At 39.2% G+C, this 72,089-nt stretch overlaps 3 protein-coding genes across 5 annotated transcripts; all 3 read left to right on the top strand.

The window, feature by feature from the left end:
* The first annotated feature begins 38,336 nt into the window (after positions 1 to 38,336).
* Positions 38,337 to 42,417, top strand: LOC104235458 (plant UBX domain-containing protein 4-like). The gene is made up of 4 exons (XM_009789231.2): positions 38,337 to 38,655; positions 40,307 to 40,595; positions 41,207 to 41,302; positions 41,715 to 42,417. The coding sequence occupies exons 1-4, from the start codon at positions 38,495 to 38,497 to the stop codon at positions 42,084 to 42,086; spliced, it is 918 nt and encodes a 305-aa protein (XP_009787533.1). The 5' UTR covers positions 38,337 to 38,494; the 3' UTR covers positions 42,087 to 42,417.
* A 4,808-nt stretch (positions 42,418 to 47,225) lies between these two features.
* LOC138885855 (uncharacterized) lies at positions 47,226 to 47,924 on the top strand. Its single transcript, XM_070166843.1, has one exon. The coding sequence runs from the start codon at positions 47,226 to 47,228 to the stop codon at positions 47,922 to 47,924; it is 699 nt and encodes a 232-aa protein (XP_070022944.1).
* A 5,427-nt stretch (positions 47,925 to 53,351) lies between these two features.
* Positions 53,352 to 66,179, top strand: LOC104235459 (uncharacterized). 3 transcript variants are annotated; one of them, XM_009789233.2, is made up of 17 exons: positions 53,369 to 53,542; positions 53,697 to 53,779; positions 54,495 to 54,585; positions 54,678 to 54,804; positions 54,891 to 55,074; positions 55,248 to 55,392; positions 55,475 to 55,565; positions 56,219 to 56,277; positions 56,353 to 56,430; positions 58,318 to 58,401; positions 59,039 to 59,178; positions 59,616 to 59,744; positions 60,054 to 60,126; positions 65,084 to 65,169; positions 65,437 to 65,521; positions 65,619 to 65,671; positions 65,812 to 65,889. In XM_009789233.2, the coding sequence occupies exons 1-16, from the start codon at positions 53,477 to 53,479 to the stop codon at positions 65,637 to 65,639; spliced, it is 1,542 nt and encodes a 513-aa protein (XP_009787535.1). In that variant the 5' UTR covers positions 53,369 to 53,476; the 3' UTR covers positions 65,640 to 65,671; positions 65,812 to 65,889. The 3 variants fall into 3 exon arrangements, with proteins under 3 accessions (XP_009787536.1, XP_009787535.1, XP_009787534.1); XM_009789232.2 differs by having other exon boundaries at positions 65,619 to 66,179; XM_009789234.2 differs by lacking the exon at positions 53,697 to 53,779 and having other exon boundaries at positions 53,352 to 53,542; positions 65,619 to 66,179.
* Positions 66,180 to 72,089: the final 5,910 nt, after the last annotated feature.

Genomic DNA, 72,089 nt, shown 5'->3' with positions numbered 1-72,089 from the left:
CTTTATACAATTGGAGCCAACGCTCCTCAATGTAATAGGTCATAATTCTTTCCACAACTTTACACAATAAAAAGAAATCTTCACCAAGGAATGAATAATACAACGAGATCATGAAAATCGCAAGATAAGACTCACGGTCATGTTTGACACCAACGTATAGATACTCGTCACCATGCCTATACGTCGTACTCGGCAAGAAACAAATAGCAAATAGGACACAACTCCTAATCCTTCAAGCTAAGGTTAGACCAAACACTTACCTCGATGCCTCGAACATAACTCAAGCTTCAATTATAGCTTTACCCCTTGATTCCTCCGCCAATTCGCTCGTATCTAGCCACAAGTTACTTAATTACATCAATAAATGCTAAATGAATCAATTTAAATGCATGAAAAATGAGTTTTCCAAAGTTTTAACCAAAAAGTCAAAATCGCCCCCGACCCACGTGGTCAAAACCCGATTACCCATTCCCCCACAAGCTCAAGTATGTAATTTGTTTTGAAATTGGACCTCAAATCCAGATTCAAATCCCCAATTTTTAAAAAACCTAGGTTCTACCCAAAACACCCAATTTCCCCCATAAAAATCATTGATTTGAAGTTGAAATCATGTTAAAAGATGTTAATGATTGAAGAAAACTAGTTAAAAACGACTTACAATTGATTTGGAGAAGAAAGGTTGTTTGAAAAATCGCTTCTTATGTTTTTGGAGTTTTGAAAAATGAAAAATGACTGAAAATCCCGTCTATTTATACCCCTCTCAAACCCCATGTGCGGACCGCATAAAATGAACTGCGGCCGCACAGGCCTTCCTGAAGTGCTGCGGTCCAGCACCCTATGCGGACCGCACTAAATGAACCGCGGCCGCACAGGTCTCCACCGCGCTCCGCACGAAACCGACTACGGACCGTACTGCAGCGTCCTGTGCGGACCGCACAAAGCTGACCGCGGTCGCACAACCTTCACCGCGCACCACACAAGGTCGATCGCGGACCGCACTGGTGGGGTTCAGAGACCTGCAATTTTTCTAGTTTTAAGCCTAAAACATCCCGAAGCCTACCCGAAACTCACCCGAGCCCTCGGAACTCCAAACCAAGTGCACACAAAACCTCAATAACATCCTACGGACTTATTCGTGTAATCAAATCATCAAAATAACATTATGGACATCAAATTAAATCTCAAGATCAATGAAATCTTCTCAAAACTTCTTTAAACATCAAACTTTGCAATTTAAGTCCAAATCACGTCATATGACATCCGTTTTTCACCAAATTCCACATAAATATCTTAAATCATATATACGACTTGTACCGGACACCGGAACCAAAATACGGGCCCGATACCATCATGTTCTAATCAAATTTCTTTAAACAACTTCAGAAAATAATTTTCTTTGAAAATTCATTTCTCGAGATCGGGACTTCAGAATTCGATTCCGGGCATATGCCCAAGTCCCATATTTTCCTATGGACCCTCCGGGACCGTCAAATCACGGGTCCAGATCCGTTTACCTAAAATGTTGACCGAAGTTAAATTAGCTCATTCTATAATCAAAACTTATCATTTTTTTCACAGATTATCATATTTAAGCTTTCCGGTTACGCGCTCGGACTGCGCACACAAATTGAGGTGACTCTAAATGAGGTTTTCAAGGCCTCAGAACACGAAGTTTCGTTTTAAAACAAGTGATGACCTTTTGGGTCATCACAGAGAATTTGGACGAGGGCACAACTTCAGGTTGCCCATAGTAGGTAGTTGATGACTCTATAGGAGCAAAGAAATTTGGGTGAAAGCCCAAGATTAAAGAAGGCTTGATTTTAGTAACTCTAGATCCTTGAATTATTTTCGTGTTTGCTACTTCTTGACTTACTTGTAATTTGTTCTTACAAAATTGTTCTTCCATGTCCCTTATATCCTTCTTCAAAAAAAAACTAGATCTGATTATCTGAGAAGTTGACCTCTGGCTAGTTTCAATTCTGCTCCACTTTTTCTTGAATGTTCTTTACCTAGCTCTTGCTCTTGCCTTGGCCCTTGAATTTAATTTTTTTTTGAAGATTTCTTGTTTAATTCAAAGTGAGTGCGGTTAAATATTGCTTATAATACCTTCTGGAAGTTCATACTTAAATTTGATAGCATTTGGAGCTGATTTGAGGTGATTGAGATCGAAGAAAATCGAAGAAGAACATAGCTACCCAATAGCCAATAGTATACTGCTATGGTATACAATATGTTATAGGAGTATATATTATGCTGCAACAGTACACTATTATAGTTTACAATATACTGCAACGGTATATTGTAATAATCGAAGAAGAACACAATTATCTAACAGTATACCGCTATAGTATACAATATACTATAGGAGTATATAGTTATACTGCAACAATATACTATTATAGTATACAATATATTGTTATAGTATACAGTAATAATATGCAATATATTGTAACAGTATGTTGTAATAGTATACAATATACTATAATAGTATATTTATTAGCCGTAAATTCACTTGCCTTTTCCCTTTTAATTTGCTTTAAGCTTTTACCTAGCGTGAGGCAAATTAAAAATGCGAAAAAAAAAAATTATAGCATGCTATATAATGAAACGGTATACTCTTACAATTAGATCCCTTTAGAATTTTTTGAAATTTTTATTGACAACTGATTTTATTTCAATTTAATTATTGAATTAATTTTTTTTAACTCTTTACGTACAATTATATACCCTATTGGTATATCTATATACTATACTGGTATCTTGTGTTAGTTAATATTTTTTTGTTGTATTAGCTACATTTAATTGGTACATAATTTGATTTTTTTAGTAATAGTATAAAAAACATAATAAAAAATAGTGAAAACAGTAAATGAAGAGAAAAAGAATATAAAAAAAAGAAGTTAAATGAAATTAGAAACGAAAAAAAGAAGAAGAAGAAAACGAGAAAAAAGAAAAGGAGAAAAGAAAAAAAAACATAGAAATAAAAAAAATTGGAGAATAAAGAAAAAATTCCCCACAAAAACTACTATGGGTAGGAAATGTAATTAGTTTATGGATAGAAAAATAAATGGGTAGACAAGGGTAAATAGTTTTATTTTTGTGGGTAACTATGTCAAAACCCCTCTATATGATTAGATTAACTCATATTCGCTTTCATAATTAATGGACTTTCTGTTGTAAAAATATTGGATTACGGAGAATAAGATTTAACTTGAGGTGTCTCAAAGATACTGTCCTTGGGGATATTTCATTCATAGCATGATGAATAAAATTAGGCACATCCCTTAGGATTCAACAAGTTCTTCTGGTATAAATTAAGAGCAGAAACAACAAAGATTAATCAAAAGAAAATCCAGCACATGAAAATTAGAAGAAAATATTTTTTTTTCACACACTCAAAATGAACACAAACGCAATATATATATATATATATATATATATTACAAAATTAGACATCTATTTGTTAATAAAGAAACGTTGCCAAGGAAACGTTACCAAAGTTCAGAAACATTTCCACCACCAAACGTTAAAGGCAATTAAGTCAAAAATGTTATCAGACCATTTTTAGTCAGATTCAAAGTCATAAAAAATAATTGATTTTGAGGCTCACAATGTTCATAAAATATTAGATTCATTTTTATTCTAATTTACTGTTTCACACATTAAAATATATTCAAATTGATTGTATAATAAATACTGATTAATTGTAACGACCTGACCGGTCGTTTTGAGCTTTTGCATTTTGATCACCAGTTCTCGGGCATGACTTGCCGCGTATGATGTATTATGACTGATGTAAATTGTTGATTTTGGTTTTCACGGAAATCGGTATGAATTTGAAAGAATAGTCTCACTTGAAAGTTTTGAATTTGAAAGGTTTGACCAAGAGTTGACTTATTTGTATATGAACTCGGATCAGAATTTTTATGATTTGGTTAGCTTTGTTGGGTGATTTATGATTTAGGAGCATGATCGAAATTGGTTTTGGAGGCCCGATGTAGAATTAGGCTTGAATTGGCGAAGTTAGTATTTGGCGAATTCCGGTTGATAGGTGAGATTTCGATCTGAGGGTTGGAATGGAATTCCGAGAGTTACTATAGCTTCGTTATGTCATTTGTGATGTGTGTGCAAAATTTCAGGTCATTCAGACGTGGTTTGGTTGGGTTTTTGATCGAAAGCGTATTTCGGAAGTTTTTAGAAAACTTAGGCTTGAATTCGATGTGAATTGATGGATTTGGTGTTGTTTGAGGTGTTTTGATGATTGGAACTAGTTTGAATGAGGTTTTAGGATGTGTTGGTACTGTTGATTGGGGTCCCGGGGGCCTAGGGTGAGTTTCGGGTGGTCAATCGAACCATTTTCTATGTTGAGAAGTTGCAGAAATTTCAACAGCTGTTGCAGATGATTTTACCCTTCGCGACCGCGTGAGGTCCATCGTGATCGCGTAGAAGGATGTGGGTTGGCCTGAGTTCGGCCTTCGCGTTCGCGTTGGAGGTTTCGCGTTCGCGGAGGGCCTTGACCTTGTGCTTCGCGTTCGCATGCAGTGGTTCACATTCGCGTATAAGTCTTTGGGGGTCCAGTGGAATTGTTCTTCGCGTTCGCATCATCTGGTTCACATTCGCATAGGTCTGGAAAGTAAGGCATCGCGTTCGCATAGTAGGTGTCGCATTCGCATAGTGCATTTGGAAGTCTTGGAATTTTTGCTCTTCGCGATCGCGAGGCTTGGGCCGCGATCACGATGAAGGAAGTTCAGAGCAGGGCAGAAAATTTATAAAATATTACATCCGCGATTTTGAGCTATTATTCCTCCATAGCTGAGTATTTTGAGAGCTCTTTGAGGGAAATTGAAGAGGGATTCATGGAGAATTGATTTGAGGTAAGATATTTGAACCTAAAACGTGATTTTATTGTGAAATTTACCTAGAAATTCATGGAATTAGGCTAAAAATGGAAGAACTAGGGCTTAGGATTTTGAAACTTTTAAATTGGGATTTGAAGGACCATTTGAGGTCGGATTTGAGAACTTTTGATATGTATGAACTCGTGGAAGGATAAGGAACCCGTTGATGTAAAAAAAATTCTAAGTTTCGAGAAGTGGGCCCGGGGCTCGGGTTTTGGTAATTTCGGGATTTGTGCCCGTTATTGTTTGTTTTCGCTTGGGCTTTGTTCCCTTAGCATATTGTGATGTATTCGTTCTGATTTTGGATAGATTCGACGCGCGTGGAGGCCGATTTGAGGGGCAAAGGCGTCACGAGCTAGAGATTTCGCCGGTTCGAGGTGAGTAATGATTGTAAATGATATCCGGAGGGTTTGAAACCCCGGATTCGCACATCATAATGCTATATTGAGGTGAGACACGCGCTTGATGATGAGCGTTGGGTCATTTACTATTGGGGATTGTGACTTGGTCTGTCCCGATTGACGTTTTTACCGCGTATTTGATTGAAACTTATTTGTTATCATCATTATTTGGATTGATTGCTATATTTGGGCTTCGAGCCAACTATTTGAACCCTCCGGGGATTTTTATCACTATTTCCTCACTGTTTTGACCTACTACTTGAACTCAGTCGTACTGTTTTCCACTGTTTTACAACTCAGTTACTTTTACTCGGTTTTGAAACTAAAATGATATAGTAAATGATGTTTTGGGCTGAGAACTACTGTTTTTACTAATGCCTAAAGGGCTTATGTGATTTCTAGACTGAGTATGGCTGAGGGCCAGATGTGAGGATACTAAGGGATCGGGTTGCGCACTGCAGCAGTGTTATACTAATACTGATATGAGGCTGAGGGCCTAGATTTTGATGCCACGATATGGCTTGATATTGTGCTTGGGCTGTAAGGGGCCCCTCCCGGAGTCTGCACACCCCCAGTAAGCATCGTCGATAAGATATATGGATCGGGTTGCACGCCGCAGCGATATATGGATCGGGCTGCATGCCGCAGCGGTGCTGGTACTGTTCTATGTGTTTACTTTATTTCATTTGCCTGCCATTGTCTGTTGTTTGTGTTACTTCATGTAATATCTATCTGATTGCCTGGCATTATCTGTTAATTGGGTGTTGTACCCGAGGGGCGGATTTCCGTGCTTATCTGTACTATTTGTTTTGCACTCATTTGCGTAACCGTTGAAAAAGTCATTTTTAAAAGAGGTTTTAACTGAGCTAAGATGTTTTTCCAAGGATTTCACAGTTTCACTGCTTTTAGTCAAAGGGTTTTAGACTGCTCTATACAGCATGATGGTTTGTTTTACGTGATTTCTTACTGCTCAGTTATTATTTACCTTTATTACTCACTGAGATGGAGTACTCACTTTACTCCCTGCACCTCGTGTGCAGATGCAGGTATTTGTTCACCCGGTAGCGGGTTTTTGTCACGACCCGGCAAGGGAACATAACAATCTTAAAATTTTCCCGGCAAGGGAACAACAATATTGAATTAGTCATCCCGGCAAGGGAGAATCAGCTATAACCAATCTCAACTCAACTTGTACTCAGTTTAATTATTGAAAATGCTCAGTCGTCGAAGATCATTAAGTAAAGCACCCAAGTGTCATTTAAGAACACAATAACTTTCAATTTAAGACTCACGGTCATGCTTGACACCAACGTATAGATACTCATCACCATGCATATACGTTGTACTCAACAAGAAGCAAGTAGAAAGTATGACTCAACTCCTAATCCCTTAAGCTAGGGTTAGACCAAACACTTACCTTGATGCCTTGATCACCACTCAAATCTCAACTATAGCTTTACCCCTTGATTCCATCACCAATCCGCTCGAATCTAGTCATAAGTTACTTAATTACATCAATAAGTGCTAAATAAATCAACCCCAATGCATGAAAATGAGTTTTCTAAAGTTTTACCCAAAAGTCAAAAATCACCCCCCGGGCCCACGTGGTCGAAACCCAAGGTTCAAACCAAAGCCCGATTACCCATTCTCCCACGAATCCAAATATATAATTTGTTTTGAAATCGGACCTCAAATTGAGGTCCAAATCCCCAATTTTAGAAAACCTAGGTTCTACCCAAAACACCCAATTTACCTCATGAAAATCTTTGATTTGAAGTTGAAATCATGTTTAAAGATGTTAAGGAGTGACGAAAATGAGTTAGAAATCACTTACCAACGTTTTGGAGAAGAAATGTTGTTTCAAAAATCGCCTCTTATGGTTTTGGGGTTTTGAAAAGTGAAAAATAGCTGAAATTCCCGTTTATTTATACCCCTCTCAGACACCTAGTGCGGACCGCATCAAATGGACTGCGGCTGCACAGCCTCCACCGCGGACCGCATAAAGGCCACCGCGGCCGCGCTGGCCCCTCCCTGAAGACCTGCAGTTGAGCACCCTGTGCGGACCACACAAAGGCGACTTCCACCGTGGACCGCACAAAGGCGACCACGGTCGCACGCGATTTTTCGCGGACTGCACTAGAGGGTTCAGAGACTGCAACTTCCTAACATATTCCTAACTAAGCCTAAGGCATTCCGGAACCTATTCGAAACTCACCTGAGCCCTCGAAACTCCAACCCAAGTATACACACAACCTCAAAAATATCCTACGGATATATTCGTGTAATCAAATTACCAAAATAACATCACGAGCATCGAATTAAACCTCAAGATCACTGAAATTTCTCAAAACTCTTTTAAACATCAAATTTCTCAATTAAGGTCTGGATCGCATCAAACGATGTCCGTTTTTAACCAAATTTCACAGGAATGACTCAAGTCATATATAAGACCCGTACCGGGCACCGGAACCAAAATACGGGCCCAATACCATTTCTTTCTAATCAGTTTTCATTTCAAATTTCCTTAATAAATTTCTAAAAACAATTTCACTTAAAAATTTATTTCTCGGGCTTAGGACCTCGGAATTCGATTCCGGGCAAACGCCCAAGTCCCATATTTTCTTACGGACCCTTCGGGACCGTTGAATCACGGATCCGGGTCCGTTTACCCAAAATGTTGACCGAAGTCAAGATTATTCCTTTTAACATCAAAACTTAGCATTTGTTCTAACATAGTTTCATATTTAAGCTTTCTGACTACGTGCCCGGACTGCGCACGCAATTAGAGGCGACTCTAATGAGGTTTTCAAGGCCTCGGAGACACAGAAATCAACTCAAAGCAAGTGAGGACCCTTTGGGTCGTCACATTCTCCACCTCTAAAACAACCGTTCGTCCTCGAACAGATAGAAGAAGAAAGTACCTGAGTCGAGGAAAAGACGAGAACAACGGCTACGCATATCGGACTCGGACTCCCAAGTCTATGCCTTGGGAGGCTGACCTCTCCACTAAACACGAACCGAAGGAAAACTCTTCGACCTCAATTGTCGAACCTGCCGGTCTAGAATAGCCACCGGCTCCTCCTCATAAGACAAGTCCTTGTCCAAGCGGATAGTGCTGAAATCTAACACGTGGGATGGATCATCGTGATACTTCCAAAGCAGGGACATATGAAATACTGGATGTATGACTGATAAGCTAGGCGGCAATGCAAGTTTATAAGCCACCTCTCCCACTCGATCAAGAATCTCAAATGGACCAATGAACCTAGGGCTAAGCTTGCCCTTCTTCCCGAATCTCATCACGCCCTTCATAGGCGACACTCGGAGCAATACCCGCTCACCAACCATAAAAGCCACATCTCAAACCTTGCGGTTTGCATAACTCTTTTGCCTAGATTGAGCTGTATGAAACCTATCTTGAATGATCTTGACCTTGTCCAAGGCCTCTTGAACCAGATCCGTACCCAACAACCGAGCCTCTCCCGGATCAAACCACCCAACCAGAGAATGACACCACCTACCGTATAAAGCCTCATAATGAGCCATCTGGATGCTCGGCTGGTAGCTATTGTTGTAGGAAAACTCTGCTAAAGGCAAAAATTGATCCCACGAACCTCCAAAATCGATGACACAAGCTCGGAACATATCCTCCAAAATCTGAATAGTCTGCTCGGACTGCCCATCCATTTGAGGATGAAATGTTGTACTCAACTCAACCTGGGTGCCCAACTCTCGCTGAACTGCTCTCCAGAAATGCGAGGTAAACAACGTACCTCGGTCTGAAATGATAGATACAGGCACACCATGAAGACGAACAATCTCCCGGATATAGATCTCAGCTAACCTCTCGGATGAACAGGAGACTGTCATAGGAATGAAATGCGCTGACTTGGTCAGCCTATCAACAATGACCCAAACTGCATCAAACTTCTTCCGAGTCAGTGGAAGTCCAGTAACGAAGTCCATAGTAATCCGCTCCCACTTCCACTCGGGAAGATTAATCCTCTGAAACAGTCCACCAGGCCTCTGATGCTCGTACTTAACCTGCTGATAATTCAAACATCGAGCCACATATGCAACAATATCCTTCTTCATTCTACGCCACCAATAATGCTGCCACAAATCCTGATACATCTTCGCGGCGCTTGGATGAATAGAGTACCGGGAACTATGGGCCTCCTCTAAAATCAACTCTCGAAGCCCATCCACATTAGGAACAGAAACTCGTCCCTGCAATCTCAAAATTCCATCATCACCTAAGGTAACCTGCTTGGCACCTCCACGCTGCATCGTGTCTCTAAGGACACACAAATGGGGATCATCAAACTGTCGATCACGGATACGCTCCAATAATGAAGATCGAGCGACCGTGCAAGCTAATACTCGGCTAGGCTCAGAGATATCCAATCTCACAAATCTATTGGCCAAAGCCTGAACATCCAACGCAAGCGGCCTCTCACCGACCGGAATATAAGCAAGACTGCCCATGCTGGCTGAGTTTCTACTCAGAGCATCGGCCACCATGTTGGACTTTCCTAGGTGATATAAGATGGTGATATCATAATCCTTCAACAACTCCAACCATCTCCTCTTCCTCAAATTCAACTCCTTTTGCTTGAACAAATACTGAAGACTCTTGTGATCAGTGAACACCTCACATGTCACGCCATACAGATAATGCCTCCAAATCTTCAATGCGTGAACAATGGCTGCCAACTCTAAATCATGGACCAAATAGTTCTTCTCATGAATCTACAATTGCCTCGAAGCATAGGCAATGACCTTTCCATCCTGCATCAACACTGCACTAAGCCCAATACGGGAAGCATCGCAATAAACTGTGTAAGGCCCTGAACCTGTGGGCAAAACCAACACCGGTGCGGTAGTCAGAGTTGTCTTGAGCTTCTGAAAGCTCGCCTCACACTCGTTCGACCATCTGAACTGGGCACCCTTCTGGGTCAACCTGGTCATCGGGGCTGCAATAGATGAGAACCCCTCCACAAACCACAGATAGTAGCCTGCCAATCCCAAGAAACTCCGAATCTCCATAGCTGACGTTGGTCTAGGCCAGTTCTTGACTGCCTCAATCTTATTTGAATCAACCTGAATACCCTCTGTTGATACAACATGACCCAAAAATGCAACTGAACTCAGCTAGAACTCACACTTCGAGAACTTATCATATAACTGACTATCCTTCAGAGTCTGAAGAACCACTCTGAGATATTGCTCGTGCTCCTCCTAGATGCGGGAATATATCAAAATATCATCAATGAAGACTACCACGAATGAGTCCAAATAAGGCCTGAACACTCGGTTCATCAAATCCATAAAAGCCGGTGGGGCATTTGTCAACCCAAATTACATGACCAAGAACTCATAATGCCCGAACCGAGTGCGGAAAGATGTCTTAGGGACATCGAATGCCCTAACCCTCAACTAATGGTAGCTAGATCTCAAGTCGATCTTTGAAAATACCTTGGCACCCTGAAGCTGATCGAACAAATCATCGATCCTCGATAGTGGATACTTATTCTTGATGGTGACCTTGTTCAACTGCCGGTAATCAATGCACATTCTCATTGAACCATCCTTTTTCTTAACAAACAACACTGGCGCACCCCAAGGCGAAACACTGGGTCTAATGAACCCTTCTCAAGCAAGTCCTACAATTGTTCCTTCAACTCTTTCAACTCAGCCGGGGCCATGCGATACGACAGAATAGAAATGGGCTGAGTGCCCGGAGCCAAATCAATGCAAAAGTCAATATCCTTGTCGGGCGGCATACCCGGCAGGTTTGAAAGGAATACCTCAGGATACTCACGAACCACGGGCACAGAATCAATAGAGGAAACCTCTGCACTAGAATCACGAACATAAGCTAAATAGGCCAAGCACCCCTTCTCGACCATACGTCGAGCCTTCACATAAGAAATGACGCTACGGGTAGAATGACCAGTAGTCCCTCTCCACTCTAAATGAGGCATACTCGGTAAAGCTAAGGTCACAGTCTTGGCATGACAGTCCAAGATAGCGTGGTAAGGTGATAGCTAGTCCATCCCCAATATGACATCGAAATCGACCATGTCTAGAAGCAACAAACCACACGAGTCTCAAGACCCCCAATCATAACTACACAAGAGCGATAGATTCGATCTACCACAATAGAATCACCCACCGATGTAGACACATAAACAGGAATACTCAACGAATCACTAGGCATGACAAGATACGGTGCAAAATAAGATGACACATACGAGTATGCAGACCCTGGATCAAATAACACTGAAGCATCTCTATCACAAACCAGAATCGTACCTATAATAATTACATCTGAAGCCTCAGCCTCAGGCCTAGCTGGGAGAGCATAACATTGGGGGTGGGCCCCACCACCCTAAACTACCTCTCTGGGACGGCCTGCTGCTGGCTGGCCTCCACCTCTGGCAGCCAGAGCTCCACCTCTAGGACCTCTACCTCTACCTCTAGCACCTCTACCCCCACCTCTAGCTGGCTGGGCGGGCTGTGGAACATCTGGTGCCTGAACCATAGCATGGGAACCCTGATGCGGAGAACTGCTCGAAGCTCGAGGGCAATACCTAGCAATGTGCCTCGTGTCACCACAAGTAAAACAAGCCCTCGGCTGTTGGGGATGACGACCCTGAAAACTCTAAAACGGCGATGCACTAATAGGTGCCGGTGATGCACTGAAGGACTGCTAATCAAAATACTGAATCGGAGGACCACGACCACGTGAAGCACCGCGAAAATCCTGAAGAGCTGACTGAAAGGGCCTAGGAGGATGGCCTCTACCATATGAATCTCTACCTCCAAACGAGGTACCACTGAATCTCCCTGAATGACGGGGTCTCTTATCCAACCCCTGACCACCTCCTTGCAATAGAATCATCTCAACTCTGCGGGCCACATTGGCCGCCTCCTGAAAAGTGATCTCACTCCCGGCCTCCTTGGCCATCTGAAGACGAATCGGCTGAATAAGACTGTCTATAAACCTCCTCACCCTCTCTCTCTCGGTAGGAAGTATAACAAGAGCATGGCGAGCTAAGTCGATGAACCTGGTCTCATACTGGGTGATCGTCATGGAACCCTACTAGAGGCGCTCGAACTGCCTCCGATAGGCCTCTCTCTGAGTAACGGGGAGAAACTTCTCCAGAAACAATACTCTAAACTGCTCCCAAGTCAAATATGGCAACTCGGTTGGCCTAGCTAAGCAATAATCCCTCCACCAAGTCTTGGCAGATCCAGACAAGCGGAATGTAGCAAAATCGACCCATTGGTCTCAACAATACCCATGTTCCTGAGAACCTCGTGACAGCTATATAGAAAATCCTGGGGATCCTCAGAAGAAGCGCCGCTGAAAGTAGTAGTAAAGAACTTGGTGAACCTATCCAGCCTCCACAAAGCATTGGCAGACATAGCCGCTCCATCACCGGTGTGAGCTACTACACCCGGCTGAACTGCTCTAACTGGCTGAACCGTTGGAGTCTAAATCTGAGGAGCTACCTACTCCGGAGTGCGTATAACTGGAGTTTGAGCCCCTCATCCAGCCTAAGAAGTGGCTGGTGCTATAGGAAGCAAACCTACTCGGGTGACACTCTCCATAAGGCCTACCAATCGGACCAGAGCATCCTGAAAAACTAGGGTAGCAATAAACCCCTCTGGGACCTGAGCTGGGCCCACCGGAACTGTTGGAGCTGGAACCTCCTCCTCAAAATCAACCTGAGGCTCCGCCACTGGTGCTGCTGCTCGGGGCTGAACTCTGCCCCTACCTCGGCCTCTAGCACGGCCTCGGCCTCTGCCCCTAGTGGGAGCTGCTACTGGGGGCTCGGGCTGCTGAGCGGTAAATGAGGAAGCGCGTGTTGTCGCCATCTACGAAAGAACAGAGTAGAAATCCAATTAGCATTTAAGGAACAAATTCGCATGACAAGAAAGAACAAATGTGAGATTTTCCTAACTCTGTAGCCTCTAGGGGATAAATACAGATGTCTCCGTACCGATCCCTCAGACTCTATTGAGCTTGTCCGTGAGTTGTGAGACCTATGTAACCTAGAGCTCTGATACCAACTTTTCACGATCTGGAATTCCCACCCTCGGGAGTCGTGATGGCGCCTACTAATGTGAGCTAGGCAAGCCAATCCTTAACAACTTACTTCATTAACAAATCACTTCTTTTAACGATTATCACTGATAGCATGAAAATAGTAGAATTTAATGAATATACAGAAGACTTAAATTAAAGAAACTGAACAATAATACGGAAATCAACATATGCCTCTACCCAAGAACTGGTGTCACATTACTCAGGAACTATTAAGAGTACTAAATACAACCGTTTGAAAGAAAAATATAAATTGTTTGTCTCGAATACATGAGATACCAGACGGAAATAAAGATAGAGGATATGTCGGGCATGCGAACGCTTGCAAGGCTACCTCGGTGTCTCACTGGACTGAAAGTTGGCTCCCGCGTTACTACTGCTGTCCAAGACCTGGATCTGTGCAAAAGAGCACAGAGTGTAGTATTAGCACAACCAACCCTATGTGCTGGTAAATGTCTGGCCTAACCCCGGTGAGGTAGTGACGAGGCTAGGACCAAACTCCAGATAAACTTGTGCAGTTATATACTATATGGCAGAAAAGTAAACAGGTAATAAGCAATCAAAGCTGGGAAAGGGGAAACATGCTCCGGAGGTAGCAGATAAAACAAAATATCAAAGAATAGTAAGGAAACTACAATTTAACTTCTAACACGGATAAAGAGAAATAAGACAACTTTTACTTTCAGTTTCATCTTGTTGCAGGCGTGCAACCCGATCCCATTTCTCATATCTTATGGTAGGCGTACCACCCGCTCCTATTTCAGTATATCTTGTGGTAGGCGTACCACCTACTCCCATTTTAGTATATCTTGTGGTAGGCGTACCACTCGCTCCCATTTCAATATATCTTATAGTAGGCGTACCACCCGCTCCCATTTCATCATATCTCGTGGTAGGCGTACCACCCGCTCCCATTTCATTATATCTCGTGGTAGGCGTATCACCCACTCCCATTTCATTATATCTTGTGGTAGGCGTACCATCCGCTCCCATTTCATTATATCTCACAATCACAAGAAATTCCGGCAAGGGAACATAAATAATATAATAACTTCCTGGCAAGGGAACACAACAATATTATAATTTTCCCGGCAAGGGAACAACAATATTGAATTAGTCGTCCCGACAAGGGAGAATCAGCTATAACTAATCTTAACTCAACTTGTACTTAGATCAATTATTGAAAATGCTCTGTTATCGAAGATCATTAAGTAAAGCACCCAAGTGTCATTTAAGAACACAACAACTTTCAATTTAAGACTCACTGTCATGCTTGACTCCAACGTATAGATACTCGTCACCATGCCTATACGTCGTACTCAACAAGAAGCCAGTAGCAAGTATGACTGAACTCCTAATCCCTCAAGCTAGGGTTAGACCAAACACTTACCTCGATGCCTTGATCACCACTCAAATCTCAACTATAGCTGTACCCCTTGATTCCACCACCAATCTGCTCGAATCTAGTCACAAGTTACTTAATTACATCAATAAGTGCTAAGTGAATCAACCCCAATGCATGAAAATGAGTTTTCTAAAGCTTTACCCAAAAGTCAGAAATCACCCCCCGGGCCCACGTGGTCGAAACCCGAGGTTCAGACCAAAACCCGATTACCCATTCCCCCATGAATCCAAATATATAATTTGTTTTGAAATCGGACCTCAAATTGAGGTCCAAATCCCCAAATTTAGAAAACCTAGGTTCTACCCAAAACACCCAATTTCCCCCATGAAAATCTTTGATTTGAAGTTGAAATCATGTTAAAAGATGTTAAGGAGTGACGAAAATGAGTTAGAAATCACTTACCAACGTTTTGGAGAAGAAAAGTTGTTTGAAAAATTGCCTTTTATGTTTTTGGGGTTTTGAAAAGTGAAAAATAGCTGAAATTCCCATTTATTTATACCCCTCTCAGACCCCAGTGCGGACCACATCAAATGGACTACGGCCGCACAGCCTCTACCGTGGACCGCATAATGGCCACCGTAGCCGCGTTACCCCTTCCCTGAAGACCTGCAGTTGAGCACTCTGTGCGGACCGCACAAAGGAGACTGTGGCGGCACAGCTTCCACCGCGGACCGCACAAATGCGACCGGAACCTAGAGGGTTCAGAGACTGCAACTTCCTGAACCTGCAACATCTGACTTTCTAAGTCTAAGGCATTCCGGAACCTACTCGAAACTCACCCGATCCCTCGAAACTCCAACCAAAGTATACACACAACCTTAAAAACATCCTACGGACATATTCGTGTAATCAAATTACCAAAATAACATCAGCATCGAATTAAACCTCGAGATCACTGAAATTTCTCAAAACTCTTTTAAACATCAAATTTCTCAATTAAGGTCCGGATCACGTCAAACGACGTCCGTTTTTAACCAAATTTCACAGGAATGACTCAAGTCATATATAAGACCTGTATCGGGCGCCAGAACCAAAATACGGGCCCAATACCATTGTTTTCTAATTAGTTTTCATTTCAAATTTCCTTAATCAATTTCTGAAAATAATTTCACTTAAAAATTCATTTCTCGGGCTTGGGACCTCGGAATTCGATTCCGGGCATACGCCCAAGTCCCATATTTTCCTACGGACCCTCCGAGACCGTTGAATCATGGATCCGGGTCCGTTTACCCAAAATGTTGATCGAAGTCAAGATTATTCCTTTTAACATCAAAACTTAGCATTTTTTTTCCACAGAGTTTCATATTTAAGTTTTCCGGCTACGCGCCCGAACTGCGCACGCAATTTGAGGTCACTCTAATGAGGTTTTCAAGGCTTCAGAGACACAGAAATTAACTGAAAGCAAGTGATTACCCTCTGGGTCGTCACAATTTTGAGTTGGTCAGAGGCTAAGTTATTAGAGTTTAGTGAGGTGACTGCCAGCGTTCGCAGAAGCACATTTCTTCCTTTTGTTTATCAGTCCTATTTTATATGTTTTAGGCCTTGCAGTTGTATTTATACTCAAATAGATGCTCGTGACTTGTGACACCCCGGTTTGGGTTGTGTTTGGGTTGTATTCCGCACTTAATAAAGAAAACTTTTGTTTAGACTATGGTTATTTAATTATGCTAAAACTATTTATTAATATTAACTATTCTGAAAAGGCGAAATGGGTTGGTTGGATGGACTTGTCTTCACGAGAGGCGCCATCACGACCGGATCAGGGTCTGGGTCGTGACATTAATATAATATCAAAAGACTGAACTTAGACATCAATATGAATATTTCTTTTTGAGTTATCAAATTATTTTTCTAACAATCTCCCACATAACTCAAAAGGAATGTTAAGTAATAAACTGGAATAAAAAGTTTCGTTAGGTTTTCAGAAATGAGCTCAATGCGTCGAATCTGTTGTCTCTTGGACTATGAACCAGACCTGGTTTTTATGAGTGCTCTAGAATTTTTTTTGCCATTAATTTCATAGGAGCGGCTCCACTCCACACTCATATTGGTCCATCCATCAAGCGTATTCTATTGTGTAATACACCACTTATAAAAATCTATGGATTATTTAATTAATAGTTTAATAACTCAGCCTCTCATTTCTTGCAATCTAGCACTATATACACACATCATAGGAAGGGACATGATTTAATAGTGCATATTTTATCAACTAATGACTTGTTATTACCCGTATGAACTTGTTTCATGGGATCTCCAATCACATAAGTTGGGTTACCATCATTGTTGATATAACTCAAATTAGCAATAATTACATTTCCCTCGAAGTTTCAGATATTAATTTTCTTCCCAAAGGTTTAGTCAGAGGATCGACCAACTTCACTTCTGACTTCACATAATCTATGAAAATAATTAAATCTTGAAGCATATACTTTATCACATTATGTCTCAATCGAATATCTATGCTCTTCCCATTGAAGGATTTATTTTTAGCAATGGCTATTAAAGCTTGGCATTCACAATGCATCAACACAGAAGGTGTCGGTTTTATTCCTAGTGGAATACTTGCCAAAAGGTTCTTTAACCATTCGGCCTCATTGCCAGCCAATTCCAATGTCACAAACTCAGATTCCATGGTAGATTTAGCTAATTTGTTTGCTTAGCTGATTTCCATGCCACAACATCCCCACCAATGGTGAACACATAACCACTAGTTGATTTTGTCTCATCTGAATCAGAGATCGAGTTAGCATCACTATATCGTGAAAAATCTACTATTTCTGATACCGTAGTTCATGATACCTCTCAAATATTTCATTACTCTTACTATTGAATTTCAATGATCATTACTCGGGTTTTGAGTATATCTACTCAATCTACACACAACATTTGCAATATCAGGTCTAGTAAATTCATCAAATGCATTAGGCTACCAATAATTTGAACATATTTATTTTGATCTACAACATCCCCTTATTTTTTTTAATTAACTACTAGCATCATAAGGATAAGGAGTACTTAGAGGTACCACATCAAAAATATCAAATTTTTAAGAATTCTTTCGACATAATGTTCTTGAGTCAACATCAAGCTATTACCATCTCTTATAATTTTTATGCCTAAAACAACACTAGTTTCTCCCATGTCTTTCATGTCACGGCCCCGGTTCGCCCTCCATGAACCATCATGACGGAACCTAGTCTCCACGATTAGGTAAGCCTAATTTGCGGAAGTAAGCCATTTAAAACAGAATAAAGTAGTAACAGTGTTTAAATGAGCCGTTCGGCATACACCATGTTTAGCTCTTAATACCAAATATTAATCCAAGACCCAGAAACCCATGAATCACAAGCTAAGAAAGAAATACTATATAGCTCTAAATCCGGAATTTCTAATAAAGAACAGAAAAGTACAAAGGGGCTAAGTACTAAAGGCAGGAATAGAAAAGGGACTCCTTGGTCTACGAACGCGGCAGATGTACCTCGGAGTCTCTACGCAATCACCTCCCTCAATGATAGTAGGCCTGATCAGCGGTACCTGGATCTGTACATGAAAAACATGCGCAGAAGAGTCATGAGTACACCACAACGGTACTCAGTAAGCGCAAGCCTAACCTCGATTGGGTAGTGATGAGGAAGGTCGGGGCCCTACTGAGATTAAATAAAATATAAAGGTTAACAGTATAGAACGGAACAGTATAAATGAGTGCAACAGTAAGAAATAACATAGAATTGACAGAACAACAACAATTAGATCAGAGACAAATAAACCACGGAAAGAAATATAGCTCAAACATAGAGATAACAATCGGGGCACCTTCCAGGATACCGTCCTGTAGTCCCAATTACAACTATCCAGTAGATCTCCTGGGATACCGTCCCGTAGTTCATCATATATATGTCCAAAGGATCTCCCGGGATCCCATCATGTAGTCCAGCTATCAATGCGTGAGGGATCTACCAGAAATCTCGATTCGTAGTCCCCAATTATAAATACCCAGTACTGGGGGAATCTACCAGATGCATTCTCGTAGTTCCATAGAACTGTGCAGGAGGGATCTATCGGGAATCTAACCTGCAGTCCCAAGGTAAATGTGCAGGAGGATCTACCGGGAATCTAACCCGTATTCCCAAAGTAAACAGACAAGGGGTGGGAGCTACCGGAATCCCACATCCGTAGTCCCAATGTAAATACGCAGCAACAGCAAGAAGATATTCAGAAATGAAATTTAATATCAAGGAAACAAGTAATTCTAGCCTAACATGCTTCACGTTGTGCAATCAAGGCAATTTAAGTCAACTAAACATGCTTTCTAACTAACAACACGCTAAATTTTGCAAGTATAGTAAAGCGGAATAGGAAACATGCTAATAAATACTTTAAGAAAAAAATTGGATTTCCATCAATTTGCACAAGTACGCGCTCGTCACCTCACGCACAAGGCAATTCAGTTACCAAATATATCAATCCTAAGGGGAAGGTCCCCCACACAAAGTTAGACAAGCCACTTACCTCAAACCGGCTCAAAATCAACTCGAAACCACACTTTTGCCACGAGTATTTGACTCCAAATGGCCCAAATTTATTCAATTAAAGTGCATATTGTAAATAACACTTCAAGTAACTGATTCTACGATTAAATTCTAAGCTAATACGTGAAATTATGTAAAATGACCAAAATGCCCCTCACACCAACGTCTTGGAATCGGGAAAAATTTATATTTTCAGAAATCTCGTACTCTCACAAGTCTATACATAACAAGAACACTGAAATCAGAGTCCAAATGACCCCTCAAATCCTCAATTAAAGGTCTCTTAAAATCAAGCCCTAATTACCCATTTTTTCCAAATTTCTCACCATTAATTAGGTCTTTAATTATGAAAACGGGTTATAAAGTCAAGAACGTTACCTCCAAGTGATTTCCCTTTGATTTCCTCAAAAATCCCTCTTAGAAGCTTCAAACTCGGATAAAAAAGGTGGAAGAATAGCCAATTTTTCGCAAAGGCTACTATTTATATGTTCTGCCCAGTGACTTCCGCATCTGCGGGCCCGCTTCTGCGAAAACCACGTCACATCTATGACTTTCATTTAGTTACCCAGGAGCCTCATCTGCGATTTTCTTTTTGTAGATACGGAACCGCATCTGCAGAATCTAAAAAAACACCAACATCCGCTTTTGCGGCTCTGCACCTGCGAAACCCAAACCGCAGGTGCGGTTATGACAGACACCAGCAAATTTTCTGAAGTTTCAAACTTCAAAATCTTTCCGTCAATCATCCAAAATCATACCGAGGCCCCCGGGACCTCAACCAAAAACACCAACGTCACCTAATACCTTATTCTAACTTGTACAAATCCTTAAAATACCTAAAACAACATCGAAACCTTGGATTAATCAAGTATTTAAGCCTAAGAACTCCAAATTTCCTCAGAATACGCTTTCGATCAAAAACCTAACCAAACCACGTTCGAATGACCTGAAATTTTGCACACACGTCGCAGATGACATGACGAAACTACTAGAACTCTCGGAATTCCATTCCAACCCTCGGATAAAAATCTCACTATCGAACCGGAAACTTCAAAAATTCAAAACTTCGGCATTTCAAGCCTAAATTAGCTACGGACCTCCAAAACGCATTCCAATCACGCTCCTAATCCCGAAATCACCTAACAAAGCTAATGGAACCATAGAATTTCCATTCCGAGGCCGTCTTCACACTGCTTCGACTACGGTCAACTTTCCAATACTTAAGCTCTCATTTAGGGACTAAGTGTCCCAAAACTCCTCGAAACTCAAAACCGAACATCTCGGCAAATCACATTAGTAGAAATAAACTTGGAGAAAGCAGTTAATAGGGGATCGGGGCGTAAATTCTTAAGACGACCGGCCGGGTCGTCACATCCTCCTACACTTAAACATTCGTTTGTCCTTGAACGAGCATAGAGACATACCTCAAGTAGTGAAAAGATGAGGGTAACGGCTGCGCATATCCTGCTCGGTCTCCCAGGTCGCCTCCTCGACCGACTGACCCCGCCACTGAACCTTTACTGATGCAATGTTCCTTAACCTCAGCTTTCTGACTTGCCTGTCCAGTATTGCCACTGGCTCCTCAACATAAGATAGATCCTTGTCCAACTGGACTGAACTGAAATCCAACACGTGCGACGGATCACCGTGATACCTCCGGAGCATCAAAACATATAATACCGGATGAACTCCGGCCAAGCTGGGAGGTAAGGCAAGCTCATAAGCAACCTCCCTAACACGCCTCAATAACTCAAAAGAGCCAATAAACCTCGAACTCAACTTCCCTTTCTTCCCAAATCTCATAACGCCCTTCATAGGCGAAACCCAAAGCAGAACCCGCTCTCCAACCATATAGGAAACATCACGAACCTTCTGGTCCGTATAACTCTTCTGTCTGGACTGGGCTATACGGAGTCTATCCTGAATCACCTTAACCTTCTCTAAAAGCCTCCTGAACCAAGTTTGTGCCCAATAGTCTAGCTTTACCCGGCTCAAACCAACCCACCGGAGATCTGCACCGCCTACCATATAAAGCCTCATACGGTGCCATCTGAATACTGGACTGATAGCTGTTGTTGTAAGCAAACTCCGCCAATGGCAAGAACTGATCCCAAGACCCTCCAAACTCAATCACACACGCACGGAGCATATCCTCAAGAATCTGAATGGTGCGTTCGGACTGTCCGTCCGTCTGAGGGTGAAATGTTGTACTCAACTCTACCCGAGTGCCCAACTCACACTGAACGGCCCTCCAAAACCGCGATGTAAACTGAGTACCTCTATCTGAAATGATGGAAACTAGAATACCATGCAGACGAATAATCTCCCGAATATAAATCTCTGCCAACCGCTCCGAGGAATAAGTGGTACACATAGGAATAAAATGAGCGAATTTGGTCAGTCGATCCACAATCACCCAAATAGCATTGAACTTTCTCAAAGTTCGTGGGAGTCCAACTATAAAGTCTATGGTGATCCGCTCCCACTTCCACTCCGGAATCTCTATCTGCTGAAGCAACCCACCCGGTCTCTGGTGCTCAAACTTCACCTGCTGACAGTTGAGACACCGAGCTACAAATCCAACTATATCTTTCTTTATTCGCCTCCACCAATAGTGCTGCCTCAAATCTCGATACATCTTTGCCGCACTCGGATGGATGGAATGCCGCGAACTATGGGCCTCCTCTAGAATCAACTCTCGACGTCCATCAATATGGGGTACACAAACCCAACCCTGCATCCTCAATACCCCATCATCTCCAATAGTCGCATCTCTGGCATTACCGTGCTGAACCTTATCCTTGAGGACAAGCAAATGGGGGTTATCATACTGCCGCTCCCTTATACGATCAAATAAGGAAGACCGAGAAACCACGCAAGCTAGAACCCGACTAGGCTCCGAAAGATCCAATCTCATAAACTGACTAGCTAAGGCCTGAACATCCATCACCATAGGCCTCTCTGATGCTGGTAAATATGCCAAACTCCCCAAACTCTTCGCCCTGCGACTCAAGGCATCAGCCACTACATTGGCCTTGCTCGGATGATACAAAATAGTGATGTCATAATCCTTCAGCAACTCTAACCACCTCCTCTGGCGCAAATTTAGGTCATTTTGCTTGGACAAATGCTACATACTCCGATGGTCAGTATAAATCTCACAGGGAACCCCGTATAAATAATGGAGCCAAATCTTCAGGGCGTGAACAATGGATGCTAACTCAAGGTCGTGAACAGGGTAGTTCTTCTCATGTATCTTCAACTGTCTAGATGCGTAGGCAATCACCCTACCATACTGCATCAACACTGCTCCGAGGCCAACCCTCAAGGCATCACAATAGACTATATAAGACCCCGAACCAGTAGGCAATATCAAAACTGGGGATGTAGTCAAAGTTGTCTTGAGCTTCTGAAAGCTCGCCTCACAATCCTTTGTCCACTAAAATGGAACACCCTTCAGGGTCAATCTAGTTATAGGGGCTACAATCGATGAAAACCCCTCCACAAAATGGCAGTAGTAGCCCGCCAAGCTAAGGAAACTATGAATCTCTGTAGCTGAGGATGGTCTGGGCCAACTCTACACGGCCTTTACCTTCTTCGAATCCACCTGAATACCCTCACTCGATACCACGTGGCCCAAGAATGCCACTAAATCCAACAAAAACTCACATTCGAGAACTTTGCATATAACTTCTTCTCTTTAGAGTCTGAATCACGGTCCTCAGGTATTGCTCATGATCTTCCCGACTCCGGGAATACACTAGAATATCATCAATACAAACAATGATGAACGAGTCAAGATAGGCACTATGCATCAGATGCATAAAAGTTGTTGGGGCATTGGTTAGCCCAAATGACATAACAAGAAACTCGTAATGACCAAAGCGATTCCTAAAGGCAGTTTTCGGGATATCTGGCTCCCGAATCTTCAACTGATGGTACCCTGAGCGCAAATCAATCTTAGAAAACACTCGTGCACCCTGAAGCTAGTCAAACAGATCATCAATGTGAGGCAAAGGATAACGGTTCTTCACTGTAACCTTGTTCAACTGGCGATAATCGATACACATACGCATAGCACCATCCTTTTTCTTCACAAACAAGACAGGAGCACCCCAAAGTAAAACACTAGGTCGAATAAAACCCTTATCAAGCAATTCCTGTAACTGATCCTTCAACTCCTTCAACTCAGGAGAAGCCTTATGATACGGAGGAATAGAAATGGGCGGGTGACCGGTAATAGATCAATGCCAAAATCAATATCTCTATCAGGCGGCATGCCTAGAAGATCAACTGGAAACACATCGGGAAAATCTCGTACTATTGGGACTAAATCAACTGAAAGAGGTATCAATACTGACATCTCTCACATAAGCTAAATATGTGTCACACCCCTTCTCAACCATACACTGAGCTTTAAGGAAAGAGATAAATTTACTGGGAGTGTGACCTAAGGCACCCATCCACTCAACATACGGTACACCTAGCATAGCCAGCGTCACGTTCTTGGCATGACAATCAAGAATAGCATAATGGGGCGACAACCAGTCCATGCCCAAGATAATATCAAAATCAACCATGCTGAGTAACAATAAATTGGCTCTGGTCTCAAAACCACTAAGAGCAACCAAACACGACTGATAAACGCGGTCCACAATAAGAGAATCTCCCACAGGAGTAGAAACATAAATAGAAGAACTCAAAGAATCCCGAGGTACACCCAAATGCGGAGCAAAATAAGAAGACACATAAGAATAAGTAGAGCCTGGATCGAATAGAACTGATGTATCTCTGTGGCAAACCAGTACAATACCTGTGATGATAGAATCGGAGGCAATAGCCTCAGTACAGGTAGGAAGGGCATAATATCTGGCCTGGCCTCCCCCTCTAGGACGACCTCTACCTCCCCGACTTCCACCTCTAGCTGGCTGAGCAGGTGGGGTAGCAACTGGAGCTGTAATCATAGCCTGAGAACTCTGCGGAGCACGCTGTGGCTGAGAAGTCTGTGGAGGTGCACCCCTTCCAAGTCTGGGGAAATCCCTAACCATATAGCATGTGTCACCACACTCAAAACAAGCTTTGGGAGGACGTGGTGGTTGTGACTAGCTCGAGCCAGGTCTGCTGGACTAACCTTTGAAAGCACCCCGCACAGGAGGTGTGCTAGATACCGATGGTGCATAATTGGGCTCCTAAGGTCTAGGAGGAGCTGGAATACCGCTGGCTGTGGGAAGAGCTGAATGAATAGGGCGACTTATATAACCCCTACCATGACGACCTGCAGCTGGGGCACGGGCACTAGAATAATGGCCCGACTCTCGAGACCTCTTGGCCTCCCTCTCCTCTCTCTCCCTAGCATGCATACCCTCAATCCTCCTATCAATGCTCACCACCTGTTGATAAGAAATATCCATCTCCAACTCACGAGCCATGCTAGATCTGATGTTGGGAATAAGCCCCTCAATAAACCGGTGAACCCTCTCGCGAACAGTAGCAACCAAGGCTGGTACATGCCTAGCTAAACTGGTGTAACGGATAACATACTCTCAAACAGTCATAGCACCCTAGCGCAAATGCTCAAACTCTGCATGCCATGCATCCCTGACACTCCGAGGGACATACTCTCTCAGGAATAGGTCCGAAAACTGAGCCCAAGTCAGTGAAGCAACCTCATTTGGATTGTCTAACTCATAGGTGTGCCACCACTCATAGGCGGCTCCTCGAAGCTGGAAGGTAATGAAAGAAACCCCGCTCGATCCTGAGATAACCATGGTACGGAGAATGTGGTAACACTCATCAAGGAATCCCAGAGCATCCTCCGATGCTAGACCACTGAATACAGGAGGCTTGTACTTTTTGAACCTTTAAAGCCTCAACTACTCATCCTCGGAAGCAGCTGCCCTGTCCTCGGGCTGAGCTGGCACTGCAGGCAGTACAGGAATAATCTCAGGGGCCTGCTCAACATGCACTCGCTACTCAGGAGTGCGGTTGGCGGGAGTCTGTGCTCCTCCCCCATCCTGAGATGTAGCTACAGCAATGGGAAGCAATCCTGCCTGAGTCAAGATGGTGTGCATGCTCATGAACTATGCCAAAGTCTCCTGAAGAGCTGGAGTGGTAGTAGCAGTAGGCGTGTTGGGTGCTTGGACTCCGGCTGGATCCGCTGGTGGTACCTCGGCGACAGCTTGCACCGGTGCTCTAGCTGTACCACATGCACGTCCTCGGCCTCTACCCCGGCCCCGGCCTCTAACGGCTGCAGTAGGGGGCGCGGGTGCCTGATCATCTCGGGTAGCACGTGTCCTCACCATCTGTGAGAGAATAGAAGACAAAAGTTTAGAATGGTGATGTCAAAATATCGCACGACAAGGAAATCAAATGAAGTGGAATTTTCCTAACAGTTACATAGCCTCTCGTAGATACGTATATACGTCTCCGTACCGATCAGCGAGACTCTAATAAATCGGCTTGTGATCCATGACTCCTATGAATCTAGAGCTCTGATACCAACTTGTCATGACCCCGGTTCGCCCTCCATGAACCATTGTGACGTCACCTAGTCTCCACGACGAGGTAAGCCTAATTTGCTGAAGAAAAACCAAAATTTGCAGAAGTAAATAATTTAAAACAGAATAAAGCAGTAACAGTGTTTAAATGAGCCGTTCGGCATACACCATGTTTAGCTCTTAATACCAAACATAAATCCAAGATCCGGAAATCCATGAATCACAAGCTAAGAAAGAAATACTATATAGCTCTAACTCCGGAATTTCCAATAAAGAACAGAAAAGTACAGAGGGGCTAAGTACGAAAGGCCAGAATAGAAAAGAGACTCTTTGGTTTGAGGACACGGCAGATATACCTCGGAGTCTCTACGCAGTCGCCTCCCTCAACGATAGTAGGCCTGATTAGCGATACCTGGATCTACACATGAAAAACATGCACAAAAGAGGCATGAGTACACCACAGCGGTACTCAATAAGTGCCAAGCCTAACCTCGGTTGGGTAGTTACGAGGAAGGTCAGGGCCCTACTGAGATTAAATAAAATATAAAGGTTAACAGTATAGAACAGAATAATATAAATGAGTGCAATGGTAAGAAATAACATAGAATTGACAGAACAACAACAATTAGATCAGAGACAAATAAGCCACGAAAAGAAATACAGCTCAACATAGAGATAACAACCGGGGCACCTTCTAAGATACCGTCCTGTAGTCCCAATTACAACTATCTAGTGGATCTCCCGAGATATCGTCCCGTAGTCCATCATATATATGTCCGAAGGATCTCCTAGGATCCCGTCCTGTAGTCCAGCTATCAATGCGCGGGGAATCTACCGGAAATCTCGATCCGTAGTCCCCAATTATAAATACCCAGTACTGGGGAATCTACCGGGTGCATTCCCCTAGTTCCATAGAACTGTGTAGGGGGAGCTATCGGGAATCTAACCCACAGTCCCAAGGTAATTGTGCAGGGGGATCTACCGGGAATCTAACTCGTAGTCACAAAGTAAACAGACAAACTACTGGAATCCCACATCCGTAGTCCCAATGTAAATATGCAGCAACAACAAGAAGATATTCAGAAATGAAATTTCATATCAAGGAAACAAGTAATTCTAGCCTAACATGTTTCACGTAGTGCAATTAAGGCAATTTAAGCAAATAGGCAATTTAAGTCAACTAAACATGCTAATAAATACTTTAAGAAAAAAAACCGAATTTCCAATAATTTTCACAAGTACGCGCTCGTCACCTCACGCACAAGGAAATTCAGTTACTAAACATACCAATCCTAAGGGGAAGGTCCCCCACACAAGGCTAGACAAGTCACTTACCTCGAACGGCTCAAAATCAACTCAAAACCACATTTTTACCACGAGTATCCGACTCCAAATGGCCCAAATCTATTCAATTCAAGTGCATATTGTAAATAACACTTCAAGTAACTGATTCTACGATTAACTTCTAAGCTAATACGCGAAATTATGTAAAATGACCAAAATGCCGCTCAGTCCAACGTCTCGGAATTGGGTGAAATTTATATTTTCAGAAACCCCGTACTCTCATGAGTCTATACATAACAAGAACACTAAAATCGGAGTCCAAATGACCCCTCAAATCCTCAATTAAAGGTCTCTTAAACTCAAGCCCTAATGACCCATTTTTTCCAAATTTCTCACCATTAATTAGGTCTTTAATCATATGAAAACGAGTTATAAAGTCAAGAACATTACCTCCAAGTAATTTCCCTTTGATTTCCTCAAAAACTCTCTTAGAAGCTTCAAACTCAGATAAAAATGGTGGAAGAATAGCCAATTTTTCGCAAAGGCTACTATTTAAATGTTCTGCCCAGTGACTTCCGCATTTGCGGTCCTGGGACCGCATCTGCGGAAACCACGTCGCATCTGCAACTTTCATTTAGTTGCCCATGAGTCGCATCTGCGATTTCCTTTTCACAGATGTGGAACCGCATCTGCGGAATTTGAAAAAAAAACACCAACATCCGCTTCTGCGGCTCATACACCGCTTCTACGGCTCATACGCCGCTTCTACGGCTCCGCACCTGCGGAACCCAAACCGCAGGTGCGGTTATGACAGACACCAACAAATTTTCTGAAGTTTCAAACTTCAAAATCTTTCTGTCAATCATCCAAAATCATCCCGACACCCCTGGGACCTCAACCAAAAACACCAACGTCACCTAATACCTTATTCCAACTTGTACCAATCCTTAAAACAACATCAAAACCTCGGATTAATCAAGTATTTAAGCCTAAGAACTCCAAATTTCCTCAGAATACGCTTTCGATCAAAAACCTAACCAAACCACGTCCGAATGACTTGAAATTTTGCACACACGTTCCGAAATTAGCTACGGACCTCCAAAACGCATTCCGATTACGCTCCTAATCCCGAAATCACCTAACGGGGCTAATGGAACCATCGGATTTCCATTCCGAGGATGTCTTCATACTGCTCCAACTACGGTCAACTTTCCAATACTTAAGCTCTCATTTAGGGACTAAGTGTCCCAAAACTCCTCGAAACTCAAAACCGAACATCCCGGCAAATCACATTAGCAGAAATAAACTTGGAAAAAGTAGTTAATAGGGAATCGGGGCGTAAATTCTTAAGATGATTGACCGGGTCGTCACATTTCATTTCAAAATTAGAGGACAAAAAATATTTCGTTTTATTTACCAAATCAAGACTAAAACTAAAAATAAGCATGTCATTTACATAAAGGTAAATAATAATACAAGTACCATCCACACATTTTGTATAAACACATTTATCTACTTCAATTGATGAAAATCCATCATTAATCAATACTTGATCAAATTTTGCACGTTAGTGTTTAGGTGCTTGATTTCGACCATATAGAGATTTTAGCAATTTATATACTTTATTTTCTTGGCCAGACACTATACAACCCTCAGGTTGCTTCTTGTAAATTTTCTCTTCTAAACCACCATTTAAAAATATTGTTTTACACTTATTTGGTGAATAAAAAGTTTATAAATAGAAGCAAAGGCGAGTAAAATACAAATTGAGGAAATTCTAGTTACAGGAGCATAAGTATCAAAATTATCAACATTTTATTTTTGTGTAAAACCTTTTCCAACAAGTCTAGCTTTGTATTTATCAATGGAACCATCCGGATTGAGTTTCTTCTTGAAAATTCATTTACAACCAATGGATTTACCTCTCGGATATAAATCAACTAAAATCTAAATTTTATTCTTGTAAAATTAAATTTATTTTTACATCAATAGATTCTTTCCAAGGTGAGGCATCAGACAAAGAAATTGCTTCAGAATATGTCAAAGGATCATTATCCACAAGATAAGTATAAAAATCATTGCCAAAAGATTTTTCTTTCCTTGGTCTTTCACTTTTTCTTAAGTCCTCACTTTCAAAATCATTTTGAATAATTGGAACATGAAAAATATTATCACTTGGAATAACAGGAGCATGAGAAATATTCTCAAGTTTTAAAGGAAAACTATTTTCAAAATTTTTTGTTTCAATAATAATATTGTGTTCAAGAACATCACATTTAACTACTAAAAATTAATATGCTGCACTACTTTTAGTATATCCAATAAACATACAATCAAATATTTTAGATCCTATTTTTCTTTTCTTAAGATCGGGTAACATAACTTTGGCAAGGCACCCTCACATTTTTAAATATTTCAAGTTAGGGGGATATCCTTTCCACAACTCATAAGGAGTTTTACCCTTTTTTTTATAGGGAATCCTATTTTGTAAATGATAAGAAGATAAAATGGCTTCACTCCAAAAATTATTCAGAGCACCAAAACTAACAAGCATGTTGTTCATCATTTCTTTTAATATTCTATTTTTCCCTTTTGTTACACTATTTGATTGTAGAGAATATGACAGAGTTATCTCGTGTATTATGCCTTCTTTCTCACAGTAGTCATTTAACAAAATAAATTCTCCACATCAGGTCTAACTCTTTTGATTTTCTTATCCAATTGATTTTCTACTTCAGATTTATAAATTAAAAACTTATCAAAAGTTTCATCTTTATTTCTCAATAAATAAACTTTTGTATATCTAGAGAAATCGTCTATAAATGACACATTATATTTTCTTCCTCCTCTAGTCATAGTCTATTTTCAAGTCTCCTAAGTCAGATGAATTAAGCTTAATATTCAGATTCTCTAAGTACAGAAACACATGATTTCTTAGTTTGTTTAGCTTTTGACCAAACTTCACACTTATCAATATTTGAAAAATTAATATTTAAAATAAGACCTTCATAATGCATCTTCTTAATATAAGATAAAACTAACATGTCCTAATCTTGCATGCCATAAATTAAAAGAGTCAATCAAGTAAGGAGAAGAACTAACATTTTCATTCATAACATTGAGTACAAATAATCCATGGTTAATAACCCTTGCCAACAAAATTATTATTCTTGGTTAACACGACCTTATCAGATTCAAAAGAAATCTTCATCCCCATTTTTCTAATAATCTCACATAAACCAAATTGACTCGAATACTAGGAATATGCAACACATCATGCCAAAGTTTCGCCATATGTGAGTTTGAGAAGAACTTTGTCTTTTCCAAGAACTGGAATAGTCCTTGAATCACTAAGATATACAACTTCTTCTCATTCCTCAACTTGGGTATAAGACACAAATTCTTTTTTGTTAGCACATGTTTAGCTAGTGGCACCAGAATCTAATACCCAATCTTTCACATTGGCCACACGATTTATTTGAAAAAAACCCGCAGAAATTAGGTCATTCGCTTTGGCTTTAGTTAAATTTACTTTAACTTTAGCAGGATTGTCAATCCCAACCTTCTTCCGGCATTGAGCAACATGATGGTCAGGTTTTTCACACACAAAGCAGTTGTCGTTTATCTTGAAGGTTTGATTGTTGATTTTCGACTTATAACCATTTCTTTTGTCGTACCTATTTTTTGATTTTCTGATGCTTGTTGTCCTCCAAAAGGTTGGCTCTTGCAGCAATTTTCTTTCCTTTGTCAGCAACAGCTTGCTTGCGGTTAGTATTTTCAATTATAATGTGCTTGACCAAGTCCTTCAGTGACAGTTGCTTGTGTTTGTGCTTCAATTGTTGTTTATAGTTAGTCCAAGATTTGGAAAAAATTTCTATAAGAATACCAGCAACAACCTGTCCGGGCAAAGAGATATCTTTAGATTTGAGATCTTCAATTAGCTTGTGATATTTGTTAATTTGTGAAGTTATGTCCTTTTCCTCCGCATCTCTCACTTGTAGTAGTTTCCAACCAATTTTTTATTTATTTGGTAGTGTCTTCAGCAATGTACTTTGTTATTAATGAATCTCAAATTTCTTTTGCCCCCTTGTAAGAAACGTAGACATCGAACAATTCGTTAGAAAGAGTAGAAATTATAGTATGTTTGCATACCTTATTAGCATGAACCTATTGATTCATCTCAACGGAAGATGCTTCAGTTGGCTTAGGATCAGTAAGTGTGAAACCAACTCCATGCATATCCAAAATAGAATGTTTGCATTTCTGGCAATACTTAAAATTATCTCCACCAAAAATCTCAATTTTTGAAACATCAAGAAAAGATTTGGCATAGGTAATTGGTAATGGAACATCAACAGAAACAGTTGGTGCAGCGGGTGTAGCAGCATCAACAACAACATTAACACTGTTATTCTCCATAATAACAGTGTGAAAATATTCTTAAGATTGTTGTAATAATAATGAATTATGGAGAATAAGATTTAGCTGGAGGCGTGTCAAAGACACTATCCTTAAAGATATTTCGCTTGTACCGTGATGAATTAAATTAGGCGTATCCCCCAAAATTCAACAAGCTCTTCTTGTATAAACTAGGAATAAAAATAACACAAATTAATCAAAAGAAAACCCAACATAAGAAAATTAGAAGAAAAGTTTGTACTTTTTTTTCCACACATTCAAAATTAACACAAACTTATCTATCTATCTATCTATCAATCTATATATATATATATATATATATATATATATATATATATATATATATATATATATATATATATATATATATATATATATTAAATCAAGAAAGTTACCATATATAATTGACATTATGGTTAAGCCAAGTGGCAAACTAATAAATGTCAATAGTATATGGTAACTTTATTCTATATTTGACTATTTTAGTTAAATACAAATATAATATAATATAATATAATATAATATATATATATATATATATATAATTTGAATTAAAAAACAATTTTGAATTTATAGATAAAGTTCTAAAATTCAAATTTAAATTAAAAATAAAATTTATCTTTTTTTATCATGTTATCATACTTAATTCGGTTAATGATCATATGCAATCATGTTAGGAAATTTTGTTATTTTTTATAATTATTTAAATATTACTTCTAGAATTTAAATTAAAAGATAATTTTGAATTTATAGATAAAGTTCTAAAATTCAAATTTAAATTAAAAATAAAATTTATCTTTTTTTTTAATCATGTTATCATACTTAATTCGGTTAATGATCATTTGCAACCATGTTAGGAACTTTTGCTATTTTTCTAATTATTTAAATACTACTTCGCCTCTAGAAAAAAAAACTACTCCATATACCTATAAAACTCTTTTACATTTAAAATCCTACAAGTATAGTTCTTTGAAACACTGCAGCTAGATTTGAATAAAATAAAATTCTATTAAAATAAATATAATATATAGGGTACACGTCTATGTTTATCTAAATAACAAAAAAGAGTTTACAAAATCAAATAAAAGTTTAATTATATATAATAAAGTAAACATACATGCTAGAGAAAAAAAACATCACAAAATCAGTCAATATTTAAAAAAAAATTGTTTCTTTTTTCTTCTTAAAGAATATTTGTTTGAAGTATCAATTTGCATAAATGAACATCAAACAAATAACAAAACTTTGGCTATACAATTGCTATAGTTAATTTCAATTTAGCAAATTCAAGGAATTGAAGGGTATAAGCTGACCCCTTCATTTAGGTGTAGTCAAGCCAATTTGCAAGGGTATAATATTTTTTTCGTTGAAGAATATTAGTTTTAAATCATTAGATTATGTGAAAGATTTTTTTTTCAGACTCAACAAGAGAGAAATTGGTTTCTAATTGATAGTTTCTATAGCGACTTTTAAGTGTAATAAAGAGTATATATAAAGAAAAAATTGGTATGACGTGAAATATTTTTTTAAAATGGAAGCAAATTATTTTGAAAAAACTCTTTACTTTTTTTAATACAAAGATAATAAAAAGATAAGATATTTTTGAATATTAGTAGAGAGTTAAAAATTATTATAATAGAAGTTATATCGTGGAAAAACTCAAAAAATGAAATCTTATGGAATATTTACATAATATTCAGCCATATTTATTGTTTATTTTTTATAGCTAATATAAATAGATGATATACCGACAACACACGATTATACACATATTATATATGGATAATATATAAATTACACATCATCTAATTTTTAATTTAAGTGATCGGGTGAGCACCTATTTAGGCTGATTAGATAAAGACAAAAGAAAATTGTGAAATAATTTCACCAAAGATTAAAAATATAATTAAAGTTCATATGTAGACAATTTATTAAAACTCATCCGTTTATAGTGAAATAAATCAATTTTTTGTAACAAAAGAAATAGTGACATGAAAAATAAAATAAAAGAAAAAAAATATTGAAACAAATATTAGAAAGATCTAAAAACGAGAAATAAAAGATGACAACAAATTTCTTCTTATGTTTCATCTTTGTTGAGTATAAAAAATTTAAAAATTAATCTCATCGATTTCAAATATTTTTTTTCAACTAAAATACATAGATTATAAGATAAGGATATCTTCGAATATTTTTTTAATTTACATTATGTGTCGTTTTTAAAAAATCACTATTACTAACAAACTGATATGATATTCGAATTTGAATTGGAATTCAATTTGAGTAGTTGCATTGAGGTTAAGTCAAGTATGGTATCGAAAAATAAACTACTTGACAATTTTAAGACAATATATGCAATGTTTTATAATAATAATCAACTAATTTAACATTTAATGATTCAAAGAACAAAATTTTGTATATATAGGGTATTAAAATTTTAAATTTTGGGGCTAGAGATATCAATAAACTTAAAGTGGAATCATGCTGAAATAAATCCGGGCAAAGAATCGTTTAAATTTTTAGATACTCGATTAAAGTGAATTTTAAATTACGGATAATATCTTCACTTGCACCATTATAAAGATAATCATTATTATAATATATATAAAGTTTTAGAAATTGAAATTTTAAAATAGAAATATTTTTGAAAGATAAAATCATACCAAATTAGAGTTCAAGTTGTAGTATAAGAGTCACGTTCTAATCAAAGAATCGTTTATATCATGTCAACCTTTGTGCTTTGCAATAAACATGAGTTATTGTTTCACTTTGTGGCTATTTTTAGGTTCCAAAGACTCCTATGAGAATAGTGCAAAAATAAAACTATCACTACGAGAATTGAGAAAATGTTAGTCTTTTTTCATGTAATGTTTCTCAATTAATATATGACGATTATCTATAATTATTTAGAAGGTTTAAATGTTAAGGTTATTTACATATAATTTAAATAACTTAGATATTTAACATGGTTAGTGTCAAATATCAACACGGAGTAATAAAAATTCACTAGCTAAAGAATTTGTTTATGTTTTTAGATAGCCAACTAAAATGAGTTTTGAATTAAGAATAATATTTTCAATTACTTTATTATAAAAATAATTACTATTGAAAAATAATGTTTTAGAAACTAAATTTTTAAGAAAGAAATATTTTTTAGGAGATATCAACAGTTCAAGTAGTAGTAAAAGAGTGAAGTCTTATCCAAAGATCCATTGTCTTAAACATCTGATTGTTTTGCTTCCTGACTACTTTTAGAATCCAATGACACCGGCAGAATGGTGTGATGACCCAAAAGATCATCACTTGTTTTAAAATGAAACTTCGTGTTCTGAGGCCTTGAAAACCTCATTTAGAGATCACCTCGATTTGCGTGCATGGTCCGGGCGCATAGCCGGAAAGCTTAAATATGATAATCTGTGAAAAACGATAAGGTTTGATTATAGAATGAGCTAATTTGACTTCGGTTAACGTTTTGGGTAAACGGACCCAGACCCGTGATTTAACGGTCCCAGAGGGTGCGTAGGAAAATATTGGACTTGGGCGTATGCCCGGAATCGAATTCCGAGGTCCCGAGCCCGAGAAATGAATTTTCAAAGAAAATTGTTTTCTGAAATTGTTTAAAGAAATTTGAAATGAAATTTGATTAGAACATGATAGTATCGGGACCGTATTTTGGTTCTGGCAGCCGGTACAGGGCTTATATATGATTTAACACATTTCTGTGGAATTTGGTGAAAAACGGATGTCATATGACGTGATTTGGACTTAAATTGCAATTGATATTTAAAGAAGTTTTGAGAAGATTTCATTGATCTTGAGATTTAATTTGATGTTCATGATGTTATCTTGATGATTTGATTACACGAAAGTCCGTAGGATGTTCTTGAGGTTTTGTGTGCACTTGGTTTGGAGTTCCAAGGGCTCGGGTGAGTTTCGGGATGTTTTAGGCTTAAAACCATAAATTGCAGGTCTTTGAACCCCACCAGTGCAGTCCGCGGACGACCTTGTGCGGAGCGCGATGAAGGCTGTGCGGCCGCGATCGGCTTTGTGCAGTCCGCACAGGACGCTGTTGTGCGGCCGCAGTCAACTATGTGCGGTCTGCACAGGGCCCTGCTGTGCGGCCGCAGTCGACTTTGTGCGGTCCGCACAAGGGGTCTGAGGGGGGTATAAATAGACGGGATTTTTAGTCATTTTTCATTTTTTAAAACCCCAAAAACATAAGAGGCGATTTTTCAAACAGCCTTTCTTCTCCAAATCAATTGTAAGTCGTTTTAAACTAGTTTTCTTCAATCATTAACATCTTTTAACATGATTTCAACTTCAAATCAATGATTTTTATGGGGGAAATTGGGTGTTTTGGGTAGAACCTAGGTTTTCAAAAATTGGGGATTTGGACCTCGATTTGAGGTCCGATTTCAAAACGAATTATATATTTGAGTTCGTGGGGAAATGGATAATCGGGTTTAGGTTTAAACCTCGGGTTTTGACCACGTGGGACCAGGGGCAATTTTGACTTTTTGGATAAAACTTTGGAGAACTCATTTTTCATGCATTCAAATTGATTCATTTAGCGTTTATTGATGTAATTAAGTAACTTGTGGCTAGATACGAGCGAATTGGCGGAGGAATCAAGGGGTAAAGCTATAATTGAAGCTTGAGTTGTGTTCGATGCATCGAGGTAAGTATTTGGTCTAACCTTAGCTTGAGGGATTAGGAGTTGTGTCCTATTTGTTCCTTGTTGAGTACGACGTATAAATATGGTGACGAGTATCTATGCGTTGGTGTCAAGCATGACCGTGAGTCTTATATTTTGATTTTCATGATCTCGTTGTATTATTTATGCTTTGGTAAAGATTTCTATTTGTAGTGTAAAGTTGTGGAAAGAATTGTGACCTATGAACATTGAGGAGCATTGGCTCCAGTTGTATAACGAATTGTGAAAGTATAAGTGATAATCGAAACTCTAGAGCATTGACTCGAGTTGTGAAGTGAATTGTGAAGTAAAAGTGAGAAAGAGAAGAGATCATTATGTTGCCCCTTGCCGGGCTATTGTTGAGTTGAGGTTCCCTTACATTGTGTTCTTAATTGATATTACGGATGCTCAGGTTGATGATTCTTCGTGTTAGATGTTGTAACAAGTTTGGTTATAGCTGGGTAGTTAGGTGTTGTTACAAGTGTAGTTATAGCTGAGGTAGTTAGATGTTGAAATTAGTTGAGTTATAGTTGAGATCGTTAGGTGTTGGAACAAGTTTGGTTATGGCTGTTTCTCCCTTGCCGGGACGTATATACTTGTACCGTGGAGATCCTTGTCGGGATAGTGTAGTCTATTATTGATCCCTTGTCGGAACAGTTAATTATGATTATTGTTGATTGTATATTTGGAACGGGTTACACGCCGCAACAAACATTATATTGGATCGGGTTGCACGCTGCAATAGTTATATATGTGGATCGGATTGCACGCCGCAACAATGTTAAATGATAAGGGATCGGGTTGCGCGCCGCAACAATATTGTTATTGTATTGATTGTAGACATCGAGTGTTCTTTCATAATTTATTAAGTTTCTGATAGAATTGATATGTTTCCCCGAAGCATGTCCCCCCCTCCGTTTAAAACTGTTATTACTTGTTTATATTTCTGCTGTATATTATAACTGCACAGGTTTATCTGGAGTCTGGTCCTAGCCTCGTCACTACCTCGCCGGGGTTAGGCCAGACACTTACCAGCACATGGGGTCGGTTGTGCTAATACTACACTCTGCACTCTGTGCAGATACCGGAGCGGCACTTGATCAGTAGCAGTAGTGGAGCCAGCCTTCAGTCCACCGAGACACCGAGGTAGCCTTCCAGGCGTCCGCAGGCCCGGCGTCTCCTCTATCTTTTATTATGTTCTGTTATCTCATGTATCCGAGACAAACAGTGTTATTTTTCCTTCAAACTATTGTATGTAGTACTCCTAGTAGTCCGTGGATATTGTGACACCAGTTTCTGGGTAGAGGCATGTGTTGACTTTCAAAACATTTTGGTTTTATTTAAGACTTCCGCTTAAATCTCATATTCCGCTATCATGTAGGTGTTTATCACTTGTTAAAATGAGTTGTAAAAAAAAAATTAACACAGAAGAGCTAAAGATTTCTAAGTTCGTGGCTTGCCTAGCTTCTACGAGTAGGCGCCATCACGACTCCCGAGAGTGGAAATTCTGGATCGTGACAAGTTGGTATCAAAGAAGAAAAATAGAAAAAATGGTTTATTTTTTTCACGTAGTTAATATTCAATGATTATCTACATTTACTGAAAAAGTGTAAATTTTAAGATTATTTACCTACAATCCAAATAACTTAAATATTTGACATTATTAGTGTCCGTGCATCCGCGTGGATACTAATACCAGTATATATATATAGTCCAAAGTTGGACATCTATTTGTTAATAAAGAAACGTTACTAAGGAAACGTTACCAAAGTTCAGAAATATTTCCAACACCAAAAGTTAAAGGTAATTAAATCAAAAATGTTATCAAATTTAAGGCTAAAGAAACGTTGGTTATCAAAGTCAAAGAAACTTTTCATAGCTATTAAGTCTAACGGTCAGATAAGATCAACTTTGGTGAGATTAAACGTTATAAAAAATAACTGATTTTGATAGCAAGGGGTAAATACGAGTCAGCCTACTTATAGTAAGGGCATATTTGGAATGAAAGTTAAATGAAGGGCAAATTTAGTATATTTTCTATCAATTCACTAACAATAAGGATATGTTGGGATTTAATATTAAATAAAAACAAAATTACTCTCCTTCTCATAGTTAGAGGAATATTTTTGGCCCTTTTCCATATTGTTTTAATCAATGGCTGCATCGGGCGCACAAACGTGGATACTGGATACCCACGAAAGCTCGTCATATATTCTCTCTCTTTGAATCTTCAGCAGTGCACAGAAGCAATGTCTTCCCGGGATAGCAAGAAACCCTCTAGGCAGCCGTCGACCGGCCGCGCCGCCGCCGCCGGTATCCGAACACTATCTGATCTGAACCGTCCTTCTGGACACGATTCAGACAGCGACTCTGATAATCCCCAAGAATACTACACTGGTGGTGAAAAGAGGCATTCATTTTTCTCAAAACCCTAGCTCTTCTATTTTATCCTATCCTCTCATTTATTACCTACTAATTGCTGTTTCGTATTCGCAAATTGCTTGTTAGTTGTTACCTAGCTGAGTATTAACTTCTGGATTTTATACATTTCTTGTAATTTACAAGAATTTTAGTTGAAAAGTCTTTATTCATCTACTTGATTTGTTATACGTGTCAAATTTTGCCGTTTATATGAAACTGATAGCATTTTCTTTGCTAGACTTGGAGGGCCTTTTGCCGCCTTTCTGTGCAATTTTATATTCCGTTTTCGCGTTAGAAGGTGCTTTTGGGAAAATAAATTGAATTTCTAGTTGGAGGTGTTAGTACTAATTATCCAGTTGTTAGAACTGAGCTGGTGATTCCGTCGTTTCTATCTGCTTTAAATTGATTTTCCTGATCATTTTGTTATGGGGTGGGGGGTGAGGAATTCACAGTAGGAAAGTCAGAGAAAGACGAGAGTGAGTGAGTGAGAGTTCTTTGTTAAGGCAATGTTATATTCCGAATCATTTTCCAGTGTTAAGGTTGAGTATAAAAATTAGTGACATATGTTGTTTTGGTAAGACATATTGCTGTTATATACTAATTTTATAAAGAGGAGAATAGAGTATGATGATACTGTTGATATTTTTTAGCATTCAATGTTTGACAATAATGTCCAAGTGACATGGATTAAGAATTAGGATATTTGTAAAAGAAAATGACTCCTGCTCATGAGCAGGAACGTCATTTTCTCCATTTTGATGAAAATATTTTCTGGGAGAAGACATTTTCCACAAGTTAAAATAATCACACACAAGACCATGATTTCCTCAAAAAAAGAAAACGGGATTTTTTTTTTCCATAAAAAGGTTTTCGTCATAAATCACACCTGACGCTTCGGGTTCTCTTTTTTAAGATCTGCAACAATACCAGAAAGAAGTTAATTAATTGATCTTAGCAAATTCAATTTTCTTAAGCATCCATTTCTATTCTTATGCTGCCCAAACTTTCGTTCTTTTTGACCTAATCACACTATAATTGATATGATACTTATAAACGTCATGATCTTCAAATATTTTCTTTTATTTCTACTTGCTCTATAGCTTATGTGGTACTTCTATTTCCATTTAGTTTGCATAGATGATAAGCGATACACATTAATATCTAATGGGCAAGTTTCTCCTACTTCCAAAAGTGCATATTCATTGTCCATGGCAGTGCTATCTAGGTTGTTCTAGTCCTAGCTTGATTTCACTATAATAGTTGAATGATATTCCTAATCGTTTATTAGAAATAGCTTTTGTTATTGAGGTAGTTGAGTATTTCTATGTGACAATTCACGAGTCCAAGTATGTGTGGGTTAAGCGCACGCCACGAGTTCGAACGCTGCTATCGACAAAAGTCTGGTATTTAAGTGGAGAAGAGTAGATGGGAGGGCACATTAACCAATTTTTTTAAACATTCACGATACCGAGTATATAGTCATGTTTGTTATCTTGTGTCCATTGACGTTTTTCTTTACGTTGTGACTATATTCTGAAAATAATTGATTTGAATCAATAAAATTTGAAAGATTACATAGAACTGCTGAATGCCATGAAGCAATCTCTTCCCCTAACTGTGGCTACATTTTTTGTTTGCAGTGGAATGCTTGTTCAAGACCCTTCAAAGCAGAATGATGTGGACTCCATCTTTGATCGAGCTAGACAAATGGGTGCAATGCAAGGTCCTTTGGAAAGTATCCGTCCTAGTTCAAGCTCAAGAAGCTTTAGTGGAACTGGGAGAACGCTTGCAGGGGAGACAGTACCTGCACCAGCTCCTCAACCTCCTGAGTCCATTGTACATAACATTATCTTCTGGAGAAATGGTTTTACTGTAAATGGTGGTCCTTTGAGGAGATTGGATGATCCTGAAAATGCATCTTTTCTGGAGGTAAGTGAGAATGAAAACAAAGCCATGAAAAAGGCCAAAGATTGCCCGACACTGTGGCTGGATCCTTCTAAGTCTAATGCGTAATAGGCCCAACTAAATAGTCCATTTTCTCCATTATCCTTCCACTGTTGAGAATTAAGCATCCATCAATTCATGTTGCCTCTTTGTCCTTTTTCATACATGGATCCTTCATTTGTTTGCATACCCTTGTCGAATAGGTGTGACATGCATATGGGTGATTTGTGCAGATTCTTCATAATACTCTAAAAATTAGCGAAAAAACTGCTAGTCCCGTATTTGGATACTCATGTATACCCCTATCAAATACGTACCTGTAAATAAGTCCATGCAGCATAGCTTTTGTCTTCAAACCTCGCATTTGTAGTAGATCATGGAGGTTGCTACTCTACTTTGTTTGAAGTTTGAAACTTAGCTGGAAGATGGTTGAGTTTTAATTTGCCTTATGGTTATCTAATATCTACTTCCAAAGACTTTCCCACTTGTTTCTCTGAGTTCTTCACTGTTCTTTTGTACATTTCTCGTATTTGATGACCAAGTTTCAGTTAGAGATGATTTTAGTTTCACAATGTCATGGTGTGCCTCATTTGCAGAGTATTGGGAAGTCCGAATGTCCAAGAGAGCTGGCACCTGCAGATAGTAGGTCCCAGGTGCATTGCAACCTCATAAGAAGGGATGAGAACTTCTCTGTAAGTATTGAATGTTCACCCCTAAATTGCACCTTTTCTCTTATCTTCTCTTTTCACGCAACAATTATTATAAAGAACTAAAAATAGAGGCAGAAAGATAACAGAGGAAAAAATATGAAGCAAACACAAATATGAGACGTGAGTCTATCATTTAGTGACATTGTACATTATCAGATGTGATTGATTTTCAGACGTGGGAGCAAAACCGTCACGAAATATAATTCTGTTTTCTGCTATCTCCTAGAAATGGTACTTGTAAATGCCATCACCTTATATCCTCTATGAGCACCCTTTAACTCCCTAACTCAACTCCTCTCGTTTTCTGTATAGGAGCTCAATAATTGTCTATAAACATGTCCTACATCAGTTGAAGTAAAGCTTACATTTTTTCGCTTCCTCCATGCACTTGCAGGAACCAGAGAAACCTCAAGTTCCATTTCAAGGAGTGGGAAGAACACTCGGCAGCAGCTCAACTGCAGGAACTTCGGAACTATCTGCCTCTGCCCCTATCAACACCCAAACACCTTCTACTTTCCTTGTGGATGAATCATTGCCATCAACCTCACTTCAACTTAGACTCGCCGATGGAACCCGCATAGTTGCACCCTTCAATTACCATCATACAGTTGGTGATATTCGTGCCTTCATCGATGCTTCAAGGCCCAGTGCTACAGGGGATTACCAACTACAGACAGTTGGTTTTCCTCCTAAAATCCTTAGTTATCCAAGCCAAACAATTGAGCAAGCAGGCTTGGCCAATTCAGTTGTTATGCAGAAGTTGTGATCACCTCACAGAAAACTGTCATTGTCATTTGCTACTCACATACTGGTTGCAAAACCTTTTTCTATTTTTCTTTGGATAAACAGAGACCTACTATATCTTAGTTAAGCTAGAGAAAATATACTTGTATTGTGATAGTTGCTGATTTTGTATCTTTTAGATCCAACTTTCACAAGAATGTGGGATAGTTTTAAGACGTCGCATGAAGTGGGATAGTTTTAAGATGTCACATATATGTACTTTATACACTGCCTATGTTGCTCTGTTCGTCTTGTCTAAAGACAGCTGCTTTTTTGGAAATGAATCAAAATGGTTTTTGTGCGGTTTGTAGTGATCATGAGCTTTAACAGGTCACAAAGTGATTTATTGGTGAGTTGATTGAGACAAATGGCGCAGGCTGGGTTTGAATTCCAGTAAAATGGTACTTGCTTGGTTTCCTGGTAAAGATGTTGGTAAAGTATGAGGATCAGCTTCTTCAACTTTAACGGTGTCTGTGAGGTGACGAGGGATATAGGTGGGCCTGAATGGAGATTCAGTCTTATCTTTTTTTATTCTTCTTCATCTTCTTCTTCTTCACTTCTGACTTCTTACTTACGCGATTGTTCTACTTCCTCCTCTGGCCCTCAAAGATGGAGAAATTTAAAAATAGACAGATTTACATGTGGTCAATAAAAAATAGCCACAATTTCAAAAGTAATTTAAATTTAGTCACTTTTCATGTAAAGATAAATTTGAACGAAAACACTGTTCAAAATTCGGAAAATACTCCAACATAATATATTGGAGTTTCAGCATAAGTATACTGGAACTCCAACATATTATAATGAAGTTCCAACATAAGTATACTGTAACTCTAGCATAATATACTGGAGTTCCAGTATAATATATCGGTCCAATATAATATGTTGGAAGTTCATACACATGTGCTCCAATCTCCAGTATATTATGCTGGAACTTTTCGGGTGTTGGAGTCCAGCATAGTATGCTGGAAGTTCATACACAGGTGCACCGATCTCCAGTATATTATGTTGGACCAATCTTTGTTGCAGCAAAATAATGGTTATTTTTCAATAACTTTGCAAACGCTGACTATTTTTGAATGACCAGTCCGAAAACTGGCTAGTCCGTGCTATTTTACCCTCAAAGATGATATTTTACACATTCGCCAGTTGGCAAAAGCAATAGCTACAACCTCTTAACAATATCAACTTTGGGTTTGGGTTTCATTTATGGGAACGATGTTCAAATGAATACCTAAAGTTCATTTTCCTTGTCAAAAAAAAAAAAAAATGAATACCTAAAGTTATTTTGAAAAATGGTAATAGAAGTTCAGGAAATTTTCCAAGGACGCTAGAATATTGTTCTGAAGTTTCACTCACAATCCTGGAGTTTTACTTACAGAAGTTTGAAATTCATGATACATTCTTGGAGTTTGACTTCCAACAGTTCAACTCATATAAGTTTAAAACTCACTGTCTTGGTGTTTCACTTGCAAAAGTTCAAACTCCAAAGAAAATTTCTAAAGTTGCCGTGGGCCGTGGCTATGTTTCAACTATTTGCCCATTTTTAAGCTCTAGCTACTATTTTTCAACTACTTTGTATGCGTTGGTTTTATAGTCCGTTTGGCCAAGCTGCAAAAATCAGCTTATTTTGAAAAGTGTTTTTTTTTAAAAGTATTTTTCTCAAAAGTACTTTTAGTGAGAAGCAATTTGTGTTTGACTAATTAGTTTGAAAAACACTTCTGAGCAGCGATTAGTGTTTGGCCAAGCTTTAAAAAACTGTTTTTAAGTGTATTTTTCTCAAAAGTGCTTCTCAAAAAAGTGCTTTTGAAGAGAAACTACTTTTTTCTGCTTCTCCAAAACTGCTTCTGCTTCTCCTCAAAAGCATTTTTTTCCTTCCAGAAGCTTGGCCAAACACTTCAATTTTTGGCCAAAAGTGCTTTTGGCAAAAAAAAAGCACTTTTGGCCAAAAATAAGCTTGGCCAAACAGGCTATTATTCCAATTAACACCGCCTAAAAGTGGCAATCTAGTATCATTTTTACCGCTTCGATTTATGAATTGGGTCACTCATGATTTCCTCAGTAAAGGCAGTAATCTAGCGGATGAATTATAGAAATATCGGTGCCACTATTTATTTTTTGACCCCGCTTATCCCGTGATAAGTGTTACTCTAGCTCGCCCTATGGTCACTACTTTTGACCTTGACCTTAAAAGTTAGCTCATAAGGCAAACGGAGGTAAAAATTCAAGAGTGACCATTTTCAAGGTCATTTGTTATAATTTTCACTTTCCAGTAATGTAGCCGAGCTCAATTGAGCCTGAGAACATTTTCAACGTTCGATTAGCTAACAGATTTGGGCTTATCCATTTTGTAGCTTGCTAAAGCAAACGGGAGAAATTCAAAAATAGCCAGATTTACAAGTGGTCATTCAAAAATAGTCACATTTTCAAAAGTAATCGAAATTTAGCCATTTTTTATGTAAAGATAAATCTGAATGAAAATACTGTTCAAAATCCGGAAAATACTCCAGTATATTATACTGGAGCTCCAGCATAAGTATACTGGAATTCTAGCATGTCATACTGGAGTTCCAGCAGAAATATACTGGAACTCCAACATAATATAATGTAGTTCCAGCATAAGTATACCGGAACTCCAGCATAATATACTGGAGTTCCATCAAAGTATATCGGTCCAATATAATATGCTGGAAGTTCATACACATGTGCTCGAATCTCCAGTATATTATGCTGGAACTTTCCGCGTGTTGGAGTTCCAGCATAATATGCTGGAAGTTCATATACAGGTGCACAGAACTCCAGTATATTATGTTGGACCGGTCTTTGTTGCAGCAAATTAGTGTCTATGTTTCAACGACTTGACAAACGCTGACTATTTTTGAATGACCAGTCCGAAAACTGGCTAGCCCGTGCTATTTTTACAGAGCAAACTGGTGGGGGAAGTGCACAGTTAGCCACTAATAACACATGTATTTACTTTTAAACCACTGTTTAAAGTGTCTTTAGTCTTTAGCCACTGCTTTAATAAACTTTAACTGCCCGGACAAAAATACCCTTCTGCTCATGTCCTTAACTTTTGAACTTAACTTTAGGACTACATGTCCTTAACTTTTGAACTTGTAACTCTAAGTTCAGGATATCAGGACTACATATGATGACCCACCATGTCATCATGCCACATAGGCGCCATTTGACATATATTAATGTCATGTGGAAGCTTACATAAGAAGAAGACTAGCATTTGTGAGAAGATTCTAGAGAGGTATGAACATTTCCTTAGGAAGAACCTAGATCCTTATGGATTTGCTAGGAAAGTCCTTGGAATCTTCTAGGCTTGTAGAGAATTTTAGAAAAAGCTCTTATCTTGTAAATATCAAGGACTTGTGTAATAATTAATATTTACACACTAGCCCCTAGGAGACTAGTATATAAAGGGGGTCATTCATTTGCAATTCATCAAGCAAACAATTCAAGTTCTCTATAATATAAAGTTTCCTTTAACAATTCTCTTGTGTTCTTTCTTCCATTCTCTTAGCGATCTTGAGTGTAGTAAGGCTGACTTGACATAGCTAGAACGTGAGCAAGTTGTGCAAGATCGTGAGCGAGTTGTCAAGTACCGCACGTGTACTTAGTTAACAACTAAGGACGTGACAATATGGTATCAGAGCGAAAGTTTCAACTAAGGGAATGACGAACGACGGAGAAATTAACGTTGCCAACACCCAAGACAACGTCATCCAAGATGTTGCTGGCAAGAGTGGCCGTAGCAAAAAGAGGAATGCCACCAACAAGAGCCAGGAGGTGCCACCTGAGGTTGTGTCAAACGAAGGGCTTACATCCCAAGAACCATCTGCCACTGAGGTGAGCGAGGATGAAGTGGAGGTCCTTCCAAAGGATGTCTCGCTCGGTAAAGAGTGGGTGATGAAGATGAACGCGGGGATGGATGCCGTGGAGATCTTTGGCCAACGCTTGGGGAAGGTGGAAGGCACCCTTAACGTTCTTGAGGGGCACACTCTTGAAGAGATTGAGAGTATCCAAAATGACTTGGAGGGACGTACACAGACTGGAACTAAGGCAAACCATCACTGCCTTAGAGTGCAGACTCATGGAGGCTTTAAGTACTATCGATGCTATGAAGGCAAAGATAGAGTCACTCGAGGAGCATGTTAATGTTGGCATGACCAAGGTGGCCAATAATGTTGTGGTGACGAGGGAGGCCAAGATCGAGGCTCCCAAACCCCCGATGTTCCAAGGTGTTCGTGATGCACAAGAAGTGGAAAACTTCCTTTGGCACTTGGAGAACTACTTCAGGCATGACAAAGTGAGGGAAGACGAGGCCAAGATCAACACTGCAGTATTGTACCTCTCAGAGACTGCCATGCTATGGTGGAGAAGGAAGATGACCGACGTGGATAAAGGTGTTTGTACTATTAGCACATGGGATTAGTTCAAAGAGGAGTTCAAGCGACAGTTCTTTCCAAACAATGTCTTGTACGAGGCAAGGCACAAGTTTAGGGAATTGAAGCAAACATGGAGCATACATAATTATGTTAAGGAGTTCACTACCCTTATGCTTCAAATCCCCAACCTGACCAATGATGACTTGTTATTCCACTTCATGGACGGGTTGCAAAATTGGGCTAAGCAAGAGTTGCAACACCGACAAGTCATTGATATAGACCAAGCCATAGTGGATGCCGAATCATTGATGGATTTAAGGCATGACAAACACGACAAAGGCAATGACAAGGAGTCAAAGGTTAACAATGTCAAAGGTGGGGGAGACCGTAGCAAAGTCAAGGAGATACAACAACAATACTCCAAGACTCAAGACTTCAAAAAGTCGAGTGGTCGTTAGGGCTACACCGAGAAGAAGGCGCAGGTCGAGAAGAAGGGATGCTATTTATGCAGAGGGCCACATGGCTTCAGGAATTGTCCTGACCTCAAGAGCCTCAGTGCCATGGTACGTGAGCGGAAGGAGCAACCACAATGAGAGAGTCCAGGAACCGCACAGTTGGGTATGATCGGATTATGTGGTGCTATCACAAAGCAAGCTATCCAACCTACCGAGAATGGCAATTAATACGTGGATCTCACTATCAACAACAAGCCCGCTCGTGCAATGGTGGATACTGGAGCAACTCATAATTTTATGACTAAGGCTGCCGCAAAGAGACTAGAATTGAAGCTTGCTCCAACCAACTCTCGCGTTAAGACCGTGAATGCCAAGATACAGAATGCTCGTGGGGTAGCTAATGGAGTTGGTGTCAAATTGGGAGCTTGGGAAGGTATGACAAACTTTACCGTAACTGCTATGGATATCTTTGACATCATACTGGGGCAAGAGTTCTTTAGACATTGTCATACTTTAATCGACCCCTACCTCCAACGTGTCTTGGTTATGGAGCGAGAAGGAGCTTGCATGGTACCTACAATGACTATGCCACACGGACAGAGCCAAGCACAACTATCAGCTATGCAGCTTGTCAAGGGGATCAAGAAGGGGGAGTCGACGTTTGTGGCAACCATCACAAGTCTGGAGGAAAACAAGAGTTTTCAAGAGACACTGCCGCCTTGCATAGAGACGCTGCTTGAGGAAAACAAAGATGTCATGTCCGAGGAGTTGCCTAAGCACCTGCCACCTAGGCGAGAGGTGGATCACAAGATTGAGTTGGAGCCAGGGGTTAAGCCACCCGCATTTTCCCCATATCGTATGGCACCTCCCGAGCTAGAGGAGCTCAGTAAACAATTGAAGGAGCTGCTAGATGTTGGTCACATTCGCCCATCAAAGTCACATTTTGGCGCACCAGTATTGTTCTAGAAGAATAAGGATGGATCATTGCGTTTGTGCATAGACTACCAAGCACTTAATAAGGTCATCGTGAAGAATAAGTACCCGATCCTGCTCATTGCTGCTACTTGTTCGATAGACTTGGGCAAGCTAAGTACTTTACCAAGGTGGATCTTCGAAAGGGCTACTACCAGGTTCGCATTGCGGAAGGGGATGAGCCAAAGACAACATGTGTGACGAGATATGGAGCCTTTGAGTGGTTGGTGATGCCCTTCGGCTTAACCAATGCACCAACCACATTTTGCACCCTTATGAACAAGATCTTCCATCCCTACCTTGATCAGTTCGTGGTAGTCTACCTAGACGACATAGTCATCTACAACAACACCTTGTAGGAGCACATGGAGCACTTAAGAAAGGTTTTCCAAGTCTTGCGAGAGAACGAGCTATACATCAAGAGGGAGAAATGTGAGTTCGCACAATCAAAGGTGCACTTCTTGGGCCATGTCATTAGCAATGGAGAGCTACGCATGGACGAGGCTAAGGTACGTGCTATCCAGGAGTGAGAGGCACCTATAAAGGTAACTGAGTTGAGATCCTTCCTTTGCCTTGTTAACTACTATCATCGGTTCATCAGTGGATACTCAGCAAAGGCCACACCATTGACTGAGTTGTTAAAGAAGAACAAGCCATGGGTTTGGACGGAACATTGTCAAAAGGCATTTGAATTCCTTAAGACAGTTGTAACAGAGGAGCCAGTCTTGGCATTACCTGACTTTGCCAAGACATTTGAGGTGCACACAGATGCCTCAGACTTCGCCATTAGGGGTGTCCTAATGCAGGATACACATCCCATAGCATTTGAAAGCCGCAAGTTAAATGAGACGGAGCGGCGTTACACGGTACAAGAGAAGGAAATGACTGTCATTATGCATTGCCTTCGTACATGGAGACATTATCTGCTCGGGTCGAGGTTTATGGTCAAGACTGATAATGTGGCTACTAGCTACTTTCAGACACAGAAGAAGATCACACCAAATCAGGCTAGGTGGCAGTATTTCTTGGCCGAGTTTGATTATGCGCTGGAGTATAAACCGGGAAAAGGTAATGTTGTAGTTGATGCCTTGAGCCGAAAAGCTGATCTTGCTGTAATCACTTCAGTGAGATGGGACATTTGGAAGGCTATAAAAGAAAGCATGCAGCATGATCCAGTAGCCAAACAGCTTATCGAGTTAGCCAACAAAGGCAAGACGAGATGGTTTTGGATAGAATACGGCCTACTACTTACCACAGGTCGGCGGGTCTACGTGCCTAAATTTGGAGACATTAGACGACGAATCATAAGGGAGAGTCATGACACAACGTGGGCTGGTCATCCATGTCAACGTCGCACTAGGGCCCTGGTTGAGTCAATCTACTATTGGCCACGCATGCGTGATGACATAGAGTGCTATGTGTAGACTTGTCTTGTCTGTCAACAGGACAAGGTTGAACAACAACAACCCGGAGGACTTTTGGAGCCACTACCAGTTCTAGAGCGTCCATGGGAGAGCGTGACTATGGACTTTATCATTTGCCTACCAAAGTCTGACGGTTATGGTACTATTATAGTGGTCGTGGATAGATTTTCCAAATATGCCACCTTCATTCCCGCCTCACCAGGTTGCACAGCTAAGGAAGCCGCCAAGCTATTCTTTAAGAATGTGGTAAAATATTGGGGCTTACCAAGGCATATCATCAGTGATCGAGACCCCCGCTTCACTGGGAACTTTTGGAGAGAGTTGTTCGACATACTTGGTACGGAATTGCACTTTTCTACTAGTTTCCACCCACAGACGGATGGACAAACGGAACGGGTCAATGCCTTACTAGAATTCTACTTGAGGCATTATGTAAGCACGCACCAGAAAGATTGGGCAAGGCTCCTAGACATCGCCCAATTCTAGGGGTGGGCATAAAATCCGAAAAGCCGAATTCTGAACCGGACCGAATTAATTCGGTATTTCGGTTTCGGTTATTTTGGTCTAATTCGGTATTGAAATTTTGGTATTTCGGTATTTCGGTACAGTCCTCGGTATTAAAATTCTAAAATTTTGGTATACCAAAATACCGAAAATCCGATTTTTAAAAGACATTTTCTTATATATTGCCCCAATCCAGTAGTCCACTGCCCGTCTGCGGTCTGCCCCAACCCATCGCCCTGCCCACTTAAAATAATTTTAATTCCAACAACTGCCCATCACCCCCATCGCCCCAACCCACTCTAAAATAATTTGAATTAGGGCTAATTCATTAGGTTAGGACTTAGGAGTACTGATAGACGACGATAGTCAGACTGAGTACTATGAGTAGGCGATTAGGGCATTAGGCGATTTCCGAGTTCGATTCGATTCGATTCCTCACTCCTCACAAATTCCGGGCAAACAAAGAGTCGAAGACGCTGCTGCAGCTGTTCCGAGCTCGCTTCGATTTCAATTTTCAAAGGTATGTTTCATTTTTTTTATACTGATAGATGATAGACTGAAAACTTACCATCAAACATGATTGACCAGTATAATCATTAGATCAGAAGTATGATATGCTGATCTATACACATTCTATCTAATTACTCTAAGGCATAAACATATGAACTGGGATTTTATGATTCTTAAAGGGAAAAAAGAAGAGTAGGGGCATGACCAATCTGAAAATCCAGTAAGACAACTGCAGTAGCACTGGCATATCAGGATTAATGTTTGCTTCACATGAATAACAAGTCACCCTTAGCCACAAGCAACAGGAACGAACTGATTAACATATCTTCTTTTGTTTGTTTGATAAGTACACTATCTTACTAAAATGCAGTTTGTTTTCAGTATTTTGGTTAGCTTTTAGCACTTGATTCTTAGTTCTTAATGGTGTTTCTTTCCTAATCATTTGAGATTATTTGGTGAAAAGAGTATCTAAGCTTGGTTTGTTTTATGCCTATGTTTGGAGTTATCTTTGTTATTGCCTTATTGGTTGGCAAGTACCAGTTCCATGCTCGTAAGACCATGCATGTCTTGTTGCATGCGAATTCAGGCCTTTGTCATGTTCTTGAGATGCTTGTAATAATATTTTTTCGAGTTATATTCTGCTCAATGCTCATGTACAACTTTCGTCTTATACCAGATCCATTCTTGACGAGTGGCTGTTATTTTATCATCGCCTGTTTTTGAGCAGCATGCAAAACATATTTTTTTTACTATTTTTTAGCAGCATGCGAAATATTACTAGTGTAAATTCACCAGCCTCAATTGGTTCTGACACTGAATTGCAACAATCTGAATGGGTCTTGGTTAAACCGAAACCGTACCGAACTAAAATAAGAAATACCGAACCGTACCAAAATAATTTGGTACGGTATTTGGTATACACAATTGATAAATCGAATACCGAAATACCGAACTGAAATTCTTAAATACCGAACCGAAATACCGAATGCCCACCCCTACCCAATTCTCTTATAACTTGCAGCGGAGTGAGTCCATGGGGCAGACACCATTTGAGCTATCCAAAAGCCAACAACCACAAACTCCACATTCATTACCAGCCGCGTCTTAGGGAAAGAGTTTGAGGGCTTATCATATGGCCAAAGGATGGGAGGATCAGCTCGACATTGCTAAGTCATACTTGAATAAGGCAGTTAAGAAGATGAAGAAGTTTGCTGACCGTAAGCGGCGCCCCACAGACTATAGAGTTGGGGACATGGTCATGGTGAGGTTTAACCCAAGACAGTTCAAGGCACTACGGGGCTGCATCAGAATCTGATTCGCAAGTACGAGGGGCCATTTAAGATCGTCGCCAAGGTAGGCAAGATCTCATATAAGCTTGACATGCCATCGTATATTAAGATCTACCTTGTCTTCCATGCCAGCATGCTTAAACCATATCATGAAGATAAGGATGATCCAAGTAGGGGTCAATCAAGTCGAGCGCCAATGACTATCACCGCCTCGCATGATCGGAGATTGAGGCTTATAGATTACCAGGCCAGGCGAAAACAAGGGCAAAAAGCCACCGGTATGTTCCTCGTCCATTGGAAAGGGCAATCACCAGAGGAGGCCACATGGGAACGATATGAAGACTTGTGGCAATTCAAAGATAAGATCCGAGAGTTTATGCAGCAGCATTACGTCGCGGTCGTCGCAATATTGGGTGGGGGAGAGTGTGATGACCGGCCATGTCATCATGCCACATAGGCACCATTTGGCATATATTAATACCATGTGGAAGTTTACATAAGAAGAAGGCTAGCATTTGTGAGAAGATTCTAGAGAGGTATGGACATTTCCTTAGGAAGAACCTAGTTCCTTATGGATTTGCTAGGAAAGTCCTTGGAATCTTCTAGGCTTGTAGAGAATTCTAGAAAAAGTCCTTATCTTTTAAATATCAAGGACTTGTGTAATAATTAATATTTACACACTAGCCCCTAGGAGACTAGTATATAAAGGGGGTCATTCATTTGCAATTCATCAAGCAAACAATTCAAGTTCTCTCTAATATAAAGCTTCCTTTAACAATTCTCTTGTGTTCTTTCTTCCATTCTCTTAGCGATCTTGAGTGTAGTAAGACTGACTTGACATAACTAGAACGTGAGCAAGTTGTGCAAGATCGTGAGCGAGTTGTCAAGTGCCGCACGTGTACTTAGTTAACAACTAAGGACGTGACACTACATGTCCTTAACTTTTAAACTTGGAACTCTAAGTTGAGGACTTCAGAACTATATGTTCGTAACTTTTGAACATAACTTTAGGACTTCAGGACTACACGTCCTTAACTTTTGAACTAGTAACTCTAAGTTCAGAACTTCAGGACCTATTGTCCTTAACTTTTGAGCTTGTTAGTCTAAGTTAAGGACCTATTGTCCTTAACTTTTGGGCTTCTTATTGTAAGTTCAGGACTTATTATCCTTAACTTTTGAGCTTGTTAGTCTAAGTTCAGGACTTTAAGACCTATTGTCCTTAACTTTTGAGCTCGTTAGTCTAAGTTGAGGACCTATTGTCCTTAATTTTTGGGCTTCTTAGCCTAAGTTTAGGACCTATTGTCCTTAACTTTTGAGCTTGTTAGTCTAAGTTCTGGACCAAGTGTCCTTAACTTTTGAAATCTTAGTTTCCATGCCAATAATTCCAAGATCTTTGGTTAACACGTAGAGACTTAGATATCTGTAATTAGAGTCAAAGAAGTAAAAACTCAAATTGGTGAATTCTCGTTCACATGGTCTAACACATTCTGTTGTGACCTTGCACATTTGCCTTTTTCTTTAAATGTCAATAAAAATGACATTCTGATACAAAGCAAAGCATAATAAAAAAGGGTACGAAAGAAAACGAAATTGAAATTAAAATAGTAACTATTTTTGCTCCACATTAAAATTGTTGGATAAAAAATAAATAACAAACTTAAATAATGGCTACCCCACGCCATTTCTACCAAACTGGTCCGCCAATTCGGGCCCGTGACACTGCCGTGAATTTGTTTCGGTTACTACCAAGAAAATTCGTAGTACGAATCAAACAGACAGAAACCAAATATGATTTGTATATGTCAACTGAAAAAGTAGAATGATGAACAAGAAAGGTCTGGCCATTCTTATGCGTACCAAAATGCGACCTCTTTCACCTCTCTCTGTAAGCTTTACTTCACTCTCCTCCACTTTTATCACACAATTTTCACGAATTAGTTCCTGCTTTTTTCCCTTCCTAATTGGATTTGATTCAATTCATCATTTTATGGTGTTTTTATTTTATTTAATCTTTTTCTTTGGTATTGAATATAAAATAGAGCAAATTGAATCAAATGCAAGTCTCTCAACCGGAAGGTGATAAAGTTTCTTCTTCTCCGGATGCTTCACTTCTTCCACAAAGGTCTTTAATACGTTATCTGTTTGTATTTCTGTATTTTACTCAACTTTCAACCCCCCACAAACCCAAAAAAAAAAAAAAATAGGAGAAATTTTTCCAGTATAAAACAATCTTGATTGTCTATAAGCACCTATTTCATCTCTATGTTTTTCGGAGTCCTTTGGTCAAGTTTTGTTTGTTAATGTCAGGACCAAGCTTTCCTTGTAAAATGTTAATGATTTAAGTTCTACATTGACGGCATTTTGCCTTATCAGTATATAACAGGTTACATAATTTCTTTTTTGGGAAATCTCCCTTTGTCCCATTTATGTGACGGTGTTTGACTACACTTGGAGTTTAAGAAAGAAAGAAAGACTTTTGAAACTTAATGTCTAAAACAAGCCATAGGCATTTGTGTGGCTGAAAATCTTCTCATCAACGGTAAAATGAGAAGTTCAAAGTTAAGTTCTTTCTAAATATAGAAATGTGCCATTCTTTTTGCAACACATTAAAAAGGAAAGTGTGACACATAAAATGGGTATTGAGGGAGTAAGAGTTTCCTGTAGTTGGTATTAAGTGGCTGAATATTGAAAATGTCAGTGTTGATAAACCCGTCAAATTTATGGTCGGAATAGTTAGAGTATTTTTCTCACAGATATATATAAAAGGAAAAAGGAAGACTTGTAACTTATTATCTTCAGTGCTGCTGCGGGATTACTTATAATGGTTCAACTTTCAGAGAGTTCACCCAAGTACGGGAGTCAATGCACTCAGCCATGTCGACGAACAAGACAGAAATTGTAGATGTTGCTCTAGATGATTTCTCAGAGGTGAACTTCCACCACAGCACGAAATAATCAGTTATTTCTACTGATACTTTGTTAGTTGTCAAGTTAGTAATTGTTGAGCATTAACTTTGCAGGGATACTTTTTCCTTTCCCCAGAAAATCGTCATAAGATACTTCTCTCACTAGCTAAAGAGTATGATCTCAATCGGACCCAAGTTCGCGAGTTAATGAAGCAGCATCTTGATCTTCAGCTCCCAAGCGGTGGGTCCTTTTTTCATTCTTATGAGTGTGTCTTCTTCGTTACTTTTATTTTGTTAGTTGGGTTTAGAAGTTTAGAGCTTTGGCAGATAAGGCTGATGATAGTGGTGATCATGAAGAAGAAGGATCGTTATCTGCTTTCTACCGGATTGAGCGGAATTTGAGGCAGGCTCTCAAGCCTATGTATGAAGTTCTTTTCGAGCGGCTCAATACACATCCTGGGGGATTGAAGTTCCTGTCTGATATGCGAGCTGATATTCTTCATATTCTCGAGTAAGGTTATGTCCCAAATGAAGTGATCTGTCTTTGCTTTATTTGTGCAAACACTGTCTTGATTATAAGATCAATGAAAATCTGCAGATTCAGTGGAAATTTGTTTTTAATTTTCTATATATTTATACCTATGAAATAGGGACTTCATAGATGGTTATTCAATGAATTTGCAGAGACGTAAATATAGCATCTCTGCGAGCATTAGACTCCCACTTAAAGGAGAAACTGATTACATGGCTCAGTCCTGCTAATTTGGAGCTTCACAATATTACATGGGATGATCCTGCGTCTTTGTTGGAAAAAATTGTTGCATATGAGGTACTTTTTTTTTCTTCCTTCTTTGCCTTTCATGTATTATATTCTCACATTGCATTTTTGTATAAATTTTTCTTGTGCTTAGGCTGTGCATCCAATAAGCAATCTTATAGACCTGAAAAGAAGGCTGGGAATAGGTCGCCGCTGCTTTGGGTACTTCCATCCAGCAATATCTGGTTAGCAATCCCTTTCTTGGTTAAGGAGTAAACTCTAGTCACATTTCTGTTCACTATTCTTCCCATTGTTTGTGAATAAAAATCTCATTCAGTAGTCTATGTGGAAGAACATTTTTCTTCTTCTGGTAAACAAAGTTTTCAAGGTTGTTTCCATGTGTTTCATAATTGGAATGACGCTTTATGAGAGTGAACATGCTGCAATTACTAGATCAAGGCTTTGGATCCTTTCTTAAGAGAATATTCAGCATATGATCTTGTTGTTGGTCATGCTGATCAAAATTAATCAGGTGGATGCATCACTTTCTAAAGCAGAGCATAGGAGGTGCACTTTTTCTAGAACCAGAAGTGTAGATGTTGTCGCATGTAAAATTGGGAGAGTTGGCCTTAAGGCGGTCTGTTGAATGTTTATATGTCAATCTGTCCTTCTTAGTACTCAAAAGTGTGGACGAATTTTACTTATGCAGTATAAGATACATACAGCAAATCAACTTTCTTATAAAAGTAAGACTAGCATCAGGAAGGCTTTGATGATTAGATCTAGAAGCACTAGAATGTTTGTTTCTTACTTATGCAGTATAAGATACATAGCATCTTGTTTCTTCTCATTCTGCTAATTAACCATATCAAGCCTAATGTTTGATTCTTTTTTTCAGGTGAACCACTTATTTTTATTGAGGTTGCACTTATGAAGGATGTGGCGGCGACCATACAGGTGAAAAAGTCTCGAATTACTCTAGTTTAACTTTGTTGCTGCTCGCTGCCATTAACAACTCTCTAATCATTGCAGGAGGTCTTGTGGGATTATCCTCCAATTTCTGAACATGAGGCTTCTTGTGCAATTTTTTACTCTATTTCATCAACTCAGGTATGTTGACATCTTTCTTAAGTTTGAAGAGCTCTATATTCTCTAAGTTGCTCGGACTCTTCACTTTCGGTGTTGCACCCATGTCGACACGACGTGGGTGTGGGATCCATACTGGAGTTCAACTGATTTTGGGTACTTTGTCCAAATCGTCAGAGAAATTAGGGCAAATACAATGATTTCTAAAATCAAAACAAAGGCTAGGGTGAAATTGAAGAAAATGGAATACTTTGTATATAGAAATTTCTAAGTCTGTCCTTTCCTTTTATCTCCTTCTCAGATTCTCCTCTTAATTAATATTTTCTCCTTCTTGGAGTACTTCTTAATGACATTCTATTGTGAATATTTCTACAGCACAATAGAGTGAGACTAGCCAGTTAGGAGTTAGACTAAGAATGTCATTGGTCGTCTATTGATGCAGGGCTTTACCTGCTAGTTTTACTATACCAGCCATCTTTTTCGTATTTTGTATTCTGTATTTCATATCTATTGTATTGCTGTTATTTTATTATGCATTTATATGGTACTAATATAGCGGCTTCTGTTGCTTTTTGAGCCGAGGGTCTCCTGGAAACAGCCTCTCTACCCTTCGGGGTAGGGGTAAGGTCTGCGTACATATTACCCTCCCCAGAGCCCACTTGTGGGATTATACTGGGTTGTTGTTGTTGTTGGAGTACCTTGTAAATTTTTCACATAATGTCTCATAATTTAGACATATTTTTATAACTCTATTTTTAGATATTTGAATTATTTTTAGATGAATCCTCACACCCGTATCCATACCTGGATCAGTACCCCCTGAATCTTAAAATTTAGATCATGAAGGATCCGAACTCTAGATCCGCATCCGTATCGGATACCCGCCCAGTGTGTGAGAAACTTAGATATTTCTAAGGTTGCGTTTGGATTAGAAAATGGTCGCGTTTTTTATTTGATTTGGTTCGTTTGGTTTGATTAGAATTTGTGTTTGTAATTCAGGATAAAGTTCCCGGTAAAGCCCTTAGACATTTTCCAAGGTTATGGATGAAGGCAAATAGATTAAACCTGGTTACACATATGCTACCGAACTAATAATTCTTTTCTGTTGAAGGAAGAAAATTCTGGGTGGCAGAAAAAGAAAGAACAAAGGTTAAAGTGCAATTCTAAATCTTTTGGTCACTTTCTAGAAGCAGGGCCCATATTCATCCCAAAAGTACAATTGGAAGTGCTTTGGGTATCAACTTGTTTTTGGAGGCCAACTCCTACTTTGTTTCTGAAAACAACTTGTTTCCAAAGTTGGGTAGCAATTTTTGCGCACTGTAAATGTTGACTTTTAAATGATGCTAGACCAGAAAATATGCAGCTTACTTTATCTTAGCAAGCAAAACTAGAATTTATTGTCGTCGCCAAGGGAACTGGTACATGCAACCTTTCGCACCTCTCGCTGCAGGGATGGAGAAAATTGTTTGCTGCTTTTAGAAAGATAGAGACATGTAGTTCCCTATTTATCCAGAAAATGAGAAGTATACTGTTCTTCAGTTCTGGTCTTTGAGTAAGAAAATTGTCTTTTTCTTTAGGCAGCATAATCAAAATATATGATGCTCACAGGAAGAGGAAAAGGAAGTATAAGAATTCTACTTTAACTGTTAAATGTAATTTCTACACACATCTGACTGAAATCTTCAGGAGAGCATCTTTTCTTTCATTTGCACCGTTTGAGGAAGAAAACGCGGACTTCAATCTACTCTTGGCACTTTGATTATTTCTACATTCTTTGTTCACTGAGATAAATAAACAGTGATTTAAACTGATTTACTATTGGCATGCCCAATTTCCTATTTTCTTCTTCCACATATTCTTGCTATGTTTTGATCCTTCGTTTAAGAGTATTTTATTCTTTTAAACATGCAGCCTGGCTTATCAGGAGTCAACCTGGGGAAGTTTCTTATCAAACGTGTGGTTGATGTGGTGAAAAAAGATATGCCCAATGTCTCTGTAAGTTATGGTATTTTCATCAAATGGTCTGGGTTTTTGAGCGACTACTATGTAAACTTCCACTGTGTGTTGGAGTTAAAATGTTGAGAAGCGGATGTGTTTGTAGAACTCTTTAAATTACTTGTACCAATTCTGTCTTCTCGAGGTGCAAGTTCCAAACCCTGCAAGGGGAATACAATTTTAGTGGGATTGCTAATTTAGAGGATATAGATAATTTTCTGTGAAGGTATTTGGCATGAAGAGTTCAAATGAGCTGTGAAGAATTTGTTATGCATTGATCTTTGTGTTTAGCAATTAATTTCATATTAAGGGATAGTCTACTACTAGTACTTTCAATGAAATATTCGGCAGATATGTCTTGGATGAACTGCTTGTTTCTCCGAGGAAGCTTTTGTTTGTAAACCAGACAAACTCAAGTCTGTACTTCTGGCATCTTCAATGGTGTTTAACTTGTCCTACTTGAACAAGATCCAGCCCTCAACTTCCACAGCACTTCAGTCTATAACTTTAAATGTTAAATTTATCTGGATGAATTTATGGTGCTTTCAGGTTTCATAATCAAACTTTTAGTTCTTTGTTGCACCATTTCTCACATGTAAGGTTTCCTGTGAAAATGATATACAGAACTGGTCTGCAGGTATTTGCTACTCTTAGTCCTATCCCTGGTTATAGGCAATGGCTCTTATCAAAGTTGGCTTCGTCAGAGATGTCTGGTTCTGCCTTCAAAGAAAATTTGCTTAGACTGGAAGAAGAAAAAGCACTTATGGATGCATCAGGGTAAGTGTGTGTTTTATAGCATTTTCTGGCTTGGGAATGTAGAGAGGAATATTAATTTTAATTCTGGGAACCAACGGCATGGGATTTATCGCTCTCCTATTTAGTAAAATGTTGCTTGGATTTTCGGGAATGTGTTCTACCCTGTTTCCTGGGTAACTGTCAGCATGGTGTACGATGGCAATGGTTGGACCATGCAAAGTCCGCAGGATAATTCATTCATAAAATTAAGTAGAGCATATTGCTATTGCATATTTTTCTTCAGACGGAGAACAAATATAAAAGGATTAACTTCATATCTAGTAGATACTTCATTCTAAAATATAGCAAACTTTCTTCAAAGTTAAACACATTTGTGCTTTTGTTGTTCCCTGAGATTGTTGTTGTAACTTTTCAAGCAACAATTTTCTGTCCTCCTAATGATCTATCTTTTCTTGCAGAGGTTCTGATATGGGAAGCAGTGGTACTGAAGTAATGTGGAATTTATTGACATCAAAGCACCATGAGTGGACCAATTCACCTAATCTGGTATCTGCGTTGAGAACCCCTATGATGCGACTTTGTGGCAGGTATGCTAAAGCTAAATAGTGGAAGCTTTAGAAATCCTCCATTTAGACATGAGTTGTCTTCCTTGCTTGTTGGGTTTCCTGGTGGTGATATTAAGGCAATGTGATTGTAAAAATTTTCTCCTTCAAACAAGATGTTTCTTTTATGTCAAGATTATCTGCTTCACAGTGATTAAAAGTCTGTTGTTGCATTTATGGCTGTACAGCTTTATAGTGTGAAGTTGACATGCATTTCTATCATGTGAAAGTTTACGGTATTGAGGTAATATCATACATTGAGTTGCCATATTGTTACTTCTTCGATTGGAACAGGTACCTATTGAAAGAAAAGAAGAGAGGAAAAGCTCTAGATTCGGTTGCAAATTTCCACTTACAAAATGGAGCGGTATGCCAAGCGGTCCATGTTCTGCAAATTCACTTTCTACTTTGGTTTCTTCTCTGTGAATAAAAATTTTAGGTTCTTGAATAAAAAAAGGAACCACTTTTTGCTTAATATTAAAGTTAAGATCCAACAAGAGAGAAGACTTTTAACTACTATCCAAAGGATAAACCAAATGAATTTTGTTTATTCCTCTCTCTAAACTACTGCTGGGAAGGGTCAGTAACTTCTTCCACATGATTTTCATTGAGATAGTTATCAGAATTCCTCTCTAATTATGTATTAGGATAGAGGACTAATTTATAAATTATTGATTAGCATGATTCAAGGAGACTTGATTTAGGAGTGTTGATTAGCATGATTTCATGAGATTTGATTATATTTAGGAGATCTGATTTTATTATAATTTTATTTGATTTGATAGCTGGATTGATTGTATAGATTTATTTTATTTCCTTAATTAGCATTAGGAGCTTTGTATAAATTTCCTTGCTCATGGGATGTAAACATATACCGAAATACAAGAAGTCTCTTCTTCTTCTCAAAATTTAACATGGTATCAGAGCAGGACCCATCCCGATTTTCCGATGTTGGGCCCCCATAATTGTCCACGCTCCAGATGTCCAGTCCTGGGCGCGAGAGGGGGTGTTGAGTCCCACATCGACAATGAAGGGGATGGGTGGTCTCCTTATATGGACTTGGACAATCCTCACCTCTTGAGCTAGCTTTTGGGGTTGCTGCCTTTTTTAGGTGAGTTATCTCCCTCGCAGCACTAGGGTTCCTTTTTTATCAAAGAGGTCGAGTTTTCTCTCTCTTGTTGATTGTCCGCAACACAAACTCCTTCTGATTGGGCTGAAATATGGAGACATTCAAGGAGACGGTTTCTGGAGAAATCTTGTCTTCTGATGAAATTCAGCTTCTCCGTTGTCTCCTAGCCAAACTTGACTCCACTAACGTTGCCACATCCAATCATGTGCAATCAGGTACTGCCTTTGCTGATAGCCTTAATTTTTGGATTGTCGATAATGTTAAATAGCCAATGGTTCTTTAACACCTATCTCTGGAACAAGTTCTGTCATTTGTACTCCTAATATTAAACTATCATCTGTGCTCCATGTCCCTGAGTTCCCAAACAAGGAAAAGGATTGGCAGTGGTAGATTGCGTGATGACTTGTATATATTAGATGAGATTCAAAACTCTGGTCAAGCCTTTTTTGGAGAAAGTAAGGATGTCAACCAACAAAATAATACAACGGCATAGACGGTTAGGACACCCATCATTATTTGTTTTGAAGAAGTTATATCCCGATTTGTTTTTAAATACTCGATTTGAATCTTTGTTCTGTGATGCGTGTGAATATGCTAAGCATACTAGAAACTCTTATCCTGTGAGTGATAATAGAAGCACAACTTCGTTTATGACTATTCATTGTGATGTATGGGGTCCTACCCAAACTGTTTCTTTGTCTGGTAGTCGATGATTTGTTACTTTCATTGATTGCTGCACTAGGATGACTTGGGTATATTTGTTACAAGCCAAAAGTGAAGTTTTCTCTTGTTTTTAGTCACTTCATAAGATGATTTATACTCAGTTTGATGCCAAAATAGAAATCTTGAGAACTGACAATGGCAGCGAATACATGGATAAAAGATTTGGTGCTTATTTGGAGTCAAATGGGATAGTCCATCAGACTAGTTGTCCTTACACTAGTGCACAAAATGGGGTCACTGAAAGAAAAAATTAGGCATATGTTAGAAGTAGCAAGATCTCTTATGTTCACCATGCATCTACCAAAACCTTATTGGGGGATGCTATTCTAGCGGCTTCCTATCTTATCAACAGAATGCCACTTAAACCCCTCAATTTTCAAAGTCCTCTGGAAACTTTAAAGGGTAAGAATGAATATACTGTTCCTCCAAAGGTGTTTTGGTGTGTTTGCTTTGTTCACACTAGAAATTCTGGGAAACTTGATCCTAGAGCTATAAAGTGTGTTTTCATTGGGTATTCTCCGACACAGAAAGGTTACAAATGTTATCATCCCCCCTCTAGGAGATTTTTTGTTAGCATGGATGTTACCTTTCGAGAATCTGAGCCCTATTTCAGTATTACCTCATCACCTCTTCAGGAGGAGAGCAGTAAGGAAGAAAAGGTAAGTTTACCTAGTTCCATTACTGGACCTCTTGATGATATTGTCACAGGGGAAAGTGAAATTGGAGAAAGAATTCAGGGGGAGACTATTGGGCGTTTGGATAGGCCTAATTTGAAAACTTACTCAAGGAAAAATAGAGCAAAAGAAGCAATCATGCAATCTACCGAAGCTGAACCTTTTACTACTGGTGAGTTATCTACATTTCCGAATGAGTTAGATGAACCTATTGCTCTCAGAGAAGGAGTCAGATCTTGCACCACCAAATACCTTTTATCTAATTTTGTCTCCTATAATTCTTTGTCTCCCTCCTATAGAATCTTTGCCTTGTCTATTTCTTCTGTGTCTATTCCCCAGAATTGGAGGGAAGCTTTTGCAGATCCTAAATAGAAGCAAGCTATGATTGAAGAAATGAAGGCCTTGTCAAAAAATGAGATATGGGAACTTGTCATTTCACCACTAGACAAGAAGTTGGTTGACTGCAAATGGGTCTTTACTGTGAAGCATAAAGCTGATGGCTCAATTGAAAGATTCAAAGCAAGATTGGTGACTAAGGGATTCACTCAGACTTATGGAGTGGATTATCAAGAGACATTTGCCCCTGTTGCTAAGACGAACACTATTAGAATTCTTTTATCTTGTGCAGCTAATCTTAATTGGGACTTGCAACAGTTTGATGTGAAGAATACATTTCTTCATGGAGACTTAGAAGAAGAGGTGTATATGGAGATTCCTCTTGGATTTGATACTGCACAGAGTCAAGGAAAAGTATGCAAATTGAAGAAAGCCTTAAATGGACTGAAGCAATCCCCAGAGCTTGGTTTGACAGATTCAGCAAAGCAATGATCTCCTTCGGTTACCAACAAAGCAATGCTGATCACACCCTCTTCATAAGACATCAAACGGGTAAACTTACTCTTCTCATAGTTTATGTTGATGACATAGTAATGACAGGAGATGACAAAGAGGAGATGTCTCGATTGAAGAAGTTGTTGGCACATGAATTTGAGATCAAAGATCTAGGAAAATTGCAGTACTTCTTGGGAATTGAGGTTGCTAGATCCAAAAGAATAATCTTTATTTCTCAAAGGAAGTATATTCTGGATCTTTTGAAAGAAAACGGTATGACAGGTTGTAGACCCGCAGAATCGCCCATTGAAAGCAATCACAAGTTACAAAGCGGAGTTGGAGAATCAGTTGGTAAGGAGAGATATCAGAGGCTGGTTGGAAGACTCATTTATCTCTCCCACACTAGACCAGACATAGCCTATTCAGTTAGCCTGGTGAGTCAGTTCATGCATGATCCCCGAGATCCTTATATGCAAGCAGTCTTTCACATTTTGTAGTATCTGAAGTCTGCTCCAGGGAAAGGTCTACTTTTCTCCAAACATGATCAACCTCCAAATAGAAGCCTTTACAGACGCGGATTGGGCTGGATCTTTAGATGACAGAAGATCAACATCCGGTTACTGTACGCTCGTAAGAGGAAACTTGGTTACTTGGAGAAACAAGAAGCAAAGTGTAGTTGCTAGATCAAGTGCGGAGGCAAAATATAGAGCTATGGCCTAGGGTGTTTGCGAACTGCTTTGGCTACACAAGCTACTACAGGAATTGAGACTGTATGAAAAAGGAAAACTTTCCTTGTACTGTGACAATAAAGTTGCCATCAGTATAGCTGATAATCTAGTCCAGCATGACCGAACAAAGCATGTGGGAATTGATCGACACTTCATCAAAGAAAAAGTTACAACTGGTGTCTTGAGTTTGTTTCATGTGCCATCGGAAAAATAACTAGCTGATGTGTTTACCAAAGGTCTCAACAAGCGAACTTTTCATACTTAGAGTTGCAAGTTGGGCATGTACGACATCTTTGCACCAACCTGAGGGGGAGCGTTGATTAGCATGATTCAAGGAGACTTGATTTAGGAGTGTTGATTAACATGATTTCAAGAGATTTGATTATATTTAGGAGATCTGATTTTATTCTGATTTGATTTGATAGCTGGATTGATTGTATAGATTTATTTTATTTCCTTAGTTAGCATTATGAGCTTTGTCTAAATTCCCTTGCTCATGGGATGTAAACATATATAGAAATACAAGAAGCCTTCCTTGACATTCAGCTTTTCCGAGATCCCGAGAACCTATTTTCACCTGAACATTCGTGGAAAGAAAATTTCCATGTAAAGAATGTGTATGCTTGGGACCTTGGGACAATTTAAATGAATGCACTAATAAGTAATACCTACACTCATTTTAGGGTTTTGCTCTACTAAGTTGAAGCTTTAATAGACCAAACACAACATTTGTCTGCATGCGCTCTTGAAGTGTTTTGCAAGCATAAGAACTGAAATAGTGAAACCTAATTATGAGAAGAGAGAAACATCCGAAGGGCATTACTTTGTTGGATTATTAGAACTAGCTGAGTACGTGGAATTCTATGTCTAGTATAAGGATTGCTGATACCCAGATGTGTATGCAAGTTAGTATCGGAATTAGCTAGTGGTCACAAAACCAAATCTGTGCAAACTGACTTCTTTTCCATTCGAATCCTATAATAGGATTAAGATTCGATATGTTGTTCTTTTTTAGAAGCTTGCATGCATATTTTTGTTTAAATTGCTTTCTAGTTTTCTTTTCCTATATATTATTGGATAATCATCCTGCTCTGTTGAAGTGGATGTTACTATATATGCGTGAGATGTGGATCTATTCTTTTTCCCTTTTTTTGCATGGAGTGAGAAAAGCTCACAGAGTCCCTCTGCGTTAGTATTCTCAGTATTCCCCCCTTTTATAACTTAGAATATCAATTTTAGATGATTGGAAGGCTAAACTGGATGGCTGATCGGTCACAAAAGGGCCTTGCTCAAAGTGGAGGCATAATGGTAAATTACATCTACAGGTATTACGTTAACCCGAACAATCTTTTTCTTTCAATTCTGCAGTCTGCGGTTTGTGACGTTAAAATACACTCTGTGTTTAGACACCTGATTATCAATCTTTGAGTGCATTATTTGTTATTCCAGCTTGACAAGCATTTTCCTGAATACAGATTAACATGAATGATACAACTATTCTTTGAACAATGAGTTACTGAAACAGTACTGGTTTATGATTGGAACATGAAATGATTATAGGTAATTAAGATATTGATAGAAAAGCATTTCAGGTTGGACAACATTGAAGATACTGCTCAGTCATACCTGAATGAAGGGCACATCGAAGCTTCTTCTGATTTCAGAAGCTACATTGAGGTATGTTAGTTCCCTAAAGCTGCTACTGAGATGTAGAAGTCAGATAGATAGCTCTCTCTCTCTCTCTCTCCAACACGAGGCTATGTTTCTGCTACAGGATGAATTGGAGAAGGAGTAAAATCAGAAGGATTAGGAGAAAATCTTGACACTGTAAGTAGAATATGAAAGATTTATACAGGTTTGAAATGTCCGATTGCGGATTCAATTGTTCTATATAAATGGTACTCTGTAGTATCTATCAGTTTAGTTAAAACTATTAGTGGTTAATCGTCCTCTTAACCCTTTCCTAGAAAGGTGGCCTAGTGCCTTATTTTCTTCTGGAGGGACAGGTGTTTTGTGCTTGATTAGAAAGTTCAATCTTAGGCAAAAAACGCTATGTGATTTCTTCCCACATGCCTAAGTCTTCGTCGGTAGAGCTACCCGGTGCATGTACTGGCAGGAGGTAGCAGATACTCGATGGAATAATTGAGGTTTACGCAAGCTGGCACGGATACCACCATTTGTAAAAAGAAAGTGTTATCCAAGATGGTCACTACTTGCTATTATCTGTTACTTCGGATGTGTCATCTTATGCTTTGTTCTGTAAAACATGAAACTCCAACAATCATTATTTGTTGCTATAGGATTGCTCATCCAATCCGCAATATCTTGTTTATCAGCTGGCTTTCTTCACGATGGTTGAGATGTTTATGTTTCTTTTGAGCAGTTATCTTAATTTTCACTCTCAAATTTATAATCTTTCCTTGTGATTCAAAAGAGAGCAGATTATCTTGTCAAACCTGGAGATCTCAATCCAGCGATGCATTTGGAAATGTTACGGAGTACAGCTAATCATAATGAAAGAAGTAAATTTGAAAACACAGTATTCTCTAATATATACTGCGACACATGGTCATTTAATTTTTGATTTTTGATTTTTGAAAGTAGAAGTAAACATAACAAGTCTATATATTGCGGATCCCAAAAAAAAAAAAAAAGTTTAACAGCTTATTCTAATGGGAAAATACATACTCCCTTTGTTCCGTTTTAGGCCACATTTGACTGGGCAGGAGCTTTAGAAAAATTATGGGTCTCCAACGGGACGGTTCGGCCCGATCCCGCCCACCCCGTTAAGAGTTTAGGGGGATGGGGTAAAGGGACGTGGGATGGGACCCCGTTTAGTCCCGGCAGCCCGGTCTAGTTATAGTCTAGTTGTGGTCCGGCCTGGCTCGACAGATCGTCTTTTTAAAAAAAAGCATTTATAATCATTAGCCAACGACTAAATTTTCATGAATAGCCTTTGGCAATAGCAAAAAACGTTTTGTATTTGCCCCCCCCCCCCCCCATAACACCACCTATGACCCCTCAAATTTTTATTTTAACCCAAGTTTATTAAATTATATTTTAGCTCTAGTTTTAACTCTAAATACCTTAACCCTTCTTCAAAATTATATTCTCTCTCTTTCTATATGTGATATTATATATATATATATATATATATATATATATATATATATATATATATATATACACACACACATACCTTGAGTCGGTTATCCAGGAGGGAGGGGAGATCAATGAGGATGGAGGTTAGGATCTGGAGTCCTGTGTGACAAGAGAGTGCAACCGTTACTCAAAGGTAAGTTCTATAAAGCGGTAATTAGACCGACCATGATGTATATGGCTGAGTGTTGGCCTGTTAAGAACTCACACATCTAGAAGATGAAAGTAACAAAAATGAGGATGTTGAGGTGGATGTGCGGGAACACTAGGATGTATAAGATTAGGAATGACGATATTCGGGAGAAGGTGCACGTGACTCCCATTGATGACAAGATGCGGGAAGCGAGGCTTAAATGGTTCGGGCATGTTCGGAGGAGAAGCCCAGATGCTCCGGTAAGAAGGTGTGAGCGGTTGGTTGTGGATGGCACAAGAAGATATAGAGGGCGGCCTAAGAAGTATTGGGGAGAGGTGATCATGCAGGATACGGCGATACTTCAGATTTCCGTGGACATGACACTTGACAGGAAGATGTGGAGGTCGAGTATTTGAGTTGTAGGATAGGAGGTAGTTGAGTCTTGCCTTACTTTGTACCTTTGTGAGACTAGTCTGGTAGGGTTTTTGTCTAAGATACCTAGTGGCAATGTTGTGTCTAACTATTTCGCTTTTCAGTGAGGACCTATTTACTAGATATCGCTTTTGCTTTGCATCTTTCTTCTGGATTTCATGTTGTCCCTATTTTCCCTATGATTTCTATGGTGATACTAATATTGTCTCCTTTTGTCTTTTTATTTTCTTGAGCCGAGGGTCTTTCAGAAAGAGTCTCTCTACTCCTTCGGGGTAGGGGTAAGGTCTGCGTACAAACTATCCTCCTAAGACCCCACTAGTGGGAATTTACTGGGTTTTTGTTGTTGTTGTTGTTGTTGTTGTATGTGTGTGTGTGTGTATATATATATATCCATCATTCTCTCAATTTTTCCATAATAATTTAAATTTCAAGTATTTGGGCAAACATTTGGAGCAAGCTTCAAACTTCAAATTAATTTGTCAAGTATTTAGTGCAAGAATTTAGGCAAATTCTTCAAGTTCTAATATTTAATTACGGTACAGTCATTTCATCTCTTAATTTTTGTATTTAAATTATGGCCGATAAAAATGTATTTGGCATATACCCAACCAATTTTAAAAAAATAAATAGTAAAGGTGCTAGTTCTAGTAGTAATTCTAATTCTCTTCTAAAATTAGAAAACATATAGAGGATATGACTCTTGTTGATGAAATTTCCTTTAGCCAACCCTCGACTTTATGATATTAATTCGGAAGAGCCATTTGTAACGACCCGACATGTCGTTTTGAGCATTTGCACTTTGCTTGGTTGTTTGAAGCCATGAGTAGATCCGTGCGATGTATTACGACTTGTTTGTATCGGTAGTTTTGGTTTTTCAGGTAATTCGGAATTTATTTGGAAGAATTAATTTCATGATTGAAGTTTTGAAGTTGGAAGAGTTGGTCAAGTTTGACTTTTTAGTGTTTGACCTCGGATTGGAGATTTTATGGTTCCATTAGGTTCGGATGGTGATTTTGTACTCGGGCGTATGCTCGGATTTTCATTTGGATATTTCTAGAAGGTTTCGGCACTAATTGACGAAGGTTGGAAATTTGAAGGTTTGAAAAGTTCATAAGTTTGACCAAGAGTTGACTTTGAGGATATCAGATTCGGATTGTGGTTCCGAAAATTGGAATAGCTTCGTTATGTCATTTGGGACTTGTGTATAAAATTTGAGTTTATTTAGAGTTGATTTGATATATTTCGGCGCGAATTTTTGGAAGTCGAAAGTTCATTAAGTTTTATTTGAGGTATTTCGTCATTTCGATGTTTTTATGTGTGATTTGAGGCCTCGAGTAGGTCCGTATTATGTTATGGAACTTGTTGGTATGTTCGGACGGGGTCCTCGGGTGAGTTTCAAATAGGTTTGGATTGTGTTGCGCTCGTTTTGATGTTTCGATGTCGTTTCTTCAAGTATAAATGGTACCACATTAGGTATATGAGCTTCAATTTCTGTGTTGATTGAACCATTAGATCCGTATCGTAATTTTGGAACCATAACAACTAGAATCATCAAGTTTCGGCATTGTATGAGGAATTTATGGTCATTTTACTAATAATTGGATTGCTAGATTTTTCAGATTAATTACGACATTGCCACTAACTTCGTATTTAAAAATCTACACTATTTCCAAATATTAAAACCAACATATATCCTTCATTATAAGGTCAAATGGAGTGATTCAAAAGCCTAACTTGACTGAAATTTCACAAGGAATCCATTGGAGGCATCAAAAGCGAGTTTCAGGATCGTTTGGCATACGAAATGAGGCAGAACAGCTGGGCAAAAATATTTAATATCGAAGGTTTGTTCATTTGGTCATATTTTGAGTTGGGAGCTCAGATTTGGGCAATTGTTGCGGCAATTTTCACCATATGGATTGGGGTAACTGTTCTCTACTCGATTTTGGTTATATTTCGTGAATCTATCTTCGTTTTTGGTAATTGGATTGTGAATTTTAAAGAGAAAATTGGGTGGTCTTGTCCAAAATTTCATAGAGTGAATTTTTGAGTTTTGAACATCGATTTGGAGTTGGATTTGGGTGAAACTAGTATGGTTGGACTCATAATTGAATGAGTTGTCGGATTTTATAAGTTTTGTCGAGTTCCGAGGTGCGGGCCCGAGTTTGACTTTTTGGTTAACTTTGAGGTTTTGATTAAAGATTCGACCTTTATCATTTGAAATTGTTTTCTTAGGCATTATTTGATATTCTTGAGTTTCTTTTGGCTAGTTTTGAACCGTTTGGAAATCGGTATACGTGAGATGTCATTTTTAGAGCATCGTTTGCCTTACTCGGTATTGATTTTGGCTTGTTAAAGGTAAGTAACATTTCTAAACTTGGTGCTGAGGGTATGAAATCTCGAATTACGTATTATGTGATTGATGTTAAGGTGACGCGCATGCTAGGTGACGGGCGTGTGGGCGTGCACCGTAGAAATGGTGGTTTAGTCGATTTCATGGAATTGTGTAACCATCTTATCTGGACATTTTTACTGTACAGTATATGTTAGAGCACTTGAGTTGTAATTTATGCTAGAAATCATATTTAGGCTATATGCTGGCACTATTGGGACCCTCAGTGGTCGTTCTTTGCTGTTGAGTTATTTGCTTAATTGCAATTATGTACTCAGTCGCATTCATCATTTCATATCATATCTCAGTCTCTGTTATTGTATATTGTCACATCTCGCATCATTGATTAGAGCTGCTTAGTATGAGCGTTGTGAGCCCGTGAGACTGGAGAGATTGGTGATTGAGTTGGGACTTGAGTGTTGTGCTGTGAGGGTGTGTGTGTGTATATATATATAAATATGGATCAGGCTACACACCACAACGAGCCTTATGGCTACATATATGTGGATAGGGTTGCACGCTGCAACGAGCCCTATGCCTATGTATATATGTGGATCGGATTGCATGCCGCAACGAGCCTTATGACTATATATATGTGGATCGGGTTGCACGCCGCATCAGGTATTGTACGGTGCTGAGTGACTGAGTATGTTGAGTATTGAGCATGGTGAGAGAGAATACAAGATAGTAAGATTGAGTACTCTGAGAGTATGAGTACATGAGTTCATCACTGAGATACATTGCATTTGACATGCGTACTTGAGATACTGCATAGAAATGCATTTCCTTCTGCTACCCGGTTTTGGTGACATTCATGATTTCACTTATATATTGACATGTAGGTATAGAGATGTATTTTTCTCATGCTATCTTAAAATGAAACATCTTGTTTATTGTTAAAAGGTTATTGGGAAAATCACAGTTTTCAAACATATCATATGTCCTTGGTGTTTCTCGGTGAAAGATTTGGGATTTACTGTTATACTTGAAAAGCATGCCTATTTTCCGTAACTGTGAACGAGCTAAGCATTTTATCTCTAGTTATTTTCTTGTACTATTTTTATTATATTGTTATAAATTGTGGCTGGTTATTGGAGTTGGACCCTGACCCATGTCCTTGCTCGTCACTACTTTCAACCTAAGGTTAGGTTTATTAGTTATTGAGTACATAGGGTCGGTTGTACTCATACTACACTTCTGCACCTTGCATGCAGATGTTGGATGTTGATGTTGCTGAGTACGGCGGGAGCTGGATTTGAAGATGTACATGCATCCCAGTCATAGTTGCCTTTTGATCTTGATAACTTTAGTATTTCAAATATGTTCATGTATATTTCAAATAGATGGTGTATTTTATTTCAAACTAGCTTTGTAAACTCTATATTTTAGAAGCTCATGATTTGTACTACCAGTCCTTGGGGAATTCTTTGTATAAAGGCAGTTATATTATCTTTTCTTCTCCTAATAAATTTCATTAAATTAGATATTTGGTTATTGGGTTACCTAGTGGGTTGGGTTAGGTGCCATCACGACTAGTTGGATTTTAGGACGTGACACGTTGGTATCAGAGCTCTAGGTTCATAGGTTATACAAGTCATGAGCAAGTGTCTACTAGAGTTTTGTGGATCGGTATGACAACGTCATACCTATTTTCGAGAGGCTACAGGGAATTTTGGATAAACTTCCCATCTTTCTTTCCTTATCGTACCACATTGATTCAGCTTGAAGCGTAACTCTTTGAATTCCTTCCACGCATTCGTATGCTCATGTGAGCGTGCGCTCGATGTTAGCTGTACATCGATGACTTGTGATTCCATAGATAAGGTGGGAGATGTGATTTCGGTGTGCTGATGATGAGCTAGTCTGGAGGGCTTGAGGCCGGGTTTTGACTGTAGCTTGAGCATAGAGATTTCAGTTGTGTGAGCACGTGCTTTTGGACTTATAAGTCCGATGGATTGAATGTGACGAGAAGAGTTTGCTTGAGATGTAAAAAGTGCTACTGGGTGCCTGATTTCTTTTTTGATATGACGTATAGTCTCGAGTTATGAGTGTATTGGAGGATCTTTCATGTTGTTTAATCGTGGAACGAATTAGGTTCTCATGCCTTGTTGGAGAGTTCAGACTCAGGA

Source organism: Nicotiana sylvestris, chromosome 2 (genome assembly GCF_000393655.2).
Source record: "Nicotiana sylvestris chromosome 2, ASM39365v2, whole genome shotgun sequence".
In the NCBI taxonomy this organism is placed as follows: Eukaryota; Viridiplantae; Streptophyta; class Magnoliopsida; order Solanales; family Solanaceae; genus Nicotiana; species Nicotiana sylvestris.
The sequence above is the reverse complement of the archived record's forward strand: the minus strand, read 5'-3'. Positions and strand labels throughout refer to the sequence as shown.

What these genes read in the sequence shown, in the direction of transcription:
- LOC104235458 (XM_009789231.2), top strand. Translation starts at nt 38,495, where the DNA reads ATGTCTTCCCGGGATAGCAAGAAACCCTCTAGGCAGCCGTCGACCGGC. An exon ending in TACACTGGTGGTGAAAAGAG is followed by an intron (nt 38,656 to 40,306) that starts GCATTCATTTTT and finishes TTTTGTTTGCAG; the next exon opens with TGGAATGCTTGTTCAAGACC. An exon ending in GAAGGGATGAGAACTTCTCT is followed by an intron (nt 41,303 to 41,714) that starts GTAAGTATTGAA and finishes ATGCACTTGCAG; the next exon opens with GAACCAGAGAAACCTCAAGT.
- LOC138885855 (XM_070166843.1), top strand. Translation starts at nt 47,226, where the DNA reads ATGGTGGATACTGGAGCAACTCATAATTTTATGACTAAGGCTGCCGCA.
- LOC104235459 (XM_009789232.2), top strand. Translation starts at nt 53,477, where the DNA reads ATGATGAACAAGAAAGGTCTGGCCATTCTTATGCGTACCAAAATGCGA. An exon ending in ATGTGGCGGCGACCATACAG is followed by an intron (nt 56,278 to 56,352) that starts GTGAAAAAGTCT and finishes TAATCATTGCAG; the next exon opens with GAGGTCTTGTGGGATTATCC. An exon ending in ATGGTAAATTACATCTACAG is followed by an intron (nt 65,170 to 65,436) that starts GTATTACGTTAA and finishes AAAGCATTTCAG; the next exon opens with GTTGGACAACATTGAAGATA.